This window comes from Bufo gargarizans, chromosome 3, assembly GCF_014858855.1.
Source record: "Bufo gargarizans isolate SCDJY-AF-19 chromosome 3, ASM1485885v1, whole genome shotgun sequence".
Classification (NCBI taxonomy): Eukaryota; Metazoa; Chordata; class Amphibia; order Anura; family Bufonidae; genus Bufo; species Bufo gargarizans.
The window spans coordinates 403,574,194-403,646,282 of NC_058082.1; the positions used below are offsets into that span (position 1 = coordinate 403,574,194).

The following is a 72,089-nucleotide window of genomic DNA, read 5'->3' on the forward strand; positions in this document are numbered from 1 at the left end:
TCCCGGGCTACTTGAGAAACCTTGACGTGGTGCCCGGGCTTAGACATGTTCTACACCGTAGGACATGTTGACTAATCTCTCAATTTTAAAATCAGTTTGAGGGTTTAGTGAGACCACAGAGTGCACCTGTATTTGTTGTTGTTTTGTCACACCCATATCAGACCATGTGATGGAGGTTACCAGGTGCAAAGGAGAGTGTTTGAATGCCAGGTAAAGACACATACACTACATATAAAACAAGATAAAAACACAGAAATATAGTGGCAAATCTGGGGGAGCTGCTCAACCCCTAACACTGTAGCGTGTTTTTCATTGGGGGAGCAGCCCCACCGCATGTGGACCACAGCAAACGACTATCCCCAGCAAAAATAATTGCATACGGTTGAGGATGTCGGCGCGGTCCACATGCACCACAAAGGCATCCTACACAAAACGGAGCATTGTGCGGATGAAAATATAATCATATAAATCACAGAAGAAATGCACCAAACGGATATGCCACTGACTATACTGGCTAGTGTAAGAGACGTGTATCTGGTTTGAAACATTATTCTGTAGTACACATTTTTGTCCACAAGATGGCCGCAAGCCAGATGTTTGAGCCATGTGTGCATTCTTTTGTTTAAGGTAAATAAGGGAGGGGGAGAGGGGATTACATTACAGTTTTCAAATATACCTATGAACACAGTTGAAGTTGCTGAAACCACTCCTATCAGGTTAAGGAGCCAATAGTCTCTTCTTAAGGAACACCCCTTTTGTGATGTCATGTCTGCTATTTAAGTCAATGTATTGTGAATAAAGGGGCGCGTCTCTTCTACCATGACTCAGGGAAGAGAGAAGATGCTTTCATGAAACCACCTAGTGTGTCTGGTCTCATTATAAAGCTGTATGGCATGCACATACTAATACTTCTCAGTGATTTGACACCACACAAAGAATAAGGAAAGCGCATGAATTGCGCTGACACTAGTCATAAATGCAGATATTAAAAGCTGAGACTTTTGCCAATATATTCCTGTCAGGAAGATATCGGAGCCCATCATGCATAGGTAGCTTAGTGGTAGGACCCCTTGCCATGCTGAGAACCGTGACGTGGTGCATGATGGGCTCCAATATCTTCCTGACAGGAATATATTGGCAAAAGTCTCAGCTTTTAATATCTGCATTTATGACTAGCCAGTATAGTCAGTGGCATATCCGTTTGGTGCATTTCTTCTGTGATTTATATGATTATATTTTCATTCGCACAATGCTCCGTTTTGTGTAGGATGCCTTTGTGGTACATGTGGACCGCGCCGACATCCTCCACCGTATGCAATTTTTTTTGCTGGGGATAGTTGTTTGCTGCGGTCCACATGCGGTGGGGCTGCTCCCCCAATGAAAAACACGCTACAGTGTTAGGGGTTGAGCAGCTCCCCCAGATTTGCCACTATATTTCTGTGTTTTTGTCTTGTTTTATATGTAGTGTATGTGCCTTTACCTGGCATTCAAACACTCTTTGCACCTGGTAGCCTCCATCACATGGTCTGATATGGGTGTGGCTTACAGTCTGGCTTTGTTCACATTGCACTAGTTGTCCTGCTAGGCGGTTGTGTGGAAGCTTGGCTGTGAGCTGGATTACATCACCTTCAGACCTTGTTCACACCATAGGTAGCTTAGTGGTAGGACCCCTTGCCATGCTGAGAACCGTGACGTGGCGCATGATGGGCTCCGATATCTTCCTGACAGGAATATATTGGCAAATGTCTCCGCTTTTAATATCTGCATTTATGACTAGCCAGTATAGTCAGTGTCATATCCGTTTGGTGCATTTCTTCTGTGATTTATATGATTATATTTTCATCCGCACAATGCTCCGTTTTGTGTAGGATGCCTTTGTGGTGCATGTGGACCGCGCCGACATCCTCCACCGTATGCAATTTTTTTTGCTGGGGATAGTCGTTTGCTGCGTTCCACATGCGGTGGGGCTGCTCCCCCAATGAAAAACACGCTACAGTGTTAGGGGTTGAGCAGCTCCCCCAGATTTGCCACTATATTTCTGTGTTTTTTCATCAAGTTCCTAGCTAGGTGGCAAGGACCCTACGAGGTACTTGAAAAAATTGTAGGTAGATTACAAGGTACACCAGCCAGGGAGCCGAAAGCCGGAGCAGGTGTACCATGTGAATCTGCTCAAACCATGGAAAGATAGGGAAACCTGTACTGAAGACAGCCCATGACCAGGGTTTCTAGGGAAAGCGGTTTCGGCCCCTCTGTCTGAAGCAAGGGAAGCGGCTACCACAAATTGCTGATAGCCTCTCCTCTAAACAGGCTCAGGAAGCCAGAGAGTTCATTAGTCGGAACACAAATGTGTTCTCAGAACTCCCTGGATGCACTTCCATAATCCGGCATAACATTATCACTGAGCTTCAGGCAAAAGTCTGGTTAAAACCATATCGGGTACCAGAGGCTCGGCGACAAGCCATTGCAGAGGAAGTGCAGCTAATGCTGCAGCTAGACGTCATTGAGGAGTCCAAAAGTGAACGGGCCAGTCCAATAGTCCTAATTCCCAAGCCATACGGTTCTGTAACGATTTTCGCAAACTAAACAAAATCTCTAAGTTTGATGCATATCCCATGCCTTGGGTGTATGAGCTTATTGAGAGGTTAGGCCAAACTCTGTATTTTTCTGTTTTGGACTTCACCAAAGGGTACCCTTGTCTGAGGTTGCCAAAGAGAAAACTGCCTTCATCACATCAGAAGGGCTATACCAATATAAGGTGTTACCCTTTGGTCTACATGGTGCCCCTGCCACTTTTCAATGGCTCATGGACATTGTACTTCGTCCACATCGTCGGTACACTTCGGCTTACCTGGACAATATTGTCATTCATAGTACCGACTGGGAAAGTCATCTACCAAAAGTGCAGGCTGTAGTGGACTCCCTTAGGTAGGCTGGACTGACCATTAACCCATAAAAAAGGTGCGATAGGGTTAGAGAAGACTAAGTACCTGGGGTATGTCATTGGACGAGAAGTCATCAAACCCCAAGTAAATACAATATAGGAGATTCAGAATTGGCCCCGACCTGTCGCCACTAGGCAAATAAAGTCGTTCCTGGGAATGGTGGGCTATTATATGAGGTTCGTTCCCCATTTTGCCACTTTAGTGGCTCTGTTGACATGGCTCCTGAAGGGACGGAAGTCCGTGATGGTCCGCTGGAATGACCAGGCTGAAGAGGCTTTTTCTGCATTGAAGTCGGTCCTGTGTGGGTCACCGGTTTTGGTGACGCCTGACTTCAAGAGGGAGTTTGTGGTACAGACCAATGCCTCTGAATTAGGCCCTGGAGCTGTACTCTCTCAGGAAATCAATGGGGACATCCTGTTGTTTTCCTGAGCCGCAAACTTACCCCAGCCGAGACTAGGTACAGTATAGGGGAGAGAGAGTGCCTGGCCGTCAAGTGGGCACTCGAGTCTCTCCGCTATTATCTGTTGGGGAGAAAGTTCAGTCTGGTGACTGACCACTCCCCTCTCAAGTGGATAAGCCAAGCCAAAGAGAGGAATGCTCGAGTCACCAGATGGTTCTTGCCGTTACAGAACTTCAAGTTCTCAGTGGAACACAGGGCAGGCCGCTTACAGGGAAACGCGGATGCCCTGTCCCGGGTACACTGTCTGGCAAGTGTTCACCTCCTCAGGGTTGAACAAAGGGGAGAGGTATGTAGGAGCAGCATGCTAAGAAACAGGCCCCTAAAGCCTGCTATGGACCACAGGTGGAGAAACTGCAAACCAGGTGAAGGTTTTTGTTCTGTGGACTTTTCATGGTGTGAACAAACACCTAGACTGCAAAATGTCACTTTTTGTTTTTCCTTATGTGTGAATAAAACACTGAACTGTTTAAGTTAAAGACTTTGTGGTTGCCTCTATACTGCATCCTCTAGCCTGTCTACCAGAGTAAATCCCCACAATACAGAGCTAAAAAAAACTGTTTAGCAACTCTGCCTTTTTCTTATCTTCAATGACTAACCCCCCTTTACCATTATTTAGGGGACCTATTTGCTCAGACCTTGTTTTTTTAGCGTTTATAAATTTAAAGAATTTTTGGGGATTTGTTTGGCTCTCTTTTGCCACCTGCTATTCGTTTTGTATTTTTGCTGATTTTATCTCCTTTATACAGATTTTATTAAGCCCTTTGTAAACTTCAAGGGCTAAAGTTGACTCCTCAGATTTGTATTTTTTAAATGCCCTTTTTTTTGTCATTTATTGGCCTTTTTACAGTAGCTATAAGCAGTGGCGTGCCCAGGGTGTTTGGCACCCGGGGCGGGTCATTTCTCTGCCCCCCCCCGAATACTTGACCACATACCTCTTACATTCAGGGACATCTCCTCTAATGTAGACCTTCTCTTTCCTCTTCTCCTCTGTTATACCACCATGAGAAATTCTTTTAGCCGCATCTCGTCATCTTCTCAATTTTTCCATCAACTTCCCCATCCTGGTGCCCCCACCGTGTCATCCCGCTGTCACCCCCAATACTGTTCCCGTTGTGCCCCCCAATGCCTCAGGTACTATACTGCTTAAAAAAAATAGTGACCCTAATAGACATAATTGGGGTCATTTATCAAACTAGTGTAAAGAAGAACTGGATTTCCAAAAGAGCTGTCAAATATGAAAGGTGGAATCTGATTGGCTGCTATGGGCAACTAAGCCAGTTCTACTTTACACCAGTTTGATAAATTACCCCAAATGTCCCTATAGTGTCCACAGCAGCTATAATGTCCCCTAGAGTGCCCCCAGTAATAATATAACCCTATCTTGTGCTCCAGGTAATAATACCTGTATAGTGTCCCCAGAAATAATAGAATGGCCCCTACAGTGCCTCCCCAATCGCAACGTCCCCCACGCTGCCTCCCACACAGTCATTTCCCCCACACTGCCCCCCCCACACAGTAATGTCCCCAACACATTAGTGTCCCTCATGCTGCCCCCACACAGTAGTGTCCCCTACGCTGCCCCTCACAGTAGTGTCCCCAACACAGTAGTGTCCCCATGCTGCCCCCACACAGTAGTGTCCCCCACGCTGTAGTGCCCCCCACACTGTAGTGTCCCCCACACTGTAGTGCCCCCCACACTGTAGTGTCCCTAACACAGTAGTGTCCCCCACACTGCCCCCACACAGTAGTGTCCCCCACACAGTAGTGTCCCCCACACAGTAGTTCCCCCCACACTGTAGTGTCCCTACCACTGTAGTGTCCCCCACACTGTAGGTCCCCCACACTACCCCCACACTGTAGTGTCCCCCATACTGCCCCCAACACAGTAGTGTCCCCCACACTGCCCCCCCACACAATAGTATCCCCCACACTGCACCCACACAGTAGTGCCCCCCACACAGTAGCATCCCCCACGCTGCACCCCAGACAGTAGTGTCCCCCACGCTGCCCCCCAAAAAGAAGTGTCCCGCACATTGCCCATATAGTAATTTCCCCCCACATAGTAATCCTTCCTATAATAATTTCCCCCCACACAGTATCCCACCATATTTCCCCCCAAACGTCCTCCTGTGTGCACCCCAGCCCCCTCATGTCCCCCAAAGTTGGCACATAAAAGAAAAAAAAGAAAAGCTGCTGCTGAGTCCCGGCACAGGCGCGCAATGACGTTGTCACGCGTGCCTGCTGCGGGATTTCACTACTGCATAGGCTTCAGGCCTGAAGCCTATGGCGGTGATCGGTGGCAGGACAAAGAACTATGCGCTCCGCTCCCTGCCCCGCCGCAGTATGTGGGTGTCAGCACTTCAGCAATGAGCGCTTCCATCTGTATTGATGAAAGCGCTCATTGCTTCTGGACCTGCTGGCACCCCCGTGAGAGCCGGCAACTGGGGCGGACCGCCCCTTCATTCCCCCCACCCCCCACCAGGCACGCCACTGGCTATAAGCCACGAGGGTTGCCATTTATGCTTGTTACCTAAAGGAATACATTTTTAGTGCACTTAATAAATGTGGATTTGGAGCTCTCCCATTTATTCTCAGTATTATTATGTGACTGTAGCTGCTCCCAGTCTATGCCCTGAAATGCTGCCCTAATCCCAGGGAAATTAGCCTTTTTAAAATTCAGTGTCTTTGCTCTGCCTGACAGAGTTTGCTTCTTATAGTTTAGGGGGAATATAATTAAATTGTGGTCACTATTACCTAGTGACCACAATGCATCATTAGAAATTACCAGATTCAACAGAGCTTTGCCCCTAGTGGGAGCTTCTACAAACTGGCCCAGAAAGTAGTCCTGCAGCAAGTTGAGGAATTGTGTCCCCTTTGCAGTTGAGGCAGAATCATGACCCCCAAGTCAATGTCTGGGAAGTTAAAATCTCCCATTATGACTACTGTACCAGCCTGTGCAGCCCGCTCTGAAATCGTCCGCTCCCTCAGCCAGATCCCGTGCGGCTGTGAGAGGATGGCTGCATTAGGGTGGTCAAGGCAGGTTTGAGTGAAGTGCGCCGGATGGCGCATGCGCACTTTGCTCAACGAGGCCTCTGCCAGGAGCCCGCACGGCGCATCAGGTTATACCTAGTGCGCACGCGCGGGATCTGGCTGAGGGAGCGGACGATTTCAGAGGCGGTGCTTAGGTGAGGGAGGCGGCGCTGAGGTGAGGACGGTGGCTCTATAGAAAGGGAGGGCGGTGATTTCTAGTGGGAAGGCGGCGCTGGGCACCAGACGGAGATGGCTGCAGCCGGGCACCCTGTATGAAGCGACGTCCGCTTGGGCACCTTAGGTAGGTGAATGACAGGTTATAAAAAACTGTATTATGTGCTAATAGAGCCACAGGCACATTTAATAAGGACAGTTTTGGATTCAGGTTATTAGTAGGGACCTGGCCATATGTTTAGGTTATAGGCCTCAAATGTCATGACAGAATCCCTTTAACAGTGACTTTCACAGTGACCGCCCCTTTGACAGTGATTTTCACAGTGACTGCCCATTTAACAGTGACTTTAACCTCTTTAACAGTGACCTCCCTTTTAACAGTGACCGCCCTTTAACAGTGACCGCCCTTTTAACAGTGACTTTCACAGTGACTGCCCCTTTAACAGTTACCGCCTCTTTAACAGTGACTTTCACAGTCACCACCCCTTTAACAGTGACTTTCACAGTCACCGCCCCTTTAACAGTGACTTTCACAGTGACCGCCCCTTTAAAAGTGACTTTCACAATGACTGCCCCTATAACGGTAACTTTCACAGTGACCGCCCCCTTTAACAGTGACTTTCACAGTGACCACCCCTTTAACAGTGACTTTCACAATGACTGCCCCTTTAACAGTGACTGCCCCTTTAACAGTGATTTTTACAGGGACCTCCCCTTTGAAAGTGACTTTCACAGTGACTGCCCCTTTAGCAATGACCGCCCCTTTAACGGTGACTCACTGTGACCGCCCCTTTAACAGTGACTTTTAGTGTAAACCCCCCTTTAACAGTGATTTTCACAGTGACCTTCCCTTTAACAGTGACCGCCTCTTTAACAGTGACTTTCACAGTGACCGGCCCTTTAACAGTGACTTTCACAGTGACTGCCCCTTTAACGGTAACTTTCACAGTGACCACCACTTTAACAGTGACTTTCATAGTGACCGCCCCTTTAACAGTGACTTTCACAGAGACCGCCCCTTTAACAGTGACTTTCACAGTGACTGCCCCTTTAACAGTTACCGCCCCTTTAACAGTGACTTTCACAGTGACCGCCCCTTTAACAATGACTTTCACAGTGACCGCCCCTTTAACAGTGACTTTCACTGTGAACGCCCCTTTAACAGTGATTTTCACAGTGACCTCCCCTCTAACAGTGACCTCCTCTTTAATAGTGACTTTCACAGTGACCACCCCTTTTACAGTGACTTTCACAGTGACCGCCCTTTTAACAGTGACTTTCACAGTGACCGCCCCTTTAACAATGACTTTCACAGTGACCGGCCTTTTAACAATGACTTTCACAGTGACCGCCCCTTTAACAGTGACTTTCACAGTGACCGGCCCTTTAACAGTGACTTTCACAGTGACCGCCCCTTTAACAATGACTTTCACAGTGACCGGCCTTTTAACAATGACTTTCACAGTGACCGGCCTTTTAACAATGACTTTCACAGTGAACGCCCCTTTAACATTGACTTTCACAGTGACCACCCCTTTAACAGTGACTTTTACAGTGGCCGCCCCTTTAACAGTGACTGCCGTTTTAACAGTGGCCCCTGCCCCCCATGCATGTAGTAGTGCAGTTGTGCCGTCATACGTCATATGACTGAATATTTCAGGACCTGCGAATTGCTAGAACCTGTGATCAGTTGTTATGGCAACCTGGAGTAGGGCCTGACGGCTTCTATTGGCTGATAAGGGACATGTGACCGTGTGTATGGCAGTTATCATTTAAAGATGACCTTTCACCAGAATAAAACTTCTAAAGTAACTATACAGGCATGTAGAGCGGCACCCAGGGACCCCCCTGCACTTACTGTTATACCTGGGCGCCGCTCCGTTCTCCCGTTATTGCCTCCGGTATCTTCATAGTTAGGCTCCACCCAGGGGAACCTGCCGTCGGCTCATTCTCCCATGCTGCAGCGCTGGCCAATCACAGCACTCAGCTCATAGCCTGAGAGAGAAAAAAGCCTCTCAGGCTATGAGCTGAGCGCTGTGATTGGCCAGCGCTGCAGCATGGGAAAAGGAGGCGCCGGCAGGTTCCCCTGGGTGGAGCCTAATTATGAAGATACCGGAGGCTATAACGGGAGAACGGAGCGGCGCCCAGGTATAACAGTAAGTGCAGGGGGGTCCCTGGGTGCCGCTCTACATGCCTGTATAGTTACTTTAGAAGTTTTATTCTGGTGAAAGGTCCTCTTTAAGTGAAAGGCTGGCAGGCTTGTATTGGCTAATGTGGGTAATTTTTTGGGAACATCTCGGGAATGGTACGTACTTCAGAGCTGAGACGCGCCGCAAGATTTCTTTTCAGGTAGCAAGGGATGTGTATACCAAGTTTCATTGAAATGGATGGTTTCGTTTTTGAGTTTTTGCGGAACATACATCCATATACACACATACATACATACATAAATACATACACACATACATACACATATACAAACCGGATTCCCAAAAAGTTGGGACACTAAACAAATTGTGAATAAAAACTGAATGCAATGATGTGGAGATGGCAAACGTCAATATTTTATTTGTAATAGAACGTAGATGACAGATCAAACATTTAATCTGAGTAAATGTATCATTTTAAAGGAAAAATACGTTGATTCAAATTTTCACGGTGTCAATAAATCCCCAAAAAGTTGGGACAAGTAGCAATAAGAGGCTTGAAAAAGTAAATTTAAGCATAACGAAGAGCTGGAAGACCAATTAACACTAATTAGGTCAATTGGCAACATGATTGGGTATAAAAGAGCTTCTCAGAGTGGCAGTGTCTCTCAGAAGCCAAGATGGGTAGAGGATCACCAATTCCCACAATGTTGCGCAGAAAGATAGTGGAGCAATATCAGAAAGGTGTTACCCAGCGAAAAATTGCAAAGACTTTGCATCTATCATCATCAACTGTGCATAACATCATCCAAAGATTCAGAGAATCTGGAACAATCTCCGTGCGTAAGGGTCAAGGCCGTAAAACCATACTGGATGCCCGTGATCTCCGGGCCCTTAAACAACACTGCACCACAAACAGGAATACTACTGTAAAGGAAATCAGAGAATGGGCTCAGGAATACTTCCAGAAACCATTGTCAGTGAACACAATCCACAGTGCCATCCGCCGTTGTCAGCTGAAACTCTACAGTGCAAAGAAGAAGCCATTTCTAAGCAAGATCCACAAATTTCCAAAAAGAAATCTGGGACGCCATGTCATCCAGACCAAAGAGGACAAGGACAACCCAAGTTGTTATCAACGCTCAGTTCAGAAGCCTGCATCTCTGATGGTATGGGGTTGCATGAGTGCGTGTGGCATGGGCAGCTTGCATGTCTGGAAAGGCACCATCAATGCAGAAAAATATATTCAGGTTCTAGAACAACATATGCTCCCATCCAGACGTCATCTCTTTCAGGGAAGACCCTGCATTTTTCAACAAGATAATGCCAGACCACATTCTGCATCAATCACAACATCATGGCTGCGTAGGAGAAGGATCCGGGTACTGAAATGGCCAGTCTGCAGTCCAGATCTTTCACCTATAGAGAACATTTGGCACATCATAAAGAGGAAGGTGCAACAAAGAAGGCCCAAGACGATTGAACAGTTAGAGGCCTGTATTAGACAAGAATGGGAGAGCATTCCTATTTCTAAACTTGAGAAACTGGTCTCCTCGGTTCCCAGACATCTGTTGAGTGTTGTAAGAAGAAGGGGAGATGCCACACAGTGGTGAAAATGGCCTTGTCCCAACTTTTTGGGGATTTGTTGACACCATGAAATTCTGATTCAACATATTTTTCCCTTAAAATGGTACATTTTCTCAGTTTAAACTTTTGTTCCGTGATTTATGTTCTATTCTGAATAAAATATTAGTTGGCACCTCCACATCATTGCATTCAGTTTTTATTCACGATTTGTATAGTGTCCCAACTTTTTGGGAATCCGGTTTGTACATACATACGCACATACACACATACATACATACATACATACATACATACTGTGGTAAGGTGAACAGTGTATGGAAAGGGTGTATATCCCACCCAGCTTCCTCAACTGGGTGAGGTAAATAAAATCCAGAAGGATAAAATGGTCTCAGCAATGTATAGGTTGCTGAGACAGTGTTAGTTAAGTTTATGGGTGGGTTTTTATTGGACTGGGAGAAGGTAGGATTGGTAGAGGGAGCTCCCCAGTCCACCCCATTCCGGGACAGGTTTTCTCCTAGCCTGAGGAATCCCCAGCTGAAGCCACCTGGGATCGTCAAGGGGAAATAAAGCACAGTCCAGGCTGTCAGTCTGGGGAGAGTAATGACTGGAGGAAGTCTGGGAAGATTGCTGCGCTACTGGCTAGAGAAGCCAAATTCTCTGTGTGACCTGTGTTCAATAGGTGAGCTAGGATCTTTACTGTATTAGCCAGGGCCCAGTTGGGCAGGTGTTTATTTTGGTTTGGTTTATGTTTTGTGGTGCTGGACCTTCACCTTACCCAGTGAATTATAACTGGGGTTTCCTGTATTGCCGGAGTGTGATAAACAAAGCAACATTTGGACTTTAATCCTGTGATCTGCAAGAGAATCTGTCATCGCCGCCCTGCCTGAGAGTGTAACCTCTTACAATACATACACATATACCTACATACATACACACATACATACATACATAAATACACACACATACATTCTTTTTTATATACAGAGCCTTGCAAAAGTATTCACGTCCCCTTGACTTTTTTTGTATTCTGTTACATTACAGCCTTAAAGTCAAAGTTTTGTTAATTAGAATTTTATGTGATGGATCAGAACACAATAGTCTAAGTTGGTGAAGTGAAATGAGAAAAATATATAAATAAAACTGTTGTTTGGAAATAGAAAACAGAAAATTGGCATAAAGAGCTCTGGTGCAACCAATTACCTTCAGAAGTCACATAATTAGTGAAATGATGTCCACCTATGTGAAATCTAAGTGTCACATGATCTGTCATTACATATACACACCTTTTTTGAAAGGCCCCAGAGGCTGCAACACCTAAGCAAGAGGCATCACTAAACAAACACTGCCATGAAGACCAAGGAACTCTCTAAACAAGTAAGGGACAATGTTATTGAGAAGTACAAGTCAGGGTAAGGTTATAAAAAAATATCCAAATCTTTGATCCCCAGGAGCACTATCAAATCTATCATAACCAAATGGAAAGAACATGGCACAACAGCAAACCTGCCAAAAGACGGCCACTCACCAAAACTCACGGCCCGGGCAAGGAGGGCATTAATCAGAGAGGCAGTACAGAGACCTAAGGTAACCCTGGAGAAGCTGCAGAGTTCCACAGCAGAGACTGGAGTATCTGTACATGTATGGAGGAAGGTGCTCTGGTCTGATGGGACTAAAATTGAACTTTTCGGCCCAAAGAAAACGCTATGTCTGGCGCAAGCCCAACACATCACATAACCCAAAGAACACCATCCCCACAGTGAAACATGATGGTGGAGGCATCATGCTGTGGGGATGTTTTTCAGCAGCTGGGACTGGGAAACTGGTCAGAGCTGAGGGAAAGATGGATGGTGCTAAATACAGGGATATTCTTGAGGCAAACCTGTGCCACTCTGTGTGTGATTTGAGGCTAGGACAGAGGTTCACCTTCCAGCAGGACAATGACCCCAAACACACTGCTAAAGCAACACTTGAGTGGTTTAAGGGGAAACATGTAAATGTGTTGGAATGGCCTAGTCAAAGCCCAGATCTCAATCCAATAGAAAATCTGTGGTCAGACTTAAAGATTGCTGTTCACAAGCATCAAACTTAAAGATGGTGGAGCAGTTTTGCAAGGAGGAATGGGCAAAAATCCCAGTGGTAAGATGTGGCAAGCTCATAGAGACTTATCCAAAGCGACTTGGAGCTGTGAGTGCCGCAAAAGGTGGCTCTATAACAGTGATGGCGAACCTATGGCACGGGTGCCAGAGGTGGCACTCAGAGCCCTCTCTGTGGGCACCCACACCCTGGAAAAAGTCTATGCTGTACCAATATGCCTTAGACTTCTCCTGTCATCAGCGCAGGGCGCACTATGAACCCCACAGGCAGCGCACTGAATGTAGGCAGGCTATTGTAGATAAATGATAAAGTACTTGGAAGATATTCTATATTGGACTGTAGTATTCAAGGTAAATTGCTGTGTTGGCACTTTGCGATAAATAAGTGGGTTTATGTTGCAGTTTGGGCACTCAGTCTGTAAAAGGTTTGCCATCACTGCTCTATAAAGTATTGGCTTTAGGGGGTAAATAGTTATAAACATTGTCTTTTTCTGTTATTTTGTCTTATTTGTTGTTTGCTTCACAATAAAAAACAAACAAACATCTTCAAAGTTGTGGACATATTCTTTAAATTACATGATGCAAATTCTCAAACAATCCATGTTAATTCCAGGTTGTGAGGCATCAAAATACGAAAAAAGTCAAGGGGGGTGAATACTTTTGCAAGACACTGTATATACAGTCAGGTCCATAAATATTGAGACATCGACACAATTCTAAAATTTTTGGCTCTATACACCACCACAATGGATTTGAATTCAAACGAACAAGATGTGCTTTAACTGCAGACTGTCAGCTAAAGGGTCCATTCACACGTCCGTTGTTTCTTTCCTGATCTGTTCCGTTTTTAGCGGAACAGATCTGGACCAGTTCTGTACCCATTCATTTTCAATGGGTCCTGAAAAAAAATCAGACATTGAGCTGTCCGATTTTTTTTTAGGACCCATTGAAAATGAATGGGTACAGAACTGGTCCAGATCTATTCCGCAAAAAACGGAACAGATCAGGAAAGAAACAACAGACGTGTGAATGGACCCTTAATTTGAGGATATTGACATCCAAATCAGGTGAACGGTGTAGGAATTACAACAGTTTGCATATGTGCCTCCTACTTGTTAAGGAACCAAAAGTAATGGGACAGAATAAAAATTTAACTTTCACTTTTTAATACTTGGTTGCAAATCCTTTGCAGTCAATTACAGCCTGAAGTCTGAAACACAGACATCACCAGTCCTGGGTTTCATCCCTGGTGATCCTCTGCCAGGCCTCTACTGCAACTGTCTTCAGTTCCTGCTTGTGTTTGAGCCATTTTCCCCTCAATCTGAGGATTCAGATCTGCTCAATCGGATTCAGGTCAGGTGATTGACTTGTTCATTGCATAACATTCCACTTCTTTTCCTTAAAAAACTCTTTGGTTGCTTTTGCAGTATGCTTTGGGTCATTGTCCATCTGCACTGTGAAGCTCCGACCAATGAGTTCTGAAGCATTTGGCTGAATATGAGCAGATAATATTGCCTGAAACACTTCAGAATTCATCCTGCTGCTTTTGTCAGCAGTCACATCATCAATAAATACAAGAGAACCAGTTCCATTGGCAGCCATACATGTCCACGCCATGACACTACCACCACCATGCTTCACTGATGAGGTGGTATGCTTAGGATCATGAGCAGTTCCTTTCCTTCTCCATACTCTTCTCTTCCCATCACTCTGGTACAAGTTGATATTGGTCTGATCTGTTCATAGGATGTTGTTCCAGAACTGTGAAGGCTTTTTTAGATGTAATTTGGCAAACTCTAATCTGACCTTCTTGATTTTGAGGCTGACCAATGGTTTACATCTTGTGGTGAACCCTCTGTATTCACTCTGGTGAAGTCTTCTCTTGATTGTTGACTTTGACACACATACACCTTCCTCCTGGAGAGTGTTCTTGATCTGGCCAACTGTTGTGAAGGGTGTTTTCTTCACCAGGGAAAGAATTCTTCGGTCATCCACCACAGTTGTTTTCCATGGTCTTCCGGGTCTTTTGGTGTTGCTGAGCTCACTGGTGCGTTCCTTCTTTTTAAGAATGTTCCAAACATTGTTTTGGCCACGCCTAATGTTTTTGCTATCTCTCTGATGGGTTTGTTTTGTTTTTTTTTCAGCCTAATTATGGCTTGCTTCACTGATAGTGACAGCTCTTTGGAACTCATCTTGAGAGTTCACAGCAACAGATTCCAAATGACAATAGCACACTTCAAATCAACTCTGGACCTTTTATCTGCTCATTGTAATTAGGATAATCAGGGAATAACACACACCTGGCCATGGAACAGCTGAAAAGCCAATTGTCCCATTACTTTTGGTCCCTTAACATATGCACTCTGGTACAAGTTGATATTGGTCTGATCTGTTCATAGGATGTTGTTCCAGAACTGTGAAGGCTTTTTTAGATGTAATTTGGCAAACTCTAATCTGACCTTCTTGATTTTGAGGCTGACCAATGGTTTACATCTTGTGGTGAACCCTCTGTATTCACTCTGGTGAAGTCTTCTCTTGATTGTTGACTTTGACACACATACACCTTCCTCCTGGAGAGTGTTCTTGATCTGGCCAACTGTTGTGAAGGGTGTTTTCTTCACCAGGGAAAGAATTCTTCGGTCATCCACCACAGTTGTTTTCCATGGTCTTCCGGGTCTTTTGGTGTTGCTGAGCTCACTGGTGCGTTCCTTCTTTTTAAGAATGTTCCAAACATTGTTTTGGCCACGCCTAATGTTTTTGCTATCTCTCTGATGGGTTTGTTTTGTTTTTTTTTCAGCCTAATTATGGCTTGCTTCACTGATAGTGACAGCTCTTTGGAACTCATCTTGAGAGTTCACAGCAACAGATTCCAAATGACAATAGCACACTTCAAATCAACTCTGGACCTTTTATCTGCTCATTGTAATTAGGATAATCAGGGAATAACACACACCTGGCCATGGAACAGCTGAAAAGCCAATTGTCCCATTACTTTTGGTCCCTTAACATATGCAAACTGTTGTAATTCCTACACCATTCAGCTGATTGTATGCTCAAATTAAAGCTGACAGTTTGCAGTTAAAGCACATTTTGTTTGTTTCATTTCAAATCCATTGTGGTGGTGTATAGAGCCAAAAATGTTAGAATTGTGTTGATGCCCCAATATTTATGGACCTGACTGTAGATGGACTTGGGAGATATCATTCATTTTATTCTATTGCTATATTTTATTGTATTTTATGTGTTTCCATTTACTATAAAATATTAGTCTGTATGTCTTGAGAGCTAATATTTATATTGCTAATTTATGAATGATTGGCCATGGCTAGTGTTGTCTTCATTATTACTATCATCAGCCTCATCCTCCTGCACCACCAGCAAATCCAACTTGTGCTCATCCTCCTCTGCAAATGGTAGCTCCATCCTCTTCCACTTCCTCCTCCATGGGACTTTGTCCATACCAAACAGCTACAGGGCAACTAGCAAGATCTTCTTCTTCTACCATCCTTGATTGCGTCAGCTTTGATCTAATATACAGTAATTATCAGAGGAATGACAGTTGATGCTGCTGTTGTTCTTAATGACAAATCCGGTGGCCTCTTTAAAGGATCTTAGTATGTGACATGATCTCAGGGCGCTTCCATAGAGGCAAGGGGGGCAATGCCCCCGGGCCCCCGAGTCTTTAGGGGCCCCCGTGCCGGCCCGCAACTAACTATAGGCAGGACAGTCACACGGAGATGAGTGCTTCCATTGTGGAGGCGCTCATCTCCAGTCATCTGTATCGCCTTCCTCAGGACAGAGATACAAATGGCTGTGCAGCAGGGCAGGGGTGGGAGAGGTGTGTCCGTAGGCCGGCAGCCTATCAGAGGCCAGAGCAGGCGGCGCGATGACGTCATTGCGCCGCCTGAGCCCTGAGCTGTACAGCGCGGGACACAGGCCGGAAGAGGCCTGCATCACATCGCTGCCAAGGAGGTAAGTATAAGTGTTTTTTTGTTGTTGTTGTCAATACTGGTGGCTACTGGCACATGATGGGGGGCTCTGGCTACTGGCACATTATAGGTGGGGCCTATGGCTACTTGCACATTATAGGGGGCCTATTGCTACTGGCACATGTTGATGGGGGGGCTCAGGCTACTGGCACATTATAGGGGGCTATGGCTACTGGAACATGATAAGGGGGGCTCTAGCTACTGGCACATGATAGGGGGGCTCTGGCTACTGGCACATTATAGGGGGCCCTATGGCTACTGGCACATGATAGGGGGGCCTATGGCTACTGGCACATGTTGATGGGGGGGCTCAGGCTACTGGCACATGATAGGTGGCATATGGCTACTGGCACATATTGATGGGGGGGGGGGCTCAGGCTACTGGCACATGTTAGGGGGGGCTCAGGCTACTGGCAAATGATATAGGGGGGGCTATGGCTACTGACACTTGGTGGTGGGGGGCTCTGGCTACTGGCACATTATTGGGGGACATCTATGTGGGTACTTATTACTGGCACATTATTGGTGGGCACTATAGGGGCATCTACTGAGGCCACAAAGAACGGTTATTTTTTATGGGGGCTCTGTATAGGGGCATTTTATACTGGGACACATTATGGTGGGTTCTATGGGGAAGGTGGGAGAGGGGTACTTTGGGGTCATCTACAGGGGGCACTGAGAAGAGGTATTTTAAACTTACAAATTATAGGGGACACTGAGGGCATCTACTCGGGCACTATATATGGGGAATTTTATACTGGTACATTATGGGGGCATTAGGGGGGAGGGGGAGAGGAGCACTATGGGGGCATTTACTGGGGGCACTATATAGGGATATTTTATACTGGCACAATTTGGGGGCACTATGGGGACATTAGCTCAACTGGGGGCATTACAAGGGGGTAATTTTTGCACTGTCACATTATAAGGAGAATTATTTCTACTGGGGGGGGGCATTATGGTGGGCTTTATTACTCCCCCATGGTATGAGCCCCCTAGTAGCAGCACCAGCCTCTATCTGCTCTGCTATCCCTCTGCCCCTTCTCCAAATCCTTATTATGAAATCTTTCTCATTAGGATAAAACACATCAGCTCCACCGAGCCCCCGGCCAAAGTGTGGAAGTGGCGTCCGAGATCTTCAAGGCTCAAGCCAAATAATTGTAAGTTTTCATATAAAATATGTTTATGTTATTCACATATAGCATACACCATGCCCCACAATATACAGTTTCTTCTGTAAAAGTCATCAAGTGTCATGAGGAAGGGGGCCTTATTGTTTTTCACCCCAGGGCCCCATTTCACCTAGAAACGGCCCTGTGATCCTGAAAATTTTTTATTCATTAAAAAAATTAAAATTGCGGGTGCCGTTTTGTGCGATTAGTCCAAGGTGAATAGCCAAAAATTTGGAAGAAGAATTTTAATGAAATTTGTAATAAATCTGATAGTTTACAACAAATTCATTCATTTGTAGAGTGAAGAAAAGTGTTTAAACCCTCAGAGGTGAGGTATCCTAGGACTAGGAGCCTGGTTATGCTACCAAAGCACTCAGAAATGAGGTGGCCAAGCTCTACTCTGTACGTATTTTCGGATACTAGGGGGGTAGCAACAAAGCTAGTAACTGTGGGACCAATGGAGTCAATGCTCAGCAGATACTTGGCAGGTTCTGCATAAATTAATTTTGAATTATGATGTCATGTTCTCTATATATTTTTGGTTGAAACTAAGTTTTTATGCTAGGCGTTTTCTGGGGAAAATTTTTCAAATTGCATGTCAAAATATGATCAAATATGATTTCTTCAGTTGTCTATAGTTAATCAGCATTGCATCAGAACACATCTAGGCATGACTATTGTAAATATTGGTTATGTATTCACCATATTCACAATTCTATTGTACACACTTGCTGGGCACGGAGCAGGGTATTTTTACAGCATATGTGATTAAGTTATCTCTACAGCTCATAACATGTCAGCTTACTGCAGAAAAATAGTAAAGATTTAATCGATATGTCCAGAAGGTGTCGCCTTTGCTCTATAAAAGATATTCATGTATCTACAGTTGCCATCATCCTGCAATCTATAAACTATGTTTAGTTTTAACAAAATCTTTATAGATAAGTGTGTTCTTACCCAATAAATACATAAACCTCAAAATTACTATAAAAATATTATTAAACTTTATTAGTTCATCAATGTTTAAAAGCAGAAATAGAATCCACAACCATTGGTAAAACAAGAATGCGAGGGACTTCTGCTGATGGTTAATACATAACTGGTCCAGAAGTCACTCACATTCTTTTGTGGATTCTATTTCTGCTTTGAAACATTGATGAACTTAGGGTCCATTCACACGTCCGTAGTGTATTACGTATCTGCAATACACCCGGCCAGCACCCCCCATAGAACTGCCTATTCTTGTCCGCAATTGCGGACAAGAATAGGACATGTTCTATTTTTTTGCGGAGCCGCGGCCCAGAAGTTCGAACGTATGCGGAGAAAGCATGGTGTGCTCTCCGCATCTCTTCCGGCCCCATAGAGAATGAATGGGTCTGCACCTGTTTCCGATATTGCGGAACGGATGCAGACCCATTTGCGGATGTGTGAATGGACCCTAATAAAGTATATTTTTATAGTAATATTAAGGTTTATGTATTTATTGGGTAAGAGCACACTTATCTACAGTGCTGCCCATAATTATTCATACCCCTGGCAAATTTTGACTTAAAGTTACTTTTATTCCACCACCAAGTAATTTTTTGACGGGAAATGACATAGGTGTCTCCCAAAAGATAATTAGACGATGTACAAGAGACATTATTGTGGGAAAAAAAAACATTTCTCAGCTTTTATTTACATTTGAGCAAAAAGTGTCCAGTCCAAAATTATTCATACCCTTCTCAATAATCAATAGAAAGGCCTTTATTGGCTATTACAGCAATCAAACGCTTCCTGTAATTGCAGACCAGTTTTTTGCAGGTCTCCACATGTATTTTTGCCCATTCATCTTTAGCAATGAGCTCCAAATCTTTCAGGTTGGAGGGTCTTCTTGCCATCATCCTGATCTTTAGCTCCCTCCACAGATTCTCAATTGTACTCAAGTCTGGACTCTGGCTGGGCCACTCCAAAACATTAATGTTGTTGTCTGCTAACCATTTCTTCACCAGTTTTGCTCTGTGTTTTGGGTCATTGTCATGCTGAAATGTCCACTGGTGCCCAAGGCCAAGTTTCTCTGCAGACTGCCTGATGTTGTCGTTGAGAATCCTCGTGTATTGCTCTTTTTTCATGGTGCCGTTTACTGTGATTAGGTTCCCGGGTCCATTGGCTGAAAAACACGTCCCAAAGCATTAGATCCCCACCACCATGTCTGACAGTGGGGATGGTGTTCTTTGGGTTGAAGGCTTCTCCTTTTTTACGCCAAATGAAGGAAACATCATTGTGACCAAACAATTACATTTTTGTTTCATCTGACCATAACACAGAAGACCAGAAGTCTTCTTCTTTGTCCAGATAAGCTTTTGCAAATGCCAAGCAAGCTTTTGTGTGCCTTATCTGGAGGAGTGGCGTCCTCCTTGGTCTGCATTGTGCAGTGTCCGTTGGATTGTCTGCCTTGAGACATTGCCACCAGCAGAGCCCAGATTCACTAGGATGGCCTTGGTGGTGATCCTTGGATTCTTTTTCACCTCTCTAACTATCCTCCTGGCCAGCACAGGTGTCACTTTTGGCTTCCGACCACGTCCTCTGAGATTTTAAACAGTGCGGAACACCTTGTATTTTTTGCTCAAATGCAAATAAAGGCTGAGAAATGTTTTTTTTCCACAATAATGCCTCTTGTACATCGTCTTATTATCTTTTGGGAGACACCTATGTCATTTCCTGTAAAAAAAATACTTGCTGGTTGAATAAAAGTAACTTTACGTCAAAATTTGCCAGGGGTATGAATAATTATGGGCAGCACTGTACATAGCTTTTGTTAGGTCAGGTTGTTTTGGAGTTTATGTCCAGTTTCATAAGCAACCACCAAAAAAAAAAGCCTTTAGCTTTGATTACAACATGCAATCACTGTGGCATTGTTTCGATAAACTTCTGCAATGTCACAAGATTTATTTCCATGCAGTGTTGCATTAATTTTTCATCAAGATCTTGCATTGATGATGGCAGAGTTTGACTGCTGCGCAAAGCCTTCTTCAGCACCTCCCAAAGATTCTCAATGTGGTTAATGTCTGGACTCTGTGGTGGCCAGTCCACCACAATTTGAGCACGATGAATCCTGGCATTGTAATCTTGGAATATGCCCATGCCATCAGGAAAAAAAAAATCCATTGATGGAATAACCTGGTCATTCAGTATGTTCAGGTAGTCAGCTGACCTCATTCTTGGAGCACAGATACTGTTGCTGAACCTAGACCTGACCAACTGCAGCAACCCCAGATCATAGCACTGCCCCCACAGGCTTGTACGGTAGGCACTAGGCATGATGTGTGCATCACTTCATTTGCCTCTCTTCTCACCCTGATGTGCCCATCACTCTGGAATAGGGTAAATCTTGACTTATTAGACCACATGACCTTGTTCCATTGCTCCAGAGTCCAATCCTTATGCTCCCTAGCAAATTGAAGCCTTTTTTCTGGTTTTCCTCACTGATTAGTGGTTTTCTTATAGCTACACAGCTTTTCAGTCTCAATCCCTCGAGTTTCCTTCACATTGTGCATCTGGAAATGCTCTTACTTTCACTACTAAACATAGCCCTGAGTTCCACTGTTGTTTTTCTTCGATTTGATTTCATCAAACGTTTAAGTGATTTGCCGATCACAATCATTCAGGGGTTTTTCCCTGCCACATTTCTTCCTTGAATACGATGGGTCCCCACTATCCTTCCAGTTTTTAATAATGAGTTGGACAGTTCTTAACCCAATTTTAGTAGTTTCTGCATTCTCCTTTGATGTTTTCTCTGCTTGATGCATGCCAATGATTTGACCCTTCTCAAACAGACTAACATCTTTTCCACGACCACGAGATGTGTCTTTCAACTTAATTGTTTAAGAAATGAGAAGCAACTCAATGCACCAGTTGGGGATAAATAACTTGTTGCCAGCTGAAAGATAATCGCCCATGCAGTAATTATCTAATAGGAGGCTCATAACTATTTGCTTAGTTAAATCCAGTTGGCAACACTTTTTTTGGACAGGCAGTGTAAAATTTGGCTGCTATATTATTGCATGTACTGTGCTATAAATGTTTTAATATTAGTAGCTTATAGGACCACACACATATACAGCAGACTCTGTCTTTGCCTTCACAGAAGTCTATGGCATTAACGGGCAAACATTTGTACAAACATTTGTTGTATCAGACAAATGTTTTTGGTGTGACGGACATTTGTTTAATGAATGTTGCATAATTATTATCCAAGACTAAGAGCAGCTTAAAGGGGTTGTACCACAAAACTTATCTTACAAATCAGCACCTGGATTTGAACACTTTTGTAATTGCTTGCAATTGAACATTTAGTACAGCCACTGAGTTATTCAATAAAATGTATCTGTACAGTATAGCACCACCTAGGGTTCTTTTTCTCATTTCTCTATCCCTGAGATAGATCCTTCAACTGCTACCAGCCATATCTACTGTGTGACAGTGACAAGTAGAGAGCTGCAGCATAAAATACACACATCCTGAGAAAGGATACACCCTCTGAGCTGTCAACTTAAATTCAATCTAGCAGAACAAATGTAGCTATGAATAAAGAAAAAATCTCTGGAACAATGTAAGGTACAGTGCTGCATCTAGAGATGGTTATGTACTATATACAGTGTGTTCTTCAGACTATTTAGCTTTTTTCAGTTTTTTGTTAAGTTGTGGCCTTGTGCTAAAATTTAAAAAAAAGTTTCAATGTTTCCCCATGATTCTGCACTCAATACCCCATAACGACAAAGTGAAAACAGAATGTTCAAAATCTTTGCTAATTTATTGAAAAGGAAAAACGAAAGTTTTGCATTGACCTAAGTATTCATACCCTTTACTCGGTACTTAGTTGAAGCACCTTTAGCTGTGATTACAGTTTCTATTCCAGTCCTCTTGGGTATGATGCAACAATGTTGGCACACCTGGATTTGGGGATTTTCTGACATTTGTCTCTGCAGTTCTTCTCATACTCTGTTAGGTTGGATGGGGACCATTGGTGGACAGCCATTTTAAGGTCTCTCCAGATATGTTAAATTGAGTTCAAATTATAGCTTTGTCTGGGCAACTCAAGCACTTTCAAAGGGTTGTTCTTCACCCACTCCTCGGTTGTCTTGGCCGTGTGCTTAGGGTCATTGTCTTGTTGGAAGATATTTTTTATTCTCTAACCTGTTAGAAAGATACATGATGTAAACTGTAGTGAAGGTAATTTTCTTACAAGTGACTGCATTTGTGAGTTATCCCCTCCCTTCTGATCCTTAGAGGCCAGTTTCTCTATGAATTCCTATGGGAACCTCAATGTCAGTCTCATGTGAATAAATAGAGAAGTAACTGACTTCCAAACCTGTGTCAGTTGGAAAATCAGTGTTGGTCACATGAAACAGCTAAGGATCAGAAGGGAGGTTATAAGTCCCAAATATAGTGACTTCACTACAGTTTACAACGTGAACCTTTCTAACAGGTCAGAGAATAATAATTTTTGTGGGAGTGCTTCTTGAAGAATATCACTGTACTTTGCCCAATTCAGATTTCCTTCAACCCTGACCAGTCTCCCTGTCCCAGCTGCTGAAATACAACCCCACAGCATGATGCTACCACTATGCTTCACTTTGGGGATGGTATTGGGCAGTGCTTGGTTTCCTTCAAACATGATCTGTAGAAACGGGGCCAAAAAGTTCTATCTTGGTTTCATCAGAGTAGAAAATGTCATTTCTCACAGCCTGAGAGTCCTTTAGATGCTTTTTTTTTTCAAATATATTTTACTGGGAGGAGACTTCTTTTTGATCACTCTGCGATAAAGCCCAGATTGCTGGAATGCTGCAGTGATGGTTGACCTTCTGGAGGTTTCTCCCATCTGTACATAGATCTTTGGAGCACAGCAAGAGTAACCATTGGGTTTTTGGTTACCTTTACCAAGGCCCTTTTCCCTATTAGTTTGGTGGGGCAGCCAGCTCTAGGAAGAGTCTTAGTTCTTCCATTTAATAATTATGGAGGCCACTGTGCTCTTGTGCAGGAAAGCTTTTTGTACCTTTCTCCTGATTTGTAGCTTCATACAATCATGTCTCTGGGTTCTACAGGCAGTTCTTTCCTTCTAAAGGCTTGGTTTCTGCTCTGATATGCATTGTCAGCTGTGAGACCTTATATAAACAGGAGTGTATCTTTCCAAATCATGTCCAATCAACAGAATTTACCACAGGTGGTCTTCAGTCAAGGTATAGAAAAATCTAAAAGATAATCTAGAGCACAGATGCACAACATTTTTGGTCTGAGGGCCACATTGTCACATTGTTTTATTTTAAGGGACTACAAAAAAAATGTTGATTGATGCTCATTTGCATCGGCCTATTACACAGGCAGATGCAAAGTGAATGGGGAGGAATGATCACTACTACAATCATTCTTTCCTTATTCAGTTCTATTGATTATTGGTAGCACATTCCTGATTACACAGGTAGATGGGCTGACGATTATCGTACATCTTTTATCCTGATAAAATATGCAAGTCAGCTGACAAACAAATGATTGGTCATTTATTGGCTGATCAGCAGCACAATCATACAGGCCAGTTATCAAGAATGGGTGTTCCTATGAACACTTGTTCCCAGTAATTGGCCAAATATCACTAAATGTAATAGGGGCATAAAGAGAGGAAGTTTCTGCAGCAAAGCCCTGAAACAGTAGATTTATACATGCCTTCTCTCGGCCGCTCTGTTCCTCTGCTCTGCCCCCCCACTGTCTCCATCTTCTAGTCCCCATGCTGTTTTTATCTGGCTGGTCGTGGGCATAGTCATATGCACTGGCTTCAGCAATGATGTGGACAAGCAGCATTTCACTGCTGAACCAGTTATTGTCTGGAGCAGTGTATGTGACCATGCCCAAAGTCAGCTGGATGTAAACAGCGCAGGGACGGGAAGATGGAGACAGCGGGGGAGGGGAGTTTTCTGTTTCAGAGACCATGCTGCAGGAACATGTTATAAAATCATTTTTAATGGAAAACCCCTTTAAGTGGTGACATTTCTTTGCATCCTGCCTCCTACTTATAAATGAGTGCTTTCCTTCACTGGAAAGGTCAGCACTTACTGGTTATTACCACCTTCTGCCCCCCAATTATAGGTGCCCTGCAGCAACCAGTAATTACTTTACCTTACTACCAGTGAAAGCACTTATTGGTTAACCCTTTAAAAACCAGGCCTGAAAAAGTTTTAATGGCCAGACTTTTTTTGTGATTTAGCGCAAATGGTGGTTTAGACAGTTGTAACTTTTTTTATTTGGGACTTCCAGAATAATTTACCTCTTGAAACCGAACCCGAGTTGGTAAAAGGTTTTTAACAGTAGAAATAATTTTTTTAAGTTATTACTCGAAGTCTCGCTAGACTTCGCAAAGCAACAACTTTGGCTCATCTGATCAGAAGTCGATTCGCTTGTACCTACTATGAGCGATAAAGAGAGGTATGATTTATTGCATTATTCCTGTGCTGTGACATTACTGCATTATCCCTATACTGTGACATCATGTGTTCATTTTACCTGCAGGGTGACATCATTCTGTTTTTCTATCTTGTGCTGTGATTTCACAGTGTAAATCATTGGTTATGTGTGCCTCTTCTGTGAAATCATAATGTACATTATGCATGTAATATGACATCACTGTATTACTGTAATGTCACTGAATAGATTATTATTGACTGCACTGTGATATCATTGTGTGCATTATCTCTGTAATGTAAATGATTCCACTACTCTGATATCACTGTGTGCAATATGCCTGTGAATTAAGCAAACAATATTTTATGTTCTGAACTGTTCACTGAAAGTGTTAATAGTAGAGTTGGGTTCCATTCCAAATCTTGCTATAAGGGGCCCTTGATACGTAATATGCTACTGCTAATAGGTATCTGAGTCCTGGGCACCCACTAGTCACATGTTCCTATTCTCTATCATAAAGCCATGAGATGTATGCAGCACAGGCTGGGTGTTCATGACCAGTCATAATCTGGTAATGAGTTGAGTGGTTGATGGTTTGACATCAGGTTGCATTAGTCTTTCTATCAGTAAAGTTCACAAAGAGCAAAATGATATACCATACAAAAGTGCCTAACAACTTTTCATTTGCTTTGGCCTTTTATTATGTAAATAGAAGCTTCTGGGATAGTCGTTACCACCACACCAATGCAATTCCAAATTTATGAAATAATGTTGACCCTGTATTCTTCTCCACCTATGTACGGTACTTTTCAAAGTCATTATGAGAATGATTTCAACATAAAAATAATAAACACAGAAAATGTGTAAGTTGTGGCACAAAGTAACCTTGAAAATCGATTTACTAAGGCATTTATTTTATTTATTTGATCCTACCTTTCCATCGGTAGAAATTTTTTGGTCTGTCTGTGTTTTTGTAGATATACAAATATACATTGGTAAAGTGGAGGAAAATCAATGAACCTAGCTGTGAATTGCAAATGTGTTTTACACTGTAGCTGACAGATTATGAGATGAATTTTCTGATCTTCAAAGCTATACAGAGATCTGCTAGAAGACACCCAGTGGTTTTTATATAGCATTAAATGGACACTTGCTGTGAAAGGATTTTAGAGTTAGAAATATATGAAGCCTTGTTTAATATATTAGTGTTAGGTTTCATTAGGCTTCTAGTCTGCTTGCCTCTCCCTCACGTGTAATTCTATTTCAAAATGGATGATTTACTGTAGGTGAGCAAATGAAATGACTAAAAGTGATATAAATGAGGGCATAGTAAGCAGTGCAAATGACATTATGGTGAGTTTGGGTGGGCACCCAGGACTCAGACCCTGATACTACAGAGATGCTGAATATTAGCTGTTGGTAATGGCAGCCATTAATCTGGCTCATGATGTGCACTCACGTAGATGAGAGTGGTCATGTTTTTCCTGCAGCCTGGCAGGAGTTATTGCCATGGGGTTACCGGTATGCCATGAAAAATTTTACAATGCAATGAATAGGGCACTTCAAATGAAGTATTATTGCAATATATGCACAATAAAAATATTATTTTTTATATACATCGCAATGGTAGCAGTCCCTGCTGGTTATCAGTCTTGTCCACTAGAGATGAGTGAAGTTCTTAAAAATTGGATTCGGTTGCTTTGCCGAATTTTATAACAAAAATTACTTTGTCACAAACCGCATTTTTTTAACGTGTAACGGGTGTAATGTAACCCCTCAGATGCCGCGTTCATTGCTAATTGCAGCATCTGAGATCAATATTAAAGTATTTTAGTGGTAGCCTCAGAGGTGGAGGAGGTAGGAGTAGTGTGCAGCATAGGTCATCATTGTACCAACTAGACTGGCAGTTATAGCTTCTCTGACTCTTTAACACAAATGTCTTGACAAGGATCCAGGTGGATCTGTGGTCATCTCAGATTGAAATACTGTATAATTCACTTCAATGGGTGAAGCACTGAAGTAATCACCTCCATCCACTACACCATAAATGGAGTTCAGTGCTCCAGACTAAAAAAAATACCTAGTAGCCATTGGCTCCTGAACTGAAAAATTTAGGAGCAAAATAAAATTTTTTGTTGCCAAATCAAAACCGAATCCAAATTTTGGTATCGTGACAACGCTATGCCGATCAGATCGGCGTAGGGTTGTTTTGATACCAAAATTTTGATTTGCTTTCAACACAAAAAAAAGCAGCGTGCATTTCGCATTTTATGAAAAGTTCGGCCCATAATAGAACAGTCCTATCCTATTTTTGGGGTGACAAGGTGACTAAAAAATGGATCAGATCGGCGTAGGGTTGTTTTGATACCAAAATTTTGATTTGCTTTCAACACCAAAAAAAGTCGCATGCATCTCGCATTTTATGAAACGTTTGGCCGGTAATAGAACAGTCCTATCCTATTTTTGGGGTAATAAGGTGACTAAAAAATGGCAAATGCTCACAGCATAGGAGATATTTTTTTATAATTTAATAGTTTGGACAGCGCTATTTAATATGTTTATTTATTGTTTATATATTTTATATGTAAAATTGGGAAAGGGGGGATTTAAACTTAATATTTTAGGGTACTTTCACACTAACTTTTTTTCTTTTCCGGCATAGAGTTCCGTCCTAGGGGCTCTATACCCGAAAATAACTGATCAGGCATATCCCCATGCATTCTGAATGGAGAGCAATCCGTTCAGGATGCATCAGGATGTCTTCAGTTCAGTCATTTTGACTGATCAGGCAAAAGATAAAACCACAGCATGCTACGGTTTTATCTCCGGCGAAAAAAACTGAAGATTTGCCTGAATGCCGGATCTGGCATTTTTCCCCATAGGAATGTATTAGTGCCAGATCCAGCATTCAAAATACCGGAATGCACCTGCACTAAATCCGGACCCATTTACTTCTATGGGCTGTGCACATGAGCGGTGATTTTCACGCATCACTTGTGCTTTACGTGAAAATTGCAGCATGCTCTATGTTGTGCGTTTTTTAAGCAACGCAGGCCCCATAGAAGTTAATGGGGCTGCGTGAAAATCGCAAGCATCCGCAAGCAAGTGCGGATGCAGTGCGATTTTCACGCATGGTTGCTAGGATGAAAGTCTATTCACTGTATTATTTTCCCTTATAGTATGGTTTAATACAGAATGCTTAGTAGAAGGTCAATATAATAAACATTATATACACCCCAGTATAATAAATATTGGTGGCGCAGTGCACCCCTACCCAACACCCCAGTATAATAAACATTGGTGGCGCAGTGCGCCCCCCCAATATAATAAACATTGGCGCAGTGCGCCCCCACCAATGTAATAAACATTGGTGGCGCAGTGCGCCCCCCCAACACCCCAATATAATAAACATTGGTGGCACAGTGCGCCCCCCAATATAATAAACATTGGTGGCGCAGAGTGCCCCCCTAATATAATAAACATTGGTGGCGCAGTGTGCCCCCCAATATAATAAACATTGGTGGCGCAATGTGCCCCCCAATATAATAAACATTGGTGGCGCAGTGCGCCCCCCCAGTATAATAAACATTGGTGGCGCAGCGTGCCCCCCCCTCAATATAATAAACATTGGTGGCGCAGTGGGCAGTGCCAATGAGGGTTAAAAAATAAATAAAAATGAACTCACCTCCTCCAATTGATCGTCTCCTGTTCTTTCTTCAGGACCTGTCAAAGGACCTGTCACTATGGTAATGGACCATGTGATGAGCTCAGTGAAGTCACCACAGGTCCTGAAGAAAGAACAGGAGACCGGGAGCTACGCGATCAATTGGAGGAGGTGAGTTAATTTTTTATTAAATTTTTTTTTAACCCTCATTGGCACTTCCCACTGTGCCACCAACATTTCTTATACTAGGGGGACACACTGTGCCACCGTTTCTTATACGGGGGGGGGAGCACTGTGCCACCAACGTTTCTTATACTGGGAGGGGTGCACTGCGCCACCAATGTTTATTATACTGGGGGGGCGCACTGCGCCACCAATGTTTCTTATACTGGGGGGGCGCACTGCGCCACCAATGTTTATTATACTGGGGGGCGCACTGCACCACCAATGTTTCTCATACTGGGGGGGCGCACTGCGCCACCAATGAAGATAACTGACCTGTTAATACAAATACAGGAGGTGGGGGCCGGAATCAAATAGCCGACACCCGACCTCTGACAGGGTGCTGCGATCAGCGGCTCTGCTGAGAAGAACATCGGCGGCGGGGCAAAGAACTATCAGCTCCTGTGCCCCGCCGCTGTATTCAAGGGCAGACCTGCGGCGGCGGGTATAGTCGCAAATGGCGACAAGACTAAAAAGTCTTGTCGCCATTTGTAAATTCTAAGTCGCATTGGCGACCATTTTGGTCGCCATCTGGAGCCCTGGAGTTGTTCAGTTGATCCCGAAGATCTGATATTGATGACCTATCCTAGGGAACAGGGGCATACATAGAAATCGAGGGGCCCCATAGTGAATCTTAAAACTGGGCCCCCACCCAAATATAAATATATTTAAATTTAAAAAGCAAAAACATATACAGTTGCAAGAAAAAGTATGTGAACCCTTTGGCATGATATAGATTTCTGCACAAATTGGTCATAACATGTGATCTGATCTTCATCTAAGTCACAACAATAGACAATCACAGTCTGCCTAAACTAATAACACACAAAAAATTAAATGTCACCATGTTTTTATTGAACAAACCATGTAAACATTCACAGTGCAGGTGGAAAAACCTCTAGACTAATGACATCTCCAAGAGCTAATTGGAGTGAGGTGTCAACCAACTGGAGTCCAATCAATGAGATGAGATTTGAGGTGTTGGTTACAGCTGCCCTGCCCTATAAAAAGCACACACCAGTTCTGGGTTTGCTTTTCACAAGAAGCATTGCATAATGTGAACGATGCCTCACACAAAAAAGCTCTCAGAAGACCTACGATTAAGAATTGTTGACTTTCATAAAGCTGGAAAGGGTTTTAAAAGTATCTCCAAAAGCCTTGCTGTTCATCAGTCCATAGTAAGACAAATTGTCTATAAATGGAGAAAGTTCAGCACTGCTGCTACTGTCCCTAGGAGTGACTGTCCTGTAAAGATGACTGCAAGATCACAGAGCAAACTGATCAATGAGGTGAAGAAGAATCCTAGAGTGTCAGCTAAAGACTTACAAAAGTGGAGGCCATTATGGCACCAAAAAATGGAAAAAGGCAGAGTGGACCCAGCATGCATGTGGATCCAACACTTTCTGAACTTTATGGCGGCCATTATGACACATAATAGGTAGTATTTAGTGTTAGGACCCGTCTTACAGAGATCGATTACTTGATGTTCGGCAGACGGGCTCAGATGGTTTTGTACAAAATGAATTTGCCAAGCATCTCACTTTATAATTAAGTGTAGCATTAGCACTATAATATTTTTTGTGACTATGGCATAATTGTACTTTATCTGGTATACAGAGTGCTGTTGCATTGTCCTTTTTTTCTCAATTTTTTTAGCCATGGCAGTGTGCACCTGCGCATTGGGATGTGCTGACTAACCCCCTTTTCTTTGTAGACTTACAACTGTCTCTGGCATATGCTAACATCCCTGTTAGTGAATCTACGATACAAAAAAACACTAAACAAGAATAGATTTCATGGGAGGTTACCACAGAGGAAGCCACTGCTGTCCAAAAAACATTGCTGCACGTTTACAGTTTGCAAAAGAGCACCTGGATGTTCCACAGCAGTACTGGCAAAATATTCTGTGGACAGATGAAACCTGAGTTGTTTGGAAGAAACACACAACACTATGTGTGGAGAAAAAGAGGCACAGCACACCAACATCAAAAACTGTGAACCATGGTGGTGGGGGCATCATGGTTTGGGGCTGCTTTGCTGTGTCAGGGCCTGGACGGAGTGCTATCATCGAAGGAAAAATGAATTCCCAAGTTTATCAAGACATTTTGCAGTAGAACTTAAGCCCATCTGTCCACCAGCTGAAGCTCAACAGAAGATGGGTGTTGCAACAGGACAGTGACCCAAAGCATAGAAGTAAATCAACAACAGAATGGCTTAAACAGAAGAAAATACGCCTTCTGGAGTGGCCCAGTCAGAGTCCTGACCTCTACCCAATTTAGATGCTGTGGCATGACCTCAAGAAATCAATTCAGGCCAGACATCCCAAGAATATTGCTGAACTGAAACAGTTCTGTAAAGAAGAATGGTCAAGAATTACTCCTGACTGTTGTGCACGTCTGATCTGCAAATATAGGAAACGTTTGGTTGAAGTTATTGCTGCCAAAGGAGGTTCAACCAGTTATTAAATCCAAGGGTTCACATACTTTTTCCACCTGCACTGTGAATGTTTACATGGTGTGTTCAATAAAAACATGGTAACATTTAATTCTTTGTGTGTTATTAGTTTAAGCAGATTGTGATAGTCTATTGTTGTGACTTAGATGAAGATCAGATCACATTTTATGACCAATTTGTGCAAAAATCTATATCATTCCAAAGGGTTCACATACTTTTTCTTGCAACTCTATACATATACAGTACAGACCAAAAGTTTGGACTCACCTTCTCATTCAAAGAGTTTTCTTTATTTTCATGACTATGAAGGCATCAAAACTATGAATTAACACATGTGGAATTATATACATAACAAAAAAGTGTGAAACAACTGAAAATATGTCATATTCTAGGTTCTTCAAAGTAGCCACCTTTTGCTTTGATTACTGCTTTGCACACTCTTGGCATTCTCTTGATGAGCTTAGAGAGGTAGTCACCTGAAATGGTTTTCACTTCACAGGTGTGCCCTGTCAGGTTTAATAAGTGGGATTTCTTCCCTTATAAATGGGGTTGGGACCATCAGTTGCATTGAGGAGAAGTCAGGTGGATACATAGCTGATAGTACTACTGAATAGACTGTTAGTTGCTTTTTTCTTGCCATAATACAAATTCTAAGTAAAGAAAAACGAGTGGCCATCATTACTTTAAGAAATGAAGGTCAGTCAGTCAGCCGAAAAATTGGGAAAACTTTGAAAGTAAGGGCTATTTGACCATAAAGGAGAGTGATGGGGTCCTGCGCCAGATGACCTGGCCTCCACAGTCACCGGACCTGAACCCAATCGAGATGGTTTGGGGTGAGCTGGACCGCAGAGTGAAGGCAAAAGGGCCAACAAGTGCTAAGCATCTCTGGGAACTCCTTCAAGACTGTTGGAAGACCATTTCAGGTGACTACCTCTTGAAGCTCATCAAGAGAATGCCAAGAGTGTGCAAAGCAGTAATCAAAGCAAAATGTGGCTACTTTGAAGAACCTAGAATATTACATATTTGCAGTTGTTTCACACTTGTTTGTTATGTATATAATTCCACATGTGTAAATTCATAGTTTTGATGCCTTCATAGTCATGAAAATAAAGAAAACTCTTTGAATGAGAAGGTGTGTCCAAACTTTTGGTCTGTACTGTATATAAAAAAGAAAAAACAGTGGCAGCACCGTCCCTGGTATGAAGTAGTGGGTGCAGTTGACCCAAAATGGATTAAAGCCAATCCAATAAATACAGAATAGAAAAAGGATGGGCAGAACTCCAAGAAATAAAAGTAGCAAAAAAACTTGATTTACCCCAATGGAGCATGCAACGTTTCGGCTCTAAACAATAGCAATATGCCAATTCATATGCAATTGGTGAAACATGTGCAATTAATTCATAATAAATAACAAATCAAAAAATTACATCATATACATATAAAACAATATGATACAATTGATCTCCATGAATACATTACATATATCCCCTTCCCTTGATGATACATTGAAAATTACATCTCATATTAGAAAAATTAAAAAACATCCATGATTATAATCAATAACATAATCAGTGTCATGTGTACTTAATAATCAAAACGTGTCATGTGCTTACTAGAAGGTATTGCAACTAGAGGATTAAGGAGGAATATAGCGGCGAATGGCTGCTATCCAGGACATAGCGTGCAGTCCGGCGTGCCCAAGATGCATCTGCGCATGTCCTCATGACGTACATTGAGTACTTCCGGCTTTGATCACGTACGTCACTGCGCAACCGCGCATTGTCTCATCAATGCCACGTTCGCCATGTTTGGTGAGGGAATTCAGCATTCATAGCGAGCGCACTGAAATTGAAGTCAATGCTTACAAATATACACAGGTTCAAGGTGATGTCCACAGTAATTAGTGCTGTCATATCAAAGATGGCTGTGCGGGATCGGATAAAGACTACCCCCAACGATTGGAGGTGCAATCTATAACCGTGACCAGCGGGCAGCACGGGCAGCACGGGTCGTGCTGCAAGCCTGATCAAAACCCACACTTCACCACCATCAAGAGAGGGTTCTCCTCGATGTCACCTGCCATGTGCATATCGAATTATGACCATATAAAAAAATCTGAGACTAACACAGACATCCTATGCATGATGAAAAAATCCTGACTGCATGCCATTCCCTAATGTCGCCTCGTAATTCCTCTCTTCATACTCCGTGGCAAACCATCTATAATAGAACAAAGGATGCTTTGTCCTGTACAATCAATCACTAAATATACACAGGTGCAGTATAGCATTTCCATGTAGTGGACAGAGGCAAGCCAATATTCTATACCACCCCAATTTTAAAATCTACATTCAAACCATGTCGTTTGAGAGAGTTAAGTACATAAATCCACTTTAATTTCCTTTTTTTTTTATAAACTAGTCCTGTCTCTGCCTCTCCTGGGCATTGGAACAAAATCAATGATGCAACACTTCACATCCTTCTCAGTATGTTTAAATTCTGCAAAGTGTTTTGACACTGACAAATCAAGTCTTTTCTTCCTAATGCTCAACCTGTGGTTGTTGAGACGTGACTTAAAATTGGTGGTCATTTCTCCAACATACAACAGGTTGCATGGACACATAAGTACATAAATAATAAAACTGGAGTCGCACGTCAGATAGTGTCCTATCCGATGGATGACCCCAGTTTGAGGGTGTGTAAATGTTTTTGCTTTAAGGATATGTCTACAATTGACACATGACAAACAGGGAAAGCATCCAACACTAGGACTCGTCAATGTTGTCTGCCTCCCTGTCTTCAAAGTGCCCACATCAGCTTTTACTAATTGGTCCTTTAAACTTTTTGTTCTCCTATAGGATATTAATGGGGGAGTTTGGAATTCTTTGACTGCATTGTGATAGCCTTTTAATATACTCCAATGTCGTCGGATGATATTCCCTATATCCACACTTTGTTCAGTGTGTGTAGAGATAAAGGGAATCCTCATCATTTTGGAGTATTTGACCTTCGTCTTAAGGGTATATTCCCTATCCAGATGTCTGGCTGCTTCTTTCTTTTCATTTAATAATTTTGTGGGATATCCCTGCCTCTGGAACTTGTTCACCAATGTATCGAAAGTTCTATCAAAACCCTTAGGATCCAAGACTATGCGCCTGGCCCTTAAAAACTGGGAATATGGTAAAGATCTAATTATTGGTCTAGGATGATTGCTGCTGTAAGTGGGCTTGGTAAACAAATCCGTGTTTAGACCATCCTCTGACAGAATCACGCGAGTATTCAGAAATTGCATTTCCGTTTGTGAGTGAACCAATGTAAATTGAAGCGCTCTATCAATCCCATTAAGAAAGTTATGGAAGTCGCAAAGCTGTTCAGCACTACCCGTCCAGATGAGGAAGATGTCGTCTATGTACCGCCACCACCCCCTAACATGTTGGAAGTGGTGGCTTCCATAGACGACAAAAGTTTAAAGGACCAATTCGATTTTAAGTCACGTCTCAACAACCACAGGTTGAGCATTAGGAAGAAAAGACTTGATTTGCCAGTGTCAAAATACTTTGCAGAATTTAAACATACTGAGAAGGTGTTGAACATATGAAGTGTTGTATCATTGATTTTGTTCCAATGCCCAGAAGAGGCGGAGACAGGACTAGTTTATATAAAAAAAGGGGAATTAAAGTGGATTTATGTACTTAACTCTCTCAAACCACATGGTTTGAATGTAGATTTTAAAATTGGGGTGGTATAGGATATTGGCTTGCCTCTGTCCACTACATGGAAATGCTATACTGCACCTGTGTATATTTGGTGATTGATTGTACGGGACAAAGTATATGTTCCTTATAGATTGCCAAATTTTAATTTGTTCAAATTTTTCCCTTTGTTCTATTATAGATGGTTTGCCACAGAGTATGAAGAGAGGAATTACGAGGCGACATTTTTCATCATGCATAGGATGTCTGTGTTAGTCTCAGATTTTTTTATATGGTCATAATTCGATATGCACATGGCAGGTGACATCGAGGAGAACCCTCTCTTGATGGTGGTGAAGTGTGGGTTTTGATCAGGCTTGCAGCACGACCCTGCACTAACATGCAGGTACGTGGCTGCCCGCTGGTCACGGTTATAGATTGTGCCTCCAATCGTTGGGGTAGTCTTTATCCGATCCCGCACAGCCATCTTTGATATGACAGCACTAATTACTGTGGACATCACCTTGAACCTGTGTATATTTGTAAGCATTGACTTCAATTTCAGTGCGCTCGCTATGAATGCTGAATTCCCTCACCAAACATGGCGGACGTGGCATTGATGAGAAAATGCGCGGTTGCGCAGTGACGTACGTGATCAAAGCCGGAAATACTCAATGTACGTCATGAGGACATGCGCAGATGCATCTTGGGCATGCCGGACTGCACGCTATGTCCTCGATGGCAGCCATTCACCACTATATTCCTCCTTCATCCTCCAGTCGCAATACCTCCTAGTAAGCACATGCCACGTTTTGATTATTAAGTACACATGACAGTGATTATGTTATTGATTATAATCATGGATGCTTTTTAATTTTTCTAATATGAGATGTAATTTTGAATACATCATCAAGGGGATATATGTAATGTATTCACGGAGATCAATTGTATTATATAGTTTTTTATGTATATGATGTATTTTTTTGATTTGTTATTTATTATGAATTAACTGCACATGTTTCACCAATTGCATATGAATTGGTATATTGTTATATAAGTCTGGCACTTTGTACATTGCTTGAGGAAGACTTCTGTTTAGAGCTGAAACGTTGCATGCTCCATTGGGGTAAATAAAGGTTTTTTTGCTACTTTTATTTCTTGGAGTGCTGCCCATCCTTTTTCTAATATATATATATATATATATATATATATATATATATACACACTGTAGACAAGTGTGTATGTATGTATGTATGTACAGGGAGTGCAGAATTATTAGGCAAATGAGTATTTTGACCACATCATCCTCTTTATGCATGTTGTCTTACTCCAAGCTGTATAGGCTCGAAAGCCTACTACCAATTAAGCATATTAGGTGATGTGCATCTCTGTAATGAGAAGGGGTGTGGTCTAATGACATCAACACCCTATATCAGGTGTGCATAATTATTAGGCAACTTCCTTTCCTTTGGCAAAATGGGTCAAAAGAAGGACTTGACAGGCTCAGAAAAGTCAAAAATAGCGGGATATCTTGCAGAGGGATGCAGCACTCTTAAAATTGCAAAGCTTCTGAAGCGTGATCATCGAACAATCAAGCGTTTAATTCAAAATAGTCAACAGGGTCGCAAGAAGCGTGTGGAAAAACCAAGGCGCAAAATAACTGCCCATGAACTGAGAAAAGTCAAGCGTGCAGCTGCCAAGATGCCACTTGCCACCAGTTTGGCCATATTTCAGAGCTGCAACATCACTGGAGTGCCCAAAAGCACAAGGTGTGCAATACTCAGAGACATGGCCAAGGTAAGAAAGGCTGAAAGACGACCACCACTGAACAAGACACACAAGCTGAAACGTCAAGACTGGGCCAAGAAATATCTCAAGACTGATTTTTCTAAGGTTTTATGGACTGATGAAATGAGAGTGAGTCTTGATGGGCCAGATGGATGGGCCCGTGGCTGGATTGGTAAAGGGCAGAGAGCTCCAGTCCGACTCAGACGCCAGCAAGGTGGAGGTGGAGTACTGGTTTGGGCTGGTATCATCAAAGATGAGCTTGTGGGGCCTTTTCGGGTTGAGGATGGAGTCAAGCTCAACTCACAGTCCTACTGCCAGTTTCTGGAAGACACCTTCTTCAAGCAGTGGTACAGGAAGAAGTCTGCATCCTTCAAGAAAAACATGATTTTCATGCAGGACAATGCTCCATCACACGCGTCCAAGTACTCCACAGTGTGGCTGGCAAGAAAGGGTATAAAAGAAGAAAATCTAATGACATGGCCTCCTTGTTCACCTGATCTGAACCCCATTGAGAACCTGTGGTCCATCATCAAATGTGAGATTTACAAGGAGGGAAAACAGTACACCTCTCTGAACAGTGTCTGGGAGGCTGTGGTTGCTGCTGCACGCAATGTTGATGGTGAACAGATCAAAACACTGACAGAATCCATGGATGGCAGGCTTTTGAGTGCCTTTGCAAAGAAAGGTGGCTATATTGGTCACTGATTTGTTTTTGTTTTGTTTTTGAATGTCAGAAATGTATATTTGTGAATGTTGAGATGTTATATTGGTTTCACTGGTAAAAATAAATAATTGAAATGGGTATATATTTGTTTTTTGTTAAGTTGCCTAATAATTATGCACAGTAATAGTCACCTGCACACACAGATATCCCCCTAAAATAGCTAAAACTAAAAACAAACTAAAAATTACTTCCAAAAATATTCAGCTTTGATATTAATGAGTTTTTTGGGTTCATTGAGAACATGGATTAATAAAATTAATCCTCAAAAATACAACTTGCCTAATAATTCTGCACTCCCTGTATGTGTGTGTGTGTATATATATATATATATATATATATATATACACAGTACAGACCAAAAGTTTGGACACACCTTCTCATTCAAAGAGTTTTCTTTATTTTCATGACTATGAAAATTGTAGATTCACACTCAAGGCATCAAAACTATTAATTAACACATGTGGAATTATATACATAACAAAAAAGTGTGAAACAACAGAAAATATGTCATATTCTAGGTTCTTCAAAGTAGCCACATTTTGCTTTGATTACTGCTTTGCACACTCTTGGCATTCTCTTTATGAGCTTCAAGAGGTAGTCACCTGAAATGGTCTTCCAACAGTCTTGAAGGAGTTCCCAGAGATGCTTAGCACTTGTTGGACCTTTTGCCTTCACTCTGCGGTCCAGCTCACCCCAAACCATCTTGATTGGGTTCAGGTCCGGTGACTGTGGAGGCCAGGTCATCTGGCGCAGCACCCCATCACTCTCCTTCATGGTCAAATAGCCCTTACACAGCCTGGAGGTGTGTTTGGGGTCATTCTCCTGTTGAAAAATAAATGATGGTCCATCTAAACGCAAACCGGATGGAACAGCATGCCGCTGCAAGATGCTGTGGTAGCCATGCTGTCACGGAAGGTGTGCAGGAAACTAGAAAACACAAAATGAATATACGACTGACTTGATCCAAAACTAAGGAACAAAAAGAGAGAGCCCTGCATCAGACCTGGCTCTCTCCCTGACTGCTCAGCCTATGCGAAAATCCCAATGGTAGATGATCGCATAGCCTCGTACCTCGACTGTATAACACCTGAACACCCTATAATAGTGAGGGGACATGACCACCAGCTCCCTACTCTAGATACGGAGGGAGTCAGGGTCACCTGGGATCCAGCAAACAGAAAGACATAAATAAATGAACAAAACTTATCTTGTAGAAGACTCAGAAGTAGGAGCAGCATGCACACACTCCAGGAAGCTGTATAAACCGCAAAGTGATGCACTATGGGAAAAGGATTTAAAGGGATGCAATCAGTGCAACTACATGACAGCTGAGAGAGGCTAACGAGATGAGAAAATGAAAGCAAAACAAAGGAACCTCAAGGAGGAGGTTCTAGACGTCTGTCAGAGCTTCTCAGATGTCTGGTGGTGACACATGCTGGTTCAGTATGCCTTCAATTTGGAATAAATCCCCAACAGTGTCACCAGCAAAGCACCCCCACACCATCACACCTCCTCCTCCATGCTTCACGGTGGGAACCAGGCATGTAGAGTCCATCCGTTCACCTTTTCTGCGTCGCACAAACACACGGTGGTTGGAACCAAAGATCTCAAATTTGGACTCATCAGACCAAAGCACAGATTTCCACTGGTCTAATGTCCATTCCTTGTGTTCTTTAGCCCAAACAAGTCTCTTCTGCTTGTTGCCTGTCCTTAGCAGTGGTTTCCTAGCAGATATTCTACAATGAAGGCCTGATTCACACAGTCTCCTCTTAACAGTTGTTCTAGAGATGTGTCTGCTGCTAGAACTCTGTGTGGCATTGACCTGGTCTCTAATCTGAGCTGCTGTTAACCTGAGATTTCTGAGGCTGGTGACTTGGATGAACTTATCCTCTGCAGCAGAGGTGACTCTTGGTCTTCCTTTCCTGGGGCGGTCCGCATGTGAGCCAGTTTCTTTGTAGTGCTTGATGGTTTTTGTGACTGCACTTGGGGACACTTTCAAAGTTTTCCCAATTTTTCGGACTGACTGACCTTCATTTCTTAAAGTAATGATGGCCACTCATTTTTCTTTACTTAGCTGCTTTTTTCTTGCCATAATACAAATTCTAACAGTCTATTCAGTAGGACTATCAGCTGTGTATCCACTTGACTTCTCCACAACGCAACTGATGGTCCCAACCCCATTTATAAGGTAAGAAATCCCACTTATTAAATCTGACAAGGCACACCTGTGAAGTAAAAACCATTTCAGGTGACTACCTCTTGAAGCTCATCAAGAGAATGCCAAGAGTCTGTAAAGCAGTAATCAAAGCAAAAGGTGGCTACTTTGAAGAACCTAGAATATGACATATTTTCAGATGTTTCACACTTTTTTGTTATGTATATAATTCCACATGTGTTAATTCATAGTTGTGATGCCTTCAGTGTGAATCTACAAATTTTTTTGTCATGAAAATAAAGAAAACTCTTTGAATGAGAAGGTGTGTCCAAACTTTTGGTCTGTACTGTATATTTATAGTGGGATTTTGCTCTGGTAGACAGGCTAGCAGACGCAGTATAGAGACAATCACAAAGTCTCACTGAAAAAAGTGGGAAAATGCTCCAAACCCAGACACTGTAGTGTGTCTATAACCGGGGAGCAATTCCTCTGCATGCGGTCCGCAAAATTGCAATCCCCAGCCAAAAATGCGTACAATGGAGAATGCCGGGGTGGACCACATGAACCACAAGGACATCTTACACAAAATAATGCAATGGGCAGATGAAAAAATATATAAATACAAAAATGACTGCAAAAAATCCACCAAAATGATACGCAACTGACAATACTAGCTAATTCCTCAAGTTGATGTTAAAATCTGAGAACTTTGCCAACATACTGCAGTCAGGAACATATCGGAGCCCCTCATGCACCACGTCACTGTGTCTCAGCAAGCATGGGGTCCTACCACTCAACTGCCCGTGGTGTGTGAAGAGGGTCTGAACAGTGCTAGAAACCAACTCATAGCCAGGCTCTCATATGCCTCCATAGTAGTATCACCAATGCACTGTGAGGTAGAATAAAGCTGTGAGCAGTAACCACAATAGACCATGTGACACAGAAGCTGCCAGGCGCAAAGGAAGCGCCTCAAGCAATGACCAATCTCTCTGGACCACTCCTTCGACCTAAAATGTCAGAAGCCCGCACAATACCGGCACGCATCCAGTGCTACACACGTGGGACGCCAACCAGAGGAAGGCTCGCCTGACTCAGCAGAAAGCACGTGAATATTTACTCCAGTATCGGCCACAGATCTGTAAAGAAAAAAGACCGGCTACCAGCAAGACACAGAGCGGACATCGAGTAAAGTAACAGAGGCCAGTACACACAAATCCAGTGGGACGCCACCCGACACTGGCCTGCTATCACTATTCAATTATTTTGTACCGCACATGGTCCATTTATTTTATCCACCACCGGCTAGAACCTTTTCATCCATAGACTGAAGCACTTTTTACCACATTGTGTATTGCCTGCCGAGTGAACTTACCGGGACGAGCCTTCGGCAAATTCAGGATCCAGCAACATAGTAGCCAGAAGTGGCTGACCAACAAACCCTCATACCCTGTGTTATTACAACTCACTGCCATTTACAGTATATCCATTCACACTTAACTGCTCCTTATATGGTAGCATAATGTATCTTACCTAGACAGCCATATGCCACCTGCTACAGCGCTACCACTCTCCATACAGAGCTACTTTGATGTGAGCAACAACACATCCATTTGAAATCACCCGCATTATTAAGCAACTGATTTTTTTGTTTATTTTTTTTACTCTTTTTATATCATTCCAGTATATATTACGATTTTTATTGTGTTTTCCACTGCACACCTTGCACTGGTTCTCATATAGTTAATTACCATTGTTTTTAGCAGTAATAAATTCCTGCTTTTTTCCCCTATATCTGAGAGCCATACTTTCATTTGCATTCTTTTCCTTCTGACTGGGTGAGTCAGTTTAGACCTAGAGCACCTCTCATTTTGCAACACTAGGTAAGCCACCTCTTCCCCTCAGCCAGGTGCAAAAGAACATTACCAGCAAAATGAAGTGGCACATTCCATACACATAAAGACAAAACTCACTGAAAAAATGGGTGGAAATGCTCCAAACCCAGACACAGTGGTAGAACCCCATGCGTGCTGAGACACCGTGATGTGGTGCATGAGGGGCTCTGATATGTTCCTGACTGCAGTATATTGGCAAAGTTCTCAGCTTTTAACATCGGCTTGAGGAATTAGCTAGTATTGTCAGTTGAGTATCATTTTGGTGTGTTTTTTGCAGTGATTTTTGGATTCATTTTTCCACTGCATTACACACGTGGTTACAGCCACGATGCAGCGAAGATACAAGGTCGCCAAGAGTGGAGCTGCTGTGCATTCATGCCTTTGTATGCTCCTGTGGTCCCAGATTAGAGAGGCGGGTGCTTTTTCCTATAGTGTGCAAACACAACCATCACTGCTGGATTGCATGTGGTTGTAACCATGGAAACGAGCAGTGTATAATGTGATGGGAAAATTAATCAAGCGAGTAAAGGAAGCAATATGGACCAGGCATGCTCAACCTGTGGCCCTCCAGCTGTTGCAAAACTACAACTCATATAATTCCTGGACAGCCTAGAGCTATCAGCCTACAGCTATCAGCCTGCAGAAGGGCATGGTGGGAGTTGTAGCTTTACAACAGGTGGAGGGCCCCAGGTTGAGCATCCCTGATATGGACAATCACAAAACATTAGTAAGTGCCTTCTATTAACTTTGTCTGCCATCTGCTGAAGTGAGACAACCCCTTTAATTATTTCTCTAACTTACATATGGTATAAGGGTCCTACTAAGGGGCCATCAGTTGTAAAGTCTGTAAAAACCTCTGAAAATTAAGCTGATGGAAGCAAAGTGCATACTTAGCCTGGGGCTAAATGGTGAATTTGGCACACAGCATACATTGTATTTCCAAATATCCCAGCAATGCGATATAACTAGTGATAGTGAATGGTGTCACATTATGACCTGCAGGCTGCCATGTCTGTAGTTGCAATATACGCAAGAGTTCTTTGACAATGCGATGTCTTGGAGGCCAAAGTCTCCATGTCCCATCTTTAGGATTTATGCTGTACATAGCTGAATATTTGTGACTGAATTCCCATACATGTGAATGAAATCATTTCTGCAGCACTGGCACCCATTACTGCAAGTGTGATTGAGATAATTGGGACAGTCGGAGAAATTCATGGAAAAAATCTAACACACAAATGTATTCTTACTGTTATGACTGTTCTTTTACAGAATATTTCTGCTGTTTTCAGAAATTAGAAAATATGTTTACAGATAAATTGTATGTGGTTTTGTGCATGTCAACTAGGGAGTGCATGCTCTCAAAATCACCTCTTCATTACGAATATGTGCTTAAGAGTTTTTAAGTTTATTTTTTATTGTAGATGTATTACTAAATCTAATATATAATATTCTTATATGTATATACAGTATAGTTAGCAAATTTATCAGCTGGAAAGAGCCTTCTATGGGTAGTTCTGAAGCTATTCTGACCTGGCAAACTTTACAGTAATAAGGATAGATCACAAAAAAACGTGTGTACTAAAAATTTACTTTAAAGGATGGCAAATGATTTTACATATATATTCGCTTGACCTGCCAAACACCAATACTATGGACCATCAACTAACCATTTAGAATAAATGTGTGTCTAGGACTTCTTCCTAGATACATGATTAGATATAGTTTTCACTGCTTGGAGGTCTCTTTTTTTCCTTGTGCACTGAAGGCCCTTTTGGATTTTCTTGTTCGTTGAGATGATTACAATAGGACTTATAGCAGAGTAACAGGAATCAAAAAATATTCGAGCATCAGTAAATCGGGGAGAAAGAGTAAAAGTGCAGAGAGTGAGAATCCAAAAGAAATTATCTAATCCAAAGCTTACAATATACATCATGACCAAAGTAAAGATGGCTTTGGCTGCTTGGATCTCAGCATGCTTAGTGTTTGAGGTTGGGATAGAATTTACTTGCTTTCCATGTTGGTAGAAAACATAGAGAAGATGACCACTGGTCAACATCATCAGAGTCAAGAAGAACAAGTCACGAACAACATAGATAATCCCATTACCTATGTAGAGGAGATAATTTGGGAAGACCACAAAGCAGAAGCTATAGCTCATAATGTATGTAGAAGTAATGTTCTTGATAGAAGCTGTAGAGTATGCCAGCCGGGTGCTACTTATGATTAGATTGAAAGCCCAAAGAAACAGCATTACTGTGAATAGGTGATCCAGAAGCTTCCTCTTTACTCTAGACCATCTTCGGTTCAACGGGGTAATGGAAATACACTGAAAACATCCCAGCAAAGATGTAATGCTGACAGACATGGCTCTTCCTACACAGTAAAGGTAAAGGCTTATCTGGCAAGATAAGTCACCAAACACCATATACATTCCAGTAGATTGCAGGGTGACTGGTATGCCCCATGTCAGAATGACCAGCAGATTGGACAGTGCCAGTTTGCTGAGGATAATTTCTCCAGTGGTTACTTTACCTTTGCAATGGAAGGTGTGAAGGAAGGCAAATAAAATAAAAAGATTGCCAGGAATTCCTATTAAGTCCAGGAATAAATAACTTATAATGTCAAGGGTGAGCCAGGTCCCCATTGTATGATGTCTGTAACTGAAGGCAAAGTCTGCAAAACAAATGGAGGTTTATTTAATATAGCATTCCTCCCATACCAATATATATATATATATATATATATATATATATATATATATATATGTATATATGTGTGTGTGTGTGTGTGTGTGAAACTCAAAAAATTTGAGTATTGTGCAAAAGTCCATTTATTTCAGTAATGCAAATTAAAAGGAATTGCATTAATGCATCTTAAAATTAGAATTTTGTGAAAAGGTTCAATATTCTAGGCTCAAAGGGTCACACTCAAGTCGGCTAATTAATCCATACCAACTGAGCAAAGGAACCTCAAAATTGTGAATATGGGGTTTCATAAGCTGTAAGCCACAATCATCCAAATTATAACAAATAAAGGCTTGAAATATCTCGCTTTGCATGTAATCAGTCTATCACATATGTCAGTTTCACCTTTTAAGTTGCATTACTGAAATAAATGAACTTTGCATGATATTCTAATTTTTTCAATTTTCACCTTTTCACCTGTGTGTATGTATATATATATATATATATATATATACACACAGTGGATATAAAAAGTCTACACACCACTGTTAAAATGTCAGGTTTCTATGATGTAAAAAAATGAGACAAAGATAAATCATTTCAGAACTCAGATTCAGGTCTGGGCTCTGGCTGGACCATTCCAAAACTTTAATCTTCTTCTGGTGAAGCCATTCCTTTGTTGATTTGGATGTATGCTTTGGGTCGTTGTTAGAGTTGAGCGAACACCTGGATGTTCAGGTTCGAGAAGTTCGGCCGAACTTTCCGAAAATGTTCGGGTTCGGGATCCGAACTCGACCCCAAACTTCGCCCCGAAATCAATTGAAGTCAATGGGGACCCGAACTTTTCGGCACTAAAAAGGCTGTAAAATAGCCCAGGAAAGGAGTAGACGGCTGCAAAAGGCAGCAACATGTAGGTAAATCCCCTGTAAACAAATGTGGATAGGGAAATGAATAAAAAAAAATATAATAAAAATAAATTAACCAATATCAATTGGAGAGAGGTTCTATAGCAGAGAATCAGGCTTCATGTCATAGCAGAGAATCAGGCTTCATGTCACCCAGCTCTGGAACAGGCCACTGTCAGATATTTTTAGGCCCGACACCCAGACAGAGGAGAGAGGTCCCATAGCAGAGAATCAGGCTTCATGTCATAGCAGAGAATCAGGCTTCATGTCACCCACCACTGGAACATGCCACTGTCAGATATTTTTAGTCCCGGCACCCAGACAGAGGAGAGAGGTCCCATAGCAGAGAATCAGGCTTCATGTCACCCAGCACTGGAACATGCCACTGTCAGATATTTTTAGGCCCCGGCAGCCAGACAGAGGAGAGAGGTTCCATAGCAGAGAATCAGGCTTCATGTCACCCAGCACTGGAACAGGCCACTGTCAGATATTTTTAGTCCCGGCACCCAGACAGAGGAGAGAGGTCCCATAGCAGAGAATCAGGCTTCATGTCACCCACCACTGGAACATGCCACTGTCAGATATTTTTAGGCCCCGGCACCCAGACAGAGGAGAGAGGTCCCATAGCAGAGAATCAGGCTTCATGTCATAGCAGAGAATCAGGCTTCATGTCACCCACCACTGGAACATGCCACTGTCAGATATTTTAGGCCCCGGCACCCAGACAGAGGAGAGAGGTCCCATAGCAGAGAATCAGGCTTCATGTCACCCAGCACTGGAACAGGCCACTGTCAGATATTTTTAGGCCCCGGCACCCAGACAGAGGAGAGGTTCATTCAACTTTGAGTTGCCCCGCAATATAATGGTAAAATTAAAAAAAGAGGATTAAATGAAGAAGTTCCCTGGAGTACAAGAATATATGGTTATGGGGAGGTAGTTATACGTGTCTAATCTGCACAAGGGATGGACAGGTCCTGTGGGATCCATGCCTGGTTCATTTTTATGAACGTCAGCTTGTCCACATTGGCTGTAGACAGGCAGCTGCGTTTGTCTGTAATGACGCCCCCTGCCGTGCTGAATACATGTTCAGACAAAACGCTGGCCGCCGGGCAGGCCAGCACCTCCAAGGCATAAAAGGCTAGCTCTGGCCACGTGGACAATTTAGAGACCCAGAAGTTGAATAGGGCCGAACCATCAGTCAGTACGTGGAGGGGTGTGCACACGTACTGTTCCACCATGTTAGTGAAATGTTGCCTCCTGCTAACACGTTCCGTATCAGGTGGTGGTGCAGTTAGCTGTGGCGTGGTGACAAAACTTTTCCACATCTCTGCCATGCTAATCCTGCCCTCAGAGGAGCTGGCCGTGACACAGCTGCGTTGGCGACCTCTTGCTCCTTCTCTGCCTTCGCCTTGGGCTTCCACTTGTTCCCCTGTGACATTTGGGAATGCTCTCAGTAGTGCGTCTACCAATGTGCGCTTGTACTCGCGCATCTTCCTATCACGCTCCAGTGCAGGAAGTAAGGTGGGCACATTGTCTTTGTGTCCTGGGGATCCAGCAGGGTGGCAACCCAGTAGTCCGCACACGTTAAAATGTGTGCAACTCTGCTGTCGTTGCGCAGGCACTGCAGCATGTAGTCGCTCATGTGTGCCAGGCTGCCCAGAGGTAAGGACAAGCTGTCCTCTGTGGGAGGCGCATCATCATCGTCCTCCGTTTCCCCCCAGCCACGCACCAGTGATGGGCCCAAGCTGCGTTGGGTGCCACCCCGCTGTGAACATGCTTCATCCTCATCCTCCTCCACCTCATCCTCGTCCTCCAGTAGTGGGCCCTGGCTGGCCAGAAATGTACCTGGCCTCTGCTGTTGCAAAAAACCTCCCTCTGAGTCACTTCTAAGAGACTGGCCTGAAAGTGCTAAAAATGACCCCTCTTCCTCCTCCTGGGCCACCTCCTCTTCCATCATCGCCCTGAGTGTTTTCTCAAGGAGACATAGAAGTGGTATTGTAACGCTGATAATGCCGTCATCGCCACTGGCCATGTTGGTGGAGTACTCAAAACAGCACAACAGGGCACAACAATTCCACTATTGCCTGCTGCTGCTCACACAGTCTGTCCAGCATGTGCAAGGTGGAGTTCCACCTGGTGGGCACGTCGCATATGAGGCGGTGAGCGGGAGGGCCGAAGTTACGCTGTAGCGCAGACAGGCGAGCAGCGGCAGGATGTGAGCGCCGGAAGCGCGCACAGACGGCCCGCACTTTATGCAGCAGCTCTGACATGTTGTGAATGAACTTCTGCACCACCAAATTCAGCACATGCGCCAGGCAAGGGATGTGCATCAAACTGGCTAGTCCCAGAGCTGCGACGAGATTTCGCCCATTATCGCACACCACCAGGCTGGGCTTGAGGCTCACCGGCAGCAACCACTCGTCGGTCTGTTGTTCAATATCCTGCCACAACTCCTGCGCGGTGTGGGGCATGTCCCCCAAACATATGAGTTTCAAAATGGCCTACTGACGTTTACCCCGGGCTGTGCTGAAGTTGGTGGTGAAGGTGTGTGGCTGACTGGATGAGCAGGTGGAAGAAGGGGAGGAGGACACCGACTAGGAGGAGGAGGCTAAAGGAGGCAAAGAATGGTGCCCTGCAATCCTTGGCGGCAGAAGGACATGCGCCAAAGAACTCTCCGCCTGGGGCCCAGCCGCCACTACATTTACCCAGTGTGCAGTTAGGGAGATATAGCGTCCATGGCCATGTATACTGGTCCACGCATCTGTGGTTAGGTGGACCTTGCCACTGATGGCGTTGCACAGTGCACACTTGATTTTATCGGATACTTGGTTGTGCAGGGAAGGCACGGCTCTCTTTTGCAGAAGTAGTGGCGGCTGGGAACAACATACTGTGGGACAGCAAGCGACATGAGCTGTTTGAAGCTATCTGTGTCCACCAGCCTGAATGACAGTATTTCATAGGCTAGTAGTTTAGAAATGCTGGCATTCAGGGCCAGGGATCGAGGGTGGCTAGGTGGGAATTTACGCTTTCTCTCAAATGTTTTTGAGATGGAGAGCTGAACGCTGCCGTGTGACATGGTGGAGATGCTTGGTGATGGAAGTGGTGGTGTTGGTGGTACATCCTCTGTTTGCTGGGCAGCAGGTGCCAACGTTCCTCCAGAGGCCGAGGAAGAGGCCGAGACGGCAGCAGCAGCAGAAGAGGTAGCAGGGGGAGCCTGAGTGAGTTCCTTGTTTTTAAGGTGTTTACTCCACTGCAGTTCATGCTTTGCATGCAGATGCCTGGTCATGCAGGTTGTGCTTAGGTTCAGAACGTTAATGCCTCACTTCAGGCTCTGATGGCACAGCGTGCAAACCACTCGGGTCTTGTCGTCAGCACATTGTTTGAAGAACTGCCATGCCAGGGAACTCCTTGAAGCTGCCTTTGGGGTGCTCGGTTTCAGGTGGCGGTGGCCAGTAGCAGGCGAACTCTCTTGGCGGCGGGTTTTCTGCTTTTGCCCCCTGCTCCCTCTTTTGCTACGCTGTTGGCTCGGTCTTACCACTGTCTCTTCCTCTGAACTCTGAAAGTCAGTGGCGTGACCTTCATTCCACGTGGGGTCTATGACCTCATCGTCCCCTGCATCGTCTTTCACCCAGTCTTCCTCCCTGACCTCCTGTTCAGTCTGCACACTGCAGAAAGACGCAGCAGTTGGCACCTGTGTTTCGTCATCATCAGAGACGTGCTGAGGTGGTATTCCCATGTCCTCATCATCAGGAAACATAAGTGGTTGTGCGTCAGTGCATTCTATGTCTTCCACCGTTGGGGAAGAGCTAGGTGGATGCTCTTGGGAAACCCTGCCAGCAGAGTCTTCAAACAGCATAAGAGACTGCTGCATAACTTGAGGCTCAGACAGTTTCTCTGATATGCATGGGGGTGATGTGACAGACTGATGGGTTTGGTTTTTAGGTGCCATCTGTGTGCTTTCTGCAGAAGACTGGGTGGGAGATAATGTGAACGTGCTGGATCCAATTGACTAATGCCTGTACCTGCTCAGGCCTTACCATCCTTAGAACAGCACTGGGCCCCACCAAATATCGCTGTAAATTCTGGCGGCTACTGGGACCTGAGGTAGTTGGTTTACTAGGACGTTTGGCTGTGGCAGAACGGCCACGTCCTCTCCCAGACCCAGAGGGTCCACTTACACCACCACGACCATGTCCGCATTCCCTTACTAGATGTTTTCCTCATTGTTACCGTTCACCACAATAAGAAAAAAATTATTTGGCCCAATGTATTGAATTCTAATTCAGGCCTTTTTTTACAGGCACCTAACACTATCTGGCTATCTATTTAAGTACCATATTACAGTAACACAGGCACAGCAGTAACCACAGATTTAGCTGAATATAAATTGTAGGCCTAGTATTTAGGCCCTGGATGACAGGTTTCCTTTTACGGACAGAATTAGACTTGGAGATGCACAGTAGCGTGTGACGTTATTGAGTATGACCCTATCAGCACTTGAATTTGCACCTTAAATGTAATATACCCTTTTACGGACAGAAATACACTATGTGAGATGCACAATAGTACATGCAAATTTAAAGACTTATGCTTTCAGCAATTGTAATTTAACAGTTTGTGTAATATACCTTTTTACGGAACAAAAATACAATTGAAGATACACGCTGAGTGTAATATACCCTTTTACGGACAGATTTAAACTTGGCCTGCAACAGCAGAAACCACTGATTTAGGGTATTGCTATTTTAGGAATTGAATTTCAACCCAGAACAAAAACTATGCTTTGACGGACACTAAAAAACTTGTCCAGCCACAGCTGGAACACCAGATTTAGGGTATTGCTATTTTGGCAGTTGAATTTGACCCCAGAAAAAAATATATCCTTTGCCAGACAACAGACAGTATTACAATTGGCTAGCCACAGCTGAAACACCAGATTTAGGGTATTGCTATTTTGGCAATTGTATTTCACCCCTCAATAAAATAGCGATGATCTAGGATATAGCAAAAAAAAAAAAAAAAAAACACTATAGATGGTTAAATGGACTTGGTGGCAGCTTTTGCTGGCGCACCACAAAACACAAAATTGCTGCCGATCACCCCAGAAAAAAGTGACAGAAAAACGCTCTGGGCAGCCTAAAAACAGTGAGCAATTAACTAGCAGAAGTTGAATGATTCACAGCTGTAGATCAATCACTTCATTGTGTTTTTGCTGAGTAAATCCCTGCCTAATTTCGCCCTAACAGCAGCTGCATCCTATCCCTACACTCATCAGAGCAGAGTGATGTGCGGTGCTACGTGACTCCAGCTTAAATAGAGGCTGGGTCACATGCTGCACTGGCCAATCACAGCCATGCCAATAGTAGGCATGGCTGTGATGGCATCTTGGGGCAAGTAGTATGACGCTTGTTGATTGGCTGCTTTGCAGCCTTTCAAAAAGCGCCAAGAAAGTGCCGAACACCGAACCCAAACTTTTACATAAATGTTCGGGTTCGGGTCCGTGTCACGAACACTTCAAAATTCGGTACGAACCCGAACTATACAGTTCGGGTTCGCTCATCCCTAGTCGTTGTCATGCTGAAAGATGAAGTTCCTCTTGTTCAGATTTCTAGCAGAAGACTGAAGGTTTTGTGCCAATATTGACTGGTATTTGGAACTGTTCATAATTCCCTCTAGCTTAACTAAGGCCCCAGTTCCAGCTGAAGAAAAACAACCCCAAAGCATGATGCTGCTACCACCATGATTCACTGTGGGTATGGTGTTCTTTTGGTGATGTGCAGTGTTGTTTTTGCACAAACATATCTTTTGGAATTATGGCCAAAAAGTTCAACCTTGGTTTCATCAGACCATAACACCTTTTCCTACATGCTTTTGTTCAGATGTATTTTTGCAAAATCTAGCCTGGCTTGGATGTTTTTCTTCGTAAGAAAAAGCTTTTGTCTTGCCACTCTACCCATAGCCCAGACATATGAAGAATACAGGAGATTGTTGTCATATGTACCACATAGCCAGTACTTGCCAGATATTCCTGCAGCTCTTTTAATGTTGCTGTAGGCCTCTTGGTAGCCTCCCAGACCAGTTTTCTTCTCGTCTTTTCATCAATTTTGGAGGGACGTCCAGTTCTTGGTAATGTCACTGTTGTGTCATATTTTTTCCACTTAAGAAAAGTTCAGGAAAGACCAACTAGAGCAGCTGAACTTTATTTGGGGTTAATCAGAGGCACTTTAAATGATGGCAGGTGTATGCTGACTCCTATTTAACACGATTTTGAATGTGATTGCTAAATTCTGGAAACAGCTGCATCCCCAGTTATAAGAGGGTGTGCACACTGTTTTCTTCCCTTCACCTAAAAGATTTCAACTTGTTTTTCAATTGAGTTGTACAGTTTATAGGTCACATTAAAGGTGAAAAAATTTCTGAAATGATTTATCTTTGTCTCATTTTTTTACATCACAGAAACCTGACATTTTAACAGTGGTGTGTAGACTTGTTATATCCACTATATATATAAATATATTTATAGAGAGAGAATTTTACGGCCACATTTTTTAATAAAACATTTCATACACGTGCTGCAGCAACGTTCCGCAAAAATATTTGTGCATAATCTTACATGTGATGCAGATTTTAAATCGTCAACATGCCAATTGTGGTTGCGGATTTCTGCCGTGGACATTAACCTTTGCAAGAAAGAGGGTGAAATCTGAGGCCAGTACACAAATGACGGTCCTTTGGACCTATTTACATATTTTTTCATGTGCTATCATATTAAAACTTCACTTCACTTTTATTAGAATCTATTTATTAAAACTTCTATAAGAATAAATCCTGTGACACATTAAAAATCCCCAGTAGTTGCAGATCATCTCCTTAAGGCCTCATGCACACGACCGTTGTTGTGTTCCGTTCCGCAAAATGGGGTTCCGTTGTTCCGTGATCCGTTTCCATTTTTGTTTCTGTGTGCCTTCCTTTATTTTTGGAGGATCACCAGACATGAAGGAAAGTAAAAAAAAGTCTAAGTCAAGTTTGCCATGCAAATGATAGGAAAAAAACGGACGCGGATGACAATCTTGTGTGCCTCTGTGTTTTTTCATGGTCCCATTGACTTTTACAGCAGCATATTTGCTAGTCGTTTCCACCTTCAGTCTTTGTGCTCCAGCTATTTGCCTGCGTTTCTACACTTGATGTCTCGCTGTGCTAGCTATAAATTTACTCCTCTTGAGGAGTTCCCTCTCTGCTATCCACTCTTACTAAAATCACACACACATAGATTTCCTGCCTACTGATGTTTCGCTGGACACCCAGTGTCTTAAGGGGATCGTGCAGGTACCTGATTTCTTTTTTTAGCATGCTTTGTATATTATATAATATAACCTTTATATACTGTAAGTGAAGTGAAATATTGGTATGCTCACAAATGTAAAAAAATAAATGACTGTATATCAAGGAACATGCACATAAACTATTCTAAAAATCCAAGCACTATCACTGACAAAAACTATAAAGTTGAAAAGTACAGAAATTACCTATCACAGAAGAGAATGGCTTTTCATATTAAAGTTAACTTTTACTTCTAGATATTAAAATAATACCCCACAACAAATAGAAGATATGATAACATACTGTGCCAAAATAGAGAAGTCAGAGCCTTACTTTGGGCATGTCCATAGCAGGCACACAGCGTAATAGCAACCAATGACGCCTTGCACTTCTGCACTCAGCAGGTATCCAGGCAGGCATCTCATGGTCTGTGTTCCACGGACGTGTGCATGAGGCTTTACAGTTTGGAGACTGAGGGCTTGAATACTTGGCATACAAGAAGTGAGGTCAGGACAGGGGGGAATTTTTCCCTGGTGTATCCCTAAAAGCTACTTCTGCCTAAAGGCGGAGCACCCGCCCCGAAAGGGGCGACCCCACCTCTTGGTGGCTAAGCCCTTGCTGTCACCTACTGTGACCCTGCCAGTGGATATGATGAATGCTTGTCCCGACGCGTTTCCCCAGTGTCATTCGAGCTGGTTCATCAGGGGACCAAAGGTAAGTAATCCAGTGTTCATAGGCATCAATGAAAATAGCAGAATGATATAGGCGTCCTAGTGTAGTAAGGTGCACTCACATAATGGTTAATCAGGCTTAAATAGCTTGAATTTGACACTAATAGAACCCCCCTCCTCCTCAGACAGCTAATCGCAAAGCCGGCACTAATAAATGCACTACTTCAGATCGGTGGAGCGCACGCGAAGCACATGGAACGCACATGTGATTCCAATACCGTAAGTGCGTCAGCGCTTCCGCCGATGATGCTTCCGGTGTATGGAACACATCAGGGAGCGTGCACAGGGACTAGGGGGAGTCATAGCAACGGTTAGAACAACTGAAGGCAAGTGGAATGGCATATTTAACGGTATATGTCATTCATATTTTGGGCTAGGTGGAAATAAAGGCTTAAATATAGAATTATACAAATAAATACATCCCGAGAGTGTCTCACATCACCTAGATGCTCACCAACTTGTCTCCTTAATTCGCATTTAGTTTTACCGACATAGTTTAAAGGACAGCCACAGGTACAGAGATAGATGACTCCCTGAGTGTGGCAGTTTGCAAAATTGCGCATGGTATATGTTATCCCTGTACTGCTGCTGGTGAATAGTTTAGACTTCAAAATTAAGGGGCAACAAATGCAATCCCCACCGCATTTCTAAGTGCCCATCTGCTTAGGATTGAGCCATGTTGTTGCTCTTGTCGGTCTTTGATATTGGCTGTGTACCAGCCTATCTCTTAAAGATCTTCCACGTCTATACGTAATTGCTGGTACTGGAGGGATAACATCTTTTACATCAGGGTCAGCAAGAAGGATATCCCAATATCTCCTTAGGATACCCTTGACTCTCTGGTTTTCACAATCATATGTGCCGATGATTCTAATGACATTATTGGTCTTATCTTGGTCATTTCGAACATTATTTACTAATAAGGAGTGACGGTCGATTCTACTGGAGTGTTGAAAGGCATCTCTAAGGACGTCCTCGTTGTAGAAATCTTTTACGCATGTCCGCAGCCTGACAATAGAAGGATTCATATGAGGAACAATTCCTTCTAACCCAAAGCTATTGTCCCTTAGGGATGCCCCGTTTCAGACTCACGGGGTGATAGCTGTCCCACTGTAACAGGCTGTTCGTAGCCGTAGGTTTTTATCTATTTTGGCACAGTATGTTATCATATCCTCTATATGTTGTGGGGTATTATTTTAATATCTAGAAGTAAAAGTTAAAGGGGTTCTGTAGTTTTTTGTTAACTGATAATCTATCCTCTGGATAGATCATTAGCATCTGATCGGCGAGGGTCCGACACCTGGGACCCCTGCTGATCAGCTGTTTGAGAGGGCAGCGTCGCTGGCAGTAGCACCATGGCCTTCTCACTGTTAACCGCAGGCCCAGTGATGTCACGACTATTATCACTGGCCTGGGCGGGGCTAAGCTCTGTTCACTTGAATGGCGCTTAGCCGCGCCCAGGTCAGTGATACTAGTCGTGTCGTCACTGGGCCTGAGGTAAACAGTGAGAAGGCCACAGCGCTACTGCCAGCGCCACTGCCTTCTCAAACATCTGATCGGCAGGGGTCCCGGGTGTCGGACCCCCGCCAATCAGATGCTGATTATCTATCCAGAGGATAGATTATCAGTTTAAAAAAACTGCAGAACCTGTGAGAGACAGGGTTTTATTTCTCTCTCTCTCTCTCTCTCTCTCTCTCTACTGTAGTACACATTTTCCTCCACTAGATATAAAAAATCAATAAAGAGCCTCGTGCACATTTTCTTTGTTTTCAGATTATTGGGGAAAGAAAGGGGGAGTTAAGTTGCTAGTTTCAAATGTGCCAATGAAACTCAGGGATAAAGTTTGTAAACTACTCCCTTTTTGTCACAGAGCCAATAAACTCTTATTTAGGACCACCCTTTTTGGCTACCTCATATTGCCTATATATATGTGTATGTGACTGGACTAAAGATATGCATATTTTCCATGATACCAGCCTGTATTGGTCTCATTGAGAAAGCTGTATGAGCTCATACTTATAATCCTAATTGATTCGGCACCACACAAAGAAGAACCTAGTAGCATAATATAACAGCGACAACAAACCACTTTAAGTTTTAGATGAAAAGTCATTCTCTTCTGTGATAGGTAAAAATCCAAGCAGCCTTTTCCACTTTATTGATATGATGTAATGTGTATGCCAGCTAACATACTAGCTTAAAGGCTATGTACAACTTTGAGGAAATTTTTTTATGATTGCATTTTACTAATTTGGGGCTAAAATTATATATTTTTTTTTTGTCTTATTAAAAGTATTGGTCCGTTCTGTTAAAAGGGTTAAAAGTTTTTCTAGCTGTGTGCATCCTACTTTCACTTTCTGCTGGTCATCTAATAACCCATATCTCTAAATTACTAAGAGGTCATAAACACTCATTTAAGTTACATTATTATCAGTAAGATAAGGAATGAGCTTTGATGAGCGTTGTTATAAGGTCAGAAAGCAGAGATAAGTAGCCCGTCTGCTCCCTGTCTGACTGAGCAGAGAGAAAATTCAGATCCTGATGGTAGAGCATCTCAGCCCTGTACAGAGAAAAAGACTACATATTTTTAATACAAACCAATTGTAAAAATGATTTTATCTCATAAAGAGTACAATGCCCCCAAAGGTGTAAGTAGCCTTTAAGCTGTTTAATGTAGTTACTTATGTGCCTGACCTTATGTCAACAGTGATCCTTTCAGTCTGAATGTAGTGCTCTGTACCATCTCTGGATGGAGCAGTGATGAATTGTATTCTAAACCAGAGCTCTGTTCTGCCTCTAGAGCAGTGATCCCTTCCATTTATTCACAGTGCTCTATTTTTGAACATAGATTTTGCTCAGACAATCATTGTGAAGACCACACTATATAAATCTGGTACTGCCAGCTGTAGCTAGTGATAGCTAATTGAACTCTTGCTGGTCTATTTCCTTTGGTTAGTGTGCTACCCAGAATGTAGCCTCCTTTGCTGTGACACTGATCCCACAGAGAATCTAGCTACTTTCTTAAGGATTCTGACCCTATAATCTAGCTTATCAGTTTGACCTATATATATATATATATATATATATATACACAGAGGTGCTGTGACCCATCACTGCTACAAGGTTAAAGCTAAATAATCAGGTTCACTAGTTAAATATTTACTGTAATCCTTATTGGGATTTATGCACTGTGAATGCAAAAATGCTATATATGGGAGGAGGAAACAGTTAAACTGGTCTTGGTTGCAGTGTTGTGCTAACCTGATTACTGTCTACACAATTTGCCGGTCCTTTGCCCCAGTTCTCTTGCCTTGCACCCTGCCAAACATCCACTATCAAGGGCACCCCAGCCACCACTAGGCAGGAACTGTCAGCCCAGGGTGTGCCCTGAGGGGAAAAATTTTGCCCCTCCATCTACTGCGGCCTATGCGAAGGTCAGAGTCAGAATTAACAACCGTGAGGACATCCCTAATTTGCCCCAGTCCATTTACACCACTCTTGCCTTCTACCACGCCTACTCTGCTGGCCTACATTTCACAGAAGCAGCGTGCTTCAAAGGGTAATACGTAACACACAAAGATATGTAACAGGGTTGAGGTTCCTGGAGGGAAACGCCAAATGGAAAAGGATTTAGGAAAACTAGAAGAATGGTCAGAACTCTGGCAACTGAAATTTAATGTGGATAAGTGCAAGATAATGCACCTGGGGCGTAAAAACCCAAGGGCAGAATATAGAATATTTGACACAGTCCTGACCTCAGTATCTGAGGAAAGGGATTTAGGAGTAATTATTTCAGAAGACTTAAAGGTGGGAAGACAATGTAATAGAGCAGCACGAAATGCCAGCAGAATGCTTGGATGTATAGGGAGAGGTATAAGCAGTAGAAAGAGTGAAGTGCTTATGCCGCTGTACAGAACACTGGTGAGACCTCACTTGGAGTATTGCGCGCAGTACTGGAGGCCATATCTCCAGAAGGATATAGATACTCTAGAGAGAGTTCAGAGAAGAGCTACTAAACTGGTCCATGGATTGCAGGATAAAACTTACCAGGAAAGGTTAAAAGACCTTAATATGTATAGCTTGGAAGAAAGAAGAGACAGAGGGGATATGATAGAAACTTTTAAATACATAAAGGGAATCAACTCGGTAACAGAGGAGAGCATATTTAAAAGAAGAAAAACTACCACAAGAGGACACAGTTTTAAATTAGAGGGGCAAAGGTTTAAAAGTAATATAAGGAAGTATTACTTTACTGAGAGAGTAGTGGATGCATGGAATAGCCTTCCTGCAGAAGTGGTAGCTGCAAATACAGTGAAGGAGTTTAAGCATGCATGGGATAGGCATAAGGCTATCCTTCATATAAGATAGGGCCAGGGACTATTCATAGGATTCAGATATATTGGGCAGACTAGATGGGCCAAATGGTTCTTATCTGCCGACACATTCTATGTTTCTATGTTTCTATGTAACAGTAAGCAATAGCTATCCTTTATAATGTTCCTGTGTTGTATTCAGGTATAACAAGTGAAGAGCACATGAAGAGCATGTAACAAGTTGCAGTTTAGGAGAACCATGCAGGAGGATGCCTGCCGGCTTAGGCTTGAAGAAAAATCAAGTCCTTTAGTATTTAATATATCTAAGCTAGTTCCATGATTTGCATGCCATAAGCTATATGTAGAGATGAGCGAATGGAAGCTGACGAAGAGGTATTCGATCCGAATTTCAGGAAAAAATGTATTTGCACTGAATGCGAATTTCCTTGCGCTTCGTAGTAACGACTCACATTTTTCCTAAAATGGCTGCTGCATGTGTGAGGACATGGAAAAAGGAAGTCTAGGAAGGCAGGATCACCCACACTGACATGCATGCAGCCAATCAGCAGTCAGCCAGCCCTGTGATGTCACAGCCGTATAAATACGGCAGCCATATTAGATTTTGCGATTTACCAGCGTACCTAGTGCAGGGAGAGATGCGTATGCAGGCGCTAGGGACAGTGATAGAAAATGTGTCATTGTGCAGGGAAAGATGATTCAGGGTGTAGGGAAAGGATAGAGAGGAATCATTCCACTGCATTTCTGTTGAACAGGGTTCAGTCAGGGAGGTGACAGCCTGGGTAATAGGAACAATCCTATTACACCTTGCAGCACTAACTGATACAAATTGCCGGAATACAGCTCTGTAATTCCAGCAAACCATTCTTATTAGGGTGCAAGTGCTGTTTGATACAGGCATTAACAGGGTTTATTACAAGTAAATATTTCTATGTTTTATTTGCCTTAGTGCGGTGCAGTTATATGTTCTAAAGCATTTTTTTTTTTGCTTTTATTAGTGGGGAAAAAAGGGCTAATTAGCCATTGTGTGGTGAAGTGCGTAAATTACAGCCCTTTTTGTCATGTATTAGTGGCAAAAGTAAAATATATTTGCTGCTCAGCAGTGAACTTATCTGTTTTAAAGCACTTTTTTGTGTGTATTAGTGGAAAAAGTAAAACCATCTTTGCCGCTCAGTGGTGCAGTAAGATATTTTACAGCCCAGTTTGACGTGTATTACTGGCGAATACAAATATATTTGCAGTTCATGGTTGTAGTTATCTGTTGAAAAGCCTTTTGTGTAAAAACAGAAAAAAAAACTTGAGCCTGATTGCAGTTCAGAGGTGCAGTGAGATATTTTACAGCCCAGTTTGCCGTATATTACTGGTGAAATAGAAATATATTCACCTTTCATGGTTGCGCTTATCTGTTGAAAAGCCTTTAGTGTAAAAATAGAAAAAAAACTTGGGCCTAATTGCTGTTCAGCTGTGCAGTGAGATATTTTACAGCCCAGTTTGCTGTGTATTACTGGTGAAATACAAATATATTTGCATTTCATTGTTGCACTTATCTGCTAAAAAGCCTCTTGTGTAAAAATAGAAAAAAATGAGGGCCTATTTGCCGTTTAGCGGTGAAGTAATATATTCTAAAGCACTGTTTTCTGTGTATTTGTGGCGAAATAAAAAATATTTGATCTAATATTTAGTTATTTGATCTAACAGTATGTCAGGCAGAGAAGTGCCAGACCCTGCACAGGGGAGTGGCAGAGGCCTAAATGTTTCAGACGCAGGCAGAGGTTGCAGCAGAGTAAGGGGCCGTGGCAGCAGTGGTCACTTTGAGAGGCCTGAGCTCCCGGCGTCAGCTAGTGGTCGTGTCTTGAACAGCAACCTAGAAGTTCTTGAATGGTTGACTCGATCTTCGACTTCGTTGAAACTTACATCAGACACCCCCAGCCAAGAGTCAGGGTCGGTGGGTTCGTCAGACACAACCCTTAGTTGGCATGGCCCGGGAGCAGGCCCTGTGTCCTCACCAGTCCTCAACCTGCCTCTTTCCTTTTCTGTTCCATCAGCCAGAGAAGTATTATATGCTGTAGGCTCTGCTCCACTTTTCAGCGAGGAAGAGGTACTAGAGGGCAGTCAGCAGCTACTGCCCAGCCAAGATGTGGAGAAGACATCCGACGCTTCATCCGCTAGGCGGGCAAGTAGTGATGAGGAGAGTGGCATGGGAGCTGGTGTTGAGAGCGGTCAGGCTCCTGACCCAGAGACGGTTGAGGAGGATATCAGTGACATGCAGACACTACTCGATGATGATGTAGCTGATCGCACTTGGGAGCCGGGTGACAAAGGGACTTCATCATCATGGGGAGAAGAGGGTGTCAGCTTGTCCTTGAGCCAGTGGCATAGCCAGCAAGTCGCTAGCGTAGCCGGGAGTCAGCAGTGGGAGGTCAGGAGCCAAATGCACCCAGGGTAGACCACCCGCTTCGCAGGAGCCTACCTGCCTGGGAAGTAGCGGTGCAGGGGCTCAAGCAGGCAGCGGCGGTAGCAGTCAATCAGTGCATAGTGTTGTGGCCGTTTTTTTAAGCCGCCAGAAGAGTTGAACATGGTCATTTGTAGGATATGTGGTCAGAAGGTGAAGCGTGGCCAAGGTGCCAATATTGGCACCACGGCCCTGCGTTCACATATGCAGCATCACCATAAAGTGGCCTGGGAGAACCGTGCCTCCGATGTGGTGGTCCAGCTTGCTGCAGCAACTGCTGCATCACCCATTGACATGCACCCAATTTCAGACAATTTAGGCTCCACCACCTCAGCCGAAGGGAGCAGTCTATCCTTCCCATCATCTGCTGGTCCTGATGCTCCTGCTCCTCCTCCTACTCCTCGTCAGTCATTCCGTCAGCAATCGATCACCAAAGCGATTGCCAAGAGACAACAGTAGCATGCACTCATCCAATGAAGCAGAAGCTGAATGTGCTCCTATCCAAGTTGCTGGTGCTGCAGTCTCTTTCGGTGACGTCATCGGCGCAGACACACTGAGAGAGTGCTGAGGAGGCGAGCTTCCTTATCTCCGAGCGCCTGCGCAGAATCAACACAGGCGCGCGATTTTTGAAATGCTGTCAATCAACAGGAGGAGGGGGTGTTTTTTTGCTGCTACTACCAGCAAGTAGCCGCCCTACTTGCTGGTAGACAGGTAATTAGCATATTATAAAAGTACGTTTTTTGACATATCTACAGAACGAAAATGATTAATAACATAATGTATAGCTATATCGCAGGATATAGGGATTATAAGTACCCCAAAATTTTCACGCACAACCATTTCTAGGGTTTACAAAGAATGGTGTGAAAAGGGAAAAACATCCAGTATGCGGCAGTCCTGTAGGCGAAAATGCCTTGTTGATGCTAGAGGTCAGAGGAGAATTGGCCGACTGATTCAAGCTGAAGAGCAACGTTGACTGAAATAACCACTCGTTACAACCAAGGTATGCAGCAAAGCATTTGTGAAGCCACAACGCGCACAACCTTGAGGCAGATGGGCTACAACAGCAGACGACCCCACCGGGTACCACTCATCTCCACTACAAATAGGAAAAAGAGGCTACAATTTGCATGAGCTCACCAAAATTGGACTTTTGAAGACTGGAAAAATGTTGCCTGGTCTGATGAGTCTCGATTTCTGTTGAGACATTCAAATGGTAGAGTCCGAATTTGGAGTAAACAGAATGAGAACATGTATCCATCATGCCTTGTTACCACTGTGCAGGCTGGTGGTAGTGGTGTAATGGTGTAGGGGATGTTTTCTGGGCACACTTTAGGCCCCTTAGTGCCAATTGGCCATCGTTTAAATGCCACGGGCTACCTGAGCATTGTTTCTGACCATGTCCATCCCTTCATGACCACCATGTACCCATCCTCTGATGGCTACTTCCAGCAGGATAATGCACCATGTCATAAAGCTCGGATCATTTCAAATTGGTTTCTTGAACATGACAATGAGTTCACTGTACTAAAATGGCCCCCACAGTCACCAGATCTCAACCCAATAAAGCATCTTTGGGATGTGGTGGAACGGGAGCTTCGTGTCCTGGATGTGCATCCCTCAAATCAACATCAACTGCAAGATACTATCCTATCAATATGGGCCAACATTTCTAAAGAATGCTATCAGCGCCTTGTTGAATCAATGCCACATAGAATTAAGGCAGTACTGAAGGCAAAAGGGGGTCCAACACCGTATTAGTATGGTGTGCCTAATAATTCTTTAGGTGAATGTGTATATATATATATATATATATATATTTCACAGAAAATTCAGTGCAACATAAAACGTAAACAAAAACTTGAATTTGCTCTATATGACTGTTCAGGCGAAATTCGTCGCTTTCATATTATAAGCTCCCCTTATATATAATTTACTTACAGTTCTGAAGACTCAGGGGTGCTGGCTGGCTTGGTCTCAGGGGTTCTGGTAGGCTTGGCCCCAGGGGTGCTGGCAGGCTTGGCCTCAGGGGTGCTGGCAGGCTTGGCCGGGCAGAAGAAGTGTGGGAGACTGTGAGGATTTTTTTCTCCAAGCTGCTCTGGAAAAAAAAATAAAAAAATGAATTACACCTCAGGTCAGACCACCAATCAGACCACCAATCAGACCCCCAATGTTAATCAGACCTCAGATAACATTGGGGATCTTATTGGGGCTGTTAATAAGACCCCAATAAGACCTCAGATCACACCTCAGCTCAGACCCCAATATGAATTACCCCCCAATCAGACCTCAGATAAGAGCCTCATAGCAGCCTCCAGTAGCCTTATAGCAGCTCCAAGTAGCCCATAGCAGTTCCCAGTAGCCATATATCAGCCCCCAGTAGCCTCTCCATCAGCCCCCAGTGCCTCTCCATCAGCCCCCAGTGCCTCTCCATCAGCCCCCAGTGCCTCTCACCAGCCCCCAGTGCCTCTCCACTAGCCCCCCAGTGCCTTTCACCAGCGGCCCCCCAGTGCCTCTCCATCAGCCCCCAGGCCCCCCAGTTAGTGCCTCTCCATCAGCCCCCAGGCCCCCCAGTCAGTGCCTCTCCACCAGCCTCATAAAATAAAATAAAAACACTCCTTCTTCTCCTTCGCCGCCACTCCTCACCTCCTAGGCGATGATCCTGCTGTCGATGATCTGTCAGAGGGAAGGTAAAATGAGACGCACAACCGATCTTGTCTATGTAGCAGCTGTAAGGCCTGTATGACATGGTCCCTATTTTGCATCACAATTGGCTTATGATTCGGTAGCCAAAAGCAGGAGTGGGTACAACACACAGAAGACATGCAAACATTCCATTCACATGTCATCTCTGTTTCGGATCCACTCCTGTTTTTTTGGGGGGGCTTTAGCAATACTGATGGATTACTGACCAAATGCTGACCGAGTGAAGGTGGATGCTCAACAGACAGGATCAGTTTTTTGTGGGTTATTGTTCTGACAGATCAGAGGAAGCGCAAAATAATCAGTGACATCAACACAAACCTACTGCTAACACCCTTTCTACTCTGTCGGGGGGCTCTACTAAGCGTTTAATAGAACAGGTTTTGTAGACATCTATGTGAAATCAGCTGACTACGGTCTAAAAGGAGTGTGCTTATTCTTGGCTCTAACATCGACTTATAACGCTGAGTTCATACTTGAGTTATTTGGTGAGTTTTGGCCCTGTGACTGCCCTAATAAGTAAAGTGTACAATAATTCTAAGAGTGATGCCTGTCATCTGCGTGTCATACAGACTCACAGTATTATTTCACTACCAAAGCAGACTCCCTATGCATGTTATTGCAAGGCACAGTGTTCTACACCACTATAAAATAATAGCAATTTTTTAATGTAATTTGCCGCAAATTTATTCTGATCGAACCAAATATTTCCCCAAAAATTTGGCAAACAGGAGAATCACATTTTTTTTTTTTATTCGCTCATCTCTAGCTATATGGTTTGTTTCTGGTTGCTCTTTCTATTTGAGTGTTATATATGGCTATAGTGGTACATAGTTTACAACCACATGGTGCTGTTGTTCGCAATTTCTACGCATCCATACAGCGGTCGAGTATCACATGGCCATAAGGGTGCAGTGAGTGTATTTTTTAAGACCAATTCATAAAATACAATGCAGTTGCACCATATACATGATAAACTGTATGCCATTTCATAAATTTGGTGCAACCACACAATGCAAAACCAGACTTAAAAGTGACACGAAAACAATCTAAAATGATAAATGTCCCCCATAATGACTACTGCGTAGCTGTGATGTGGATGGAGCAAACTAAATTTTACTGCAAATCAGTTTTGAAAACCACACGTCACCTCGGAGTTCATCTGAATCATGAATGGACATCAACCCCCAAGACGTATCCTGGTTCATTTTTTTTTTTTTTAAGAATAGAGTATTTTCTCATATTTAAAGGACTTTTCCCAAAATTGACATTTATCACCTATTCACAGGATAGTTAATTGGTGGTTGTCCCTGTGATCAGACTATTGTCTGCTGCTCACAGAGACTCCCACCACTCATTATCTTGGGAGTCCCAAACCCCACTTCCTCCTCACTGCATGCCCTCAGTGTGGAGGAGTTTGAATGAAACGGAGGAACAGTGTGCTTACTCCATCATTCAAAGTTTAAGGGGGTTAACCCATCTCATGACTGGGATGTGCCCCCAATGTCTGATAGGTCAGAGGTGGGACCCTCACCTGAGTCAACAAAGAGAAGGGGAGCCGACTGCACATGCGCTGGCTTTCTCCATTCATTTCTATTAGAGTGTCAAAAATAGATTTTTAAAAGGCTCATAGAATTGACTGGGAAGCGCACCACACAAGCACGGCCACTGCTCCAATCACAAGTACAAAAATTATCTGAAACTGTGTCTGGTGCAGAAGGCCAAACCTACCCTGAGTAAAGAAATATTTAAAACAATAACAGCAAATATATATTACAATAATATGAAAAAAGTAAAATAGCCTACTCCGTACGTTATTCCTCAATACTACAAGTAGAAGTGTTTCTATATTCAATAATAGCTGTGACTGGAGCCACTTACCTCTGGATTAGCGATTGCTGTCTGTGGTCTGGATTCCAAACTCCGTGGGATTTTAAAGTACTGGTCTTTTCCTCTTGGGATATGACATGGAAGGCTGTCAAGAATAAGGAGGTGCAACAGTGGCCAGAATATTGCAGCAGACGTTTCACTGAATATTACTATTGTGATCTCATTTTTATGCAAGATCCACGTTTTATGAGTTATTGTGTTATTCCAATATATGGTAGTTTAAACAAAAACTAGAACATTACTCTGTTATCCTGTATTTCTGAAGAGACATTACATTATGTTAATTACTGTACAGCAATCATATCTATCTATTTATCTGATATTATCTATCTATCTGATATTATCTATATATCTATGTATCTGATATTATCTATCTATCTCATATTATCTTATCTATCTCATATTATCTATCTATTTATCTGATATTATCTATCTATCTCATATTATCTTATCGATCTCATATTATCTATCTATTTATCTCATATTATCTATCTATCTATTTTTCTGATATTATCTATCTATCTATTTTTCTGATATTATCTATCGATCTATCTCATATTATCTATCTATCTATCTATCTATCTATCTATCTATCTATCTATCTATCTATCTATCTATCTCATATTATCTATCTATTTATCTGATAGTATCCATCTATTTATCTCATATTATCTATCTATTTATCTCATATTATCTATCTATCTACATAGAAAAAAGGCGAAGCTAACCCTTTGCACTTTATGTATGACCTTCATGGAATTCGTGATATGGAATCATGTGTATTTTTTTGAAATTACTATGTATTTTGACACTGATTTTAAATTATATTGAGATTTAATGATGTAATCACTATACCTAATGATGTATGCTATAAATTTTGCACCTGATTTTGTACATTGTAATATGGCTTGACAAAGGCTCCATAGAGAGAGCTGAAACTTTGCTGTCACATGGGTAATAAATCACCAATTTTTTTTCACTTATTTTGAGTGCTGCCTTCCCATATTTTCTATGTAGTCAGTGAGACCTTGGTAACCGGTCTTTTCAAGGTCATCTATCTGTATAATGATTTATAAATGTATAATTATTTGTTATGCTGATATATTGGGTGAATAATTTCTGCTAGATGCTGTTCATTTTCATAGTTACTTTGACTATACACTATGAATAAACACTATGGAGGAGATTTATTAAAACTGGTGCAAATGAAAACTGGTTTACTTGCCCATAGCAACCAATCAGATTCCACCTTTTATTTTTCAGAGCTCCTTTGGAAAATGAAAGGTGGCATCTGATTGGTTGCTATGGGCAACTTAGCTAGTTTTCTTTTGCACCAGTGTTAATAAATCTCCCCCTATGTGTGTCCATTCAATACAGTTGAACACTCTTTTTTTATGGTGTTTGGGTTTATCAAGCAGTATCAAAAATCCATTGTGATTAGGTCAATTAGATTTAGAGTGTATGAAATGACATCCAATGTATGGTATGTCTTGTCATCATGGCTTTCCTTTAGAACTGTAGCAGAAGGCAGATACAAGCTGGTATGTATATTTAAGGCAGCACTAATGGGGAGGCCTCACAGTCTGAAGTGAGGTTACCTTGACAGAAGTGATCATATCCTGCACAGGTTTTTCTGCCTGCTTTGCGTTTATTTCAATGGTATACTAGGTTCAGGAGACAAAGATAAGGCCTGACACAGGCTGTGCTCTGCCTGAGCTCTCTAGATCCAGCATTGCCAGATGTTACCGAAATGCCCACCAAACCCATTGACTATATAATATCCGGCAGAGCTCTGTCAGGCTGTACTCTGCCAGAAAAGCCTGCCGGAACTCATAACGGCTGTGTGAAACAGGCCTCAGATAAACAGATACCGTAATTCTTTATTCAGTTTTGTCATGGTGTTTGACAAATGCTAAGGCCTAGATTTGATAATGTTGTGTTTAATGGGGCTTCATGAGAAAAAAGCTAAAGAGTGTTGCATTGCTCATGTCACTCCAGAGCTGTATGGGGCCATTAAAGGGCATCTGTATGGAGTGTTTTTTTCCCCCCATTTCATAATATGTTTTATTATTGTCATATAATGCTATTCTCCTCGATGTCTCCATATTGGGCTACTGTTCAGGAGCACCATACAGCTGTACACAGAATGCCTATGGCTCAAAGGAATGAAGCCACAAGGATTTTGTGTGCTTCTACAGCCTCATGCCACATGATTTGTCTCTAAGGATAAGATATGCGTAAGGGCTTGTTCACATCTGCATCAGAGGTTCCCTTTCAGCAGATTCCATAAAAAAAATAAAAAAAAATCACAACTTTTTTGTCCAGTAAAATGAGGTTCTTTGGAATGGAAGCTTGACAGACCTGATTTCTGTCACAATTCTCTGAATTAAGTGTCTGCCATGCATTTCTTTTCATTATTTTCATTGTTTTACACCTGCAAAAACAGAAATAACTAGTGGTGATGGACACGGCCTATATCAGTTATTTTAATAACTGATTTTAAAGTGATTGAACATTAAATACATACAGATTATTTAAGGTAAGGGGAAAAAAAATATCCCTGCTTCACGAAAATGCAAAAAAATGCATTAATAAAAATCACTGTCCCAGAAGACTTTTTTTTAATGTTCTTGTATTATTAGACATAACATGAGTCAAAGCCATGTAATGGTCCATTTCTCACCCTTAATGTTCTATGTATCATTTATGTATTTTTCCCATTTTATATTAAATCCCTTTTTCTTATTCTTGAGTTCCTAATTAGAGAAAATGATATATAGTATATCATCTTCTCTCTAGCAATGGTTAATGGGTCATGTAGTAACTGGAAACCAGTGCTGGTCATAGAGATCTCCCCACACCTGCCACAGTCTCATTATTAGCTAAGTAAAGGCATCATCATCATTTAGCTGCAGATGTCCTCGAAATAATTCTCGTCTTGAATTTTGTCTACGCACATAATGGCTCGAGGAAGACTCATTTACACCTGCATTTATAATAATACACAAAATGCCATTTTCAGACTAATGCATTTTATTCCAAGATTATGTTTCGGGATTGTTGTGCAGAGATTTTAGCATGATTTAATCCTATCTGACCACCTGACCGTGATCTTATATGTAAACCATCATTTAAGTATAAAAATACAAGGTGATAAATTATGGTCACATATTAAGGTATACGTTAAAAGAGTAATAATCAGAACAATAATACCAATAATAATAATATACATGTTATAAATATAATATTATTTATTGGGCAAATACTTGACTACAAATTGCATAGAAATCTATTATTTAAAAAAAATACAAAAAGGTAATATATATATATATATATATATATAAAATAAAAAACATTTAGATCCTTATCGCCCTGTAAAATATCAATTAATAAACTATATATTACTGGTGGTTTGTCATAAATGCTATTTTTCCGTCCAAGCAGTTTGGTTCAATCATCTCATTCAGTGCGAAGCAGTACAACACCCTTGAAAAGCAAGTTCCAGGTGTTCTTGAATCTGACCATTTCGGACACCATATGTGATGAAGAAAATATTAGGTTACAAAATCATAATGGTGTTGGAGGCTTTTCCTTTCTTTTGGTGTTGTAGGCTTTTCTTTAGATTTCTCCACAGTCCTGCTTTTAAGAAAATCTCTGGCCGAGAAGCAGCGCACGATGAGTGAGTGTTTATACTGATGAATATGTAAATGCGCTACTCCTCCTTTTTAACCCTATGATGATGATAGTATGTTGTGTAATACATTTGTAATAAGACATGTAACATCGATGCATTCCCTAAATAAATGAGGGAATTAAACTTTATACTTGTTTAAAGATTTCCCTACATGTTTTTCTATTTAGAAATCAATAACAGTTAATTCATTAATACATTTTTTTGTCAAGTCTAGGAAGTGCCCTGTGAGCCAAACTCACAACTGATATATTGTGACCAACCTCAGAGACGTGATTGACGCTGATGTATTTAACTCACAAGCCATTATTCTGGATACAATGGTCTACAGTTCTTGGCTGCTCTCTACATATGGTTTTTCATCCTATGAATGTGAAGAATAATGCCCCCAAACTCACTGACATTGGGGGAGATTAATCAAACTGTGTAAACTGTGTGTGCCCATAGCAACCAATCAGATTCCTTTCATTTTTCAAAGGAGCTGTCCAAAATGAAAGGTGGAATCTGATCGGTTGCTTATGGCCAACTAAGATAGTTCTACTTTACACCAGTTTGATAAATCTCCCCCATTGAGTTATAAACAATATTATAAATTTTATACTAAATCTATTTTGCTTTTATACAAGAAATACAGTTCAGTAATTAAGAAAATTATATTAAAAGTTAATGGGATGCATTTATGCATGTAGTGATGAAAATATGTTAAAGAAGCACTCCAGCACATTACACACATTAAATAGAGTGGTCTCTTACGGCTAACCAATCACTAACATCAACCGGTGCATATACACCATAATGATGCAATAGAAAAAAATCCTATAGAAATATTCCAACAACATGGCAAACAACTTCCTTATATATTTAATCACATTGTAATTTGTATTCGAAATAATATGCCAAGTCATGTCTATGGTTCAAACCTGTGTGATGATTAGCGCTCAGAGGTTACTGCTGTGGTCTCCAGGCCTATTAGGCATATGGCTGCCACACCAGACTTCCAGATAAACATCAGGTCATCAATGTAGCTGGTACACCAGACAAAACTCTCCAATAAGGTACCTCCAAAAGAAAAAATGTATCTATATTCCCACCATGCCATATAAATGATGGCAAGCAATGTGAACCCATGGATGCTCCAAGTTTTTGTAAGTAAAAACAGCCATCAAAAATAAAAAAATACGTGTGAGTAAATATTCTACAGAAATAATAACGTATTCACCAGTGATGAGCGGCAGGGGCAATATTCGAATTCACAATATTTTGCAAATATTTGGGCGAATATTCATCATAAATTTGCAAATTCGAGAATTCACCATTATTTTCTTGATTTACAAAAATCGGCAATGTAATATGCGCATATTGCGCTCAATACAGGCGTGGGTCACTTTTGCTATAGAAGTTTCCTAAGACTGGAGAAAATGGTTGGCATGGCAGAACATTGCAATAGCTTTATATGCAGATAGAGTGCTCCAATATATTAGCGATATATTAGGCAATTAATGATGCGCATGTTTTGGCGTAATACATGCAACTTCACATTTTAGACTACATATTACTGATTGGTGCACTAAGTATTGTTGTGAACTTGTACATCACAGCACTATGTCTGTAGCATGTATGTATGGACCAGGGGCGGATTAAGTGCATGATAGGCCCGGGGCTAACCCCCCCCCCCCCCCCCTCCATTTTAGTTTAGTTTTTTTTTGTATGAAGAGGTTGCGGTGCTTCATGAGCGCCACAGTCTCTTCTTAGGCCATATGACATCTTCAGACCAAAAAAAATACCCCAAATTGGGTCCTAAACTGAAAAATTTGGTCGCCAAATTTAAAAGACATATAATTATAATATATAACAAACATTTATCAAACTGGTGTAAAGTAGAACTGGATTTCCAAGAGAGCTGTCAAATATGAAAGGTGGAATCTTGCTATGGGCAACTAAGCCAGTTCTACTTTACACCAGTTTGATAAATTACCCCAAATGTTCCTATAGTGTCTACAGCAGTTATAATGTCCCCTAGAGTGCCCCGAGTAATAATACCAGCCTCTATTGTGCTCCGGGCAATAATCCCTGTATAGCGTCCCCAAAAATAATAGAGTTGCCCCTACAGTGCCTCCCCAATAGCAACACCCCCATATAATAATTTCCACCACACTGCCCCCACATAGTAATCCCCCATAGTAATTTGCCCCCACACAGTAATTTCCCCCAAACTGCCCCCATATAGTAGTTTGCCCCCACACAGTAATTTCCCCTACATAGTAATTTGCCCCACACTGCCCCTACATAGTAATTTCCACCACACTGCCCCCACATAGTAATTTCCCCCACATAGCAATTTCCCCACACTGTCCCCACATAGAAATTACCCCACACTGTCGCCACATAGAAATTACCCCACACTGCCCCCACATAGCAATTTCCCCCACATAGTAATTTGCCCCACACTGCCCCCACCTAGTAATTTCCACCACACTGTCCCCACATAGCAATTTTCCCACACTGTCCCCACATAGAAATTACCCCACACTGCCCCCACATAGCAATTACCCCACACTGCCCCCACACAATAGTTTCCCCCACATAGTAATTTGTCCCCACATAGCAATTTCCCCACACCGTCCCCACATAGCAATTTCCCCCACACTGTCCCCACATAGCAATTTCCCCCACACAATAGTTTTCCCCACACTGCCCCCACATAGTAATTTGCCCCCACAGTGCCCCCACATAGTAATTTCCACCACACTGCCCCCACACTGTCCCCACATAGCAATTTCCCCACATAGAAATTACCCCACACTGTCCCCACACAATAGTTTCCCCCACATAGTAATTTGTCCCCACATAGCAATTTCCCCACACTGTCCCCACATAGCAATTTCCCCACACTGTCCCCACATAGCAATTTCCCCCACACAATAGTTTCCCCCACACTGCCCCCACATAGTAATTTGCCTCCACACTGCCCCCACATAGTAATTTCCACCACACTGCCCCCACACAGTACCCACATAGAAATAACCCCACTCTGTCCCCACATAGCAATTACACCACACTGCCCCCATATAGTAATTTGCCCCCACATAGTAGTCCCTCCCATAATAATTTGCCCCCACACTGCCCCAACATAGTAATTTGCCCCCACACTGCCCCATATAGTAATTTGCCCCCACATAGTAGTCTGGGTCCCTCCCATAATAATTTGCCCCCACACTGCCCCCATATAGTAATTTGCCCCCACACTGTCCCATATAGTAATTTGCCCCCACATAGTAGTCCCTCTCATAATAATTTGCCCCCACATAGTAATTTGCCCCCACATAGTAGTCCCTCCCAATGCCATAATAATTTAGCCCCACACAGCCCCCACATTCCCCCTCCCATGTACTCGAGGTCTCAACTCTTCCCTAATATGTCCTCCTCTGTGTGTCGTCCCCCACATGTCCCCCAAAGTAGGCACATGAAATAAAAAAATAAAAAATGAAAAGCTAAATACTCACCATCCAGGGCCAGGCACTTCCTCGCAGACGAAGGTTCAAGGCGGGATGAGGCAGGCGTGTACACGTCAAATGTGCTGTGTCCCGGCACAGGCGCGTGATAACATCATCACGCACGCCTGCGCCGGGATTTCACTACCGCATAGGCCTCAGGCCTACTAGGCCTGAAGCCTATGGCGGTGATAGGCGACGGGACAGGGAGCTATGCGCTCCCGTGCCCTGCCGCGGTATGTGGGTGTTCGCGTCGGCGTTGGGCCCCCCAG

At 42.8% G+C, this 72,089-nt stretch overlaps 1 protein-coding gene across 1 annotated transcript; it reads right to left on the reverse strand.

Annotated features, from left to right (window-relative positions):
• Positions 1 to 43,306: 43,306 nt before the first annotated feature.
• Positions 43,307 to 44,263, reverse strand: LOC122931625 (olfactory receptor class A-like protein 1). The gene has a single exon (XM_044285701.1). It carries the CDS (start codon positions 44,261 to 44,263, stop codon positions 43,307 to 43,309), a length of 957 nt encoding a protein of 318 aa, XP_044141636.1.
• Positions 44,264 to 72,089: the final 27,826 nt, after the last annotated feature.

Bases quoted from the DNA above. Each gene is read 5' to 3' on its own strand.
- LOC122931625 (XM_044285701.1), bottom strand. From the start codon at position 44,263: ATGGGGACCTGGCTCACCCTTGACATTATAAGTTATTTATTCCTGGAC.